The sequence below is a fragment of the Lepidothrix coronata genome, unplaced genomic scaffold (assembly GCF_001604755.1).
Source record: "Lepidothrix coronata isolate B3197 unplaced genomic scaffold, Lepidothrix_coronata-1.0 Scaffold36, whole genome shotgun sequence".
Classification (NCBI taxonomy): domain Eukaryota; kingdom Metazoa; phylum Chordata; class Aves; order Passeriformes; family Pipridae; genus Lepidothrix; species Lepidothrix coronata.
In genome coordinates, this window is record NW_016690216.1 from 4137321 (window position 1) to 4209409 (window position 72089).

The window sequence follows — 72089 nt, forward strand, 5'->3', positions numbered from 1 at the left end:
GATAAAATGTTACAGCATATATTGGATCAGTCTGTGTTTACTTGTACAGATTATTTTGTTATGGAGAACACTAAAACTGCAAAGAAAGAAAATGCAAAAACTTTTTTTTGTGTTCTCAGTGCAGAATTGTTTGCATTGTTTTCAGCATATCCTTTTTCTGCACCTAGGCTTCAGCATTTTTACTTTTATAGCTCTAAATAATCATGCTGTACATCTAGGAATTCTCTTTGGGATATGTACATTATTTCAAATGATGCTTTGGAGTGGAAAAGTTTGTAAGAAAAATACTCATAAAATCTCATTTTGTGTGTCATTATATTTATGGCACCACAATTCACTGATGGCACAGTACAGTGATTATAAACACAGCAGTGAGAGCTTCATCATTCCAATCAGCAGTGATTTCACTCATCCTCACATGTCCTTAAATGTACCATATTTAAGCTGACACAGCACAATCTACCAGTGTTGAGAAATGAGGCCCTTGACTCTAAAATGGGCTGCTTGGCAACTTGTAACCCTAGAATTTAAAATAACTAAAGGAACTTGTGTTGTTACCATATTACTCCTGCTATAAGGTTTTTTCACTGCTAGAGAAAGGGCACAGGCGTGAATAAAGATGCAAAGTAAGATTAGGTAGAACATGAAATGGTGATTTAGCTAGTTGCATTTGTTCTGGCAAGTCAGTAAGAATCACTGACCCAGCATCACTTTGGAGGATCAAATTTTCCTATAAAATTTGAAACTGAATACTTGACTAATTATAGTCAGTAAAGATCACACTGAACTCTGCAGAACAGTGGAGTTATTTTTCTGGATGTTTTATCTGTATTCTACTTGGGATAGTTGTATTCAGCCTTCTTCCATTTCCCTCGATGATTGAGAGGAAATGCTTTAGTTTTTAATCTATTGGTTTGGGCTTTTTCTATTTTGCTTTGTTTTCGGTGTTGGGGTTTTTTTGTTTTGTTTTAGTTTGGTTTTTTTTCCCTGCTGTGATCTGCTAGAAGTATTTTGTACTGACAAGAGCACAGCTGGATTTGGCACATATTGATCAAAAATCGGTTCAAGATAATGGTAGTGGATTGAGTGTAGCAGGCTAATGAAAATAAGATACTTATCTTCATATTTATATCCGGAGTTTGTGCCTGCCAGTAACTGCTGGCCAATAGCTGTCCTTCTAGCAGATCTGGTTGCTCTGATTTACGCTGGTATCTGACTTAGGAGTTTTAGTCTCACTAATTTGCAGTGTTACTCAGGTGTTGTGGACATCTTTGATGGTCAGTTAGCTGAAATTTCAAACAAAATTGCAGGTGAAATAACTTGCCTGAAGGGTTAAAATATTTGGAACACATCCATTGAGACGACTCTTTCAGAGTGAAGAAAATGCATTGCCTTTGTTCCTCAAAAAACTTCCCTTCATCCCTGTTGGCCAGAATTGTTTTTTTCTACTAGGGTAAGGTGACATAGTTCCATTTGTGATCTGTCATGTATTATTGAAAGTCCCTCTCAGTTGAAGTAGCATATGAAATTTGCTTAAATAAAGCATCTATTTCCTCTCTAGGGTATTGACACTGACTGAGATCCATCAATTTTGTACATTGTGAAGGTAAAGTTGTAAAACATTTTTGAGGTGATTTTTTTTTATCCGAGTCTCTCCTTTCCAAGGATTTCTGCTAAAATACATATCACAGTTCTTAATTTAAATTGGGATAGATCATATCATCCTAACTTCAGTGTTCCTTCTTTGTCTTAAACAACTCCTGAGAGTGAAAGTAGATGAAAAGACAACATTTGTTTTATATAGGTACAAATTCAGTTACAATTTCAGCTATCCTTGGAGCTGTGTTGGAACATTTTGAGATCGTGCATGGTGCCTATGGCTTTAGTCTTCTACCTGTGTATGAGTAAGTTCTATCTCTCAGCAGGAGACTCATCACTGCCTCAGCCATTCTCACTTATTTTTTCTACAAAATACTTGCTCTAATTTTCCTTTTAGAAGAAAAAAAATATTCTGCAGACATAACAAGTGTATAAAAGTATATCATGGAAGGGTTATAACTGTTGTAATCAAAGAAATTCAAGGTGTAGCCCCAGGTACAAATGGAAGCTGTTGTTATATATGGATTATACTGCCTCAGTTATTTAATATGCCAACAGAACTTTCAGCCTTGCTTAGACAGTCTAGGTGCGCCCTTACAACTTTCTTTATATTACTGTGTTCTTAAACATATCCAGTGCTGGCTATTAAAAACCTAGAATTTTGCAGTCAGTGGAAATGCCTGACTTCAGGGACCAAAAATGTCAACAGGAGGAGGACTGAAATAAGAGTCGCAGCTTTTCAGTGCTGAGAGAAACTATTCGTGTATGTGGCTCATAAAACACTAGATAATATTCCTGGTTTTGGGTCATTATGAAGCATAAAATAGTTATTAGCAAATTAATAAAAAGAACACACATGGAAACCACGCAAACAGAGTCCAAATGAAACCCTAGTATAATCAGTGGACCCTAATTGATTTCATATGAGCTATTTCTAGCTCCACATTTGTTCAACTTAGTAATTTATGTGAGTGTTTAAAATAATTTTGAGAAATCACTCTCATTAGCACTGTATCAAAATGTCTGATAAAACAATGAATTCATTTTACTAAACTAAAAGGATTTTAACATCAGAATTTATTATATTTTACGAACTTGACCTTTGATGAAGAAAGGAATGCCATTTTCTTACCAAAAGATCAGCATTGTTGTATACAGCTGGAAAAAAACATTCAGAAGGGCATCAAAGAAAAATATTGTGCTCTGTCTATTGTTAATACAGAATGTGGAATTCCAATTTGCATTTGCATCACTTGGCAAACCTGCTGTAAAAACAAACTCAACACCACCATTCCTCTTTTTTAAAATATTTTGTCTAGTTGTATTACCAGAGATCTTTGTCAGAGATTTTTGCTTGAGGTCAAAGAGGCCATTGTATTGCCTGTATTCATAACAGTGTAAATAATCTAACAGGACATAGAAGATTGACATGAGTTGAAGGTGTCTCCTTTAGCCTTTGCCAGTTCTTTACGAATTGAATGCACATGTGTTTAGGGGAAAACTACTGGCGACAGGAATGATCTCAAAATGAAGCAGAGAAAGAGTTGCCCTTCCAGTGACAATATTTTTAATCCAGGTGATATAAATAACTGAAACACATCTCTCTTCAAATCGTCTAGCCACAAGGGATAAGTGTCACAAAATTAGTTGAAACAAATTAAAGTAATATATCTTTTCCCAAGTCCAAGGTTTTAATTCAGGAACAAGATTGATAAAACTGTTGCCACCGTTATGTTCAGAAGCAGGAAATCACTTTTACCCATCCTGTCTGCCTCATAAGGTATGGTTTCTCCAAAATCCTTTCAGTCAGTGGTTCAGTGACAAATAAAAAGTGCCATTTATCCTTCTTCCCTAGTGAACGTTCACATCAAGATGCTGCAAACTTTTTAAAAGCTAGTGAGTCCCACATGCTTTACCTAAACTGGAAGTAGTTCATCACAGTTTTTTTAAGTAGATCACAGGACTGAGATTTCTTTTATTAATTTTAAAGAGAAACATAGAAAGAGAGATGAAAGTTCTTTAATATGAAAGGACTCTTAGTTCAAATGCAATGCTATGCATTGCTTACTTTCTATATGGTGTACTTTCCACCTCTTTGTTGAAAGTAAGGTTTTTATATATTGTTTAAGAAAATATTTTGTGAACCACATTTGGTCCAGGGGCTGCATGTTTCAGTTTATACAGAAAATATAAAGCAAATGAAAAAAGTTGATATACCCAGGATTCAAAGTGATTGGGGTATCTGCACCAAAAATGTCAATGCTCAGGAACAAACTCATGTAAGGCAAAAATTCCAGAGGTAACTGATATCTAAAATTTGCCTGATGCTAGTGGCTTTCTCTTTGTCTCCACGTATTTAGGGTTGGACTTGTTTCAAAGTCTTATAACAGCATTTCTTAATAGAAGACAATATTTAACCATAAGCAAGGAAAGGAAAATATGAGTTGTTTCTTCTCATGTAAATCTGACATTTTGCTGAATATTGTTACATTTTTCACATCACAGCAGCAGTTGAACCATAGGAAAGCAGATGAAATGAAAGAGGAAAAGTACATAGAGCACAAGCTGCAGACAGCTATCCTTCACACATCTACAAAGGGAAATTCCTCGTCCAAAAGGCCTATGATTGCCTATCCTCATGCAAGAATGACAAACACAGGGACAATATCACCTCAGAACTGGACAGAAAATTGAAAACTTTTTGATTACTAATCTTTCTTCGGAAGAAAAATTACCTAGTTTACATGAACCTGCTCTTTATCACAGGGCATAAAGTACTCTGCAAAAGATAAGTGTTCACATTTCTCACCTTCTTTGTTTTAAGCGCACCAGGCAAAACTAGAGTCACAGGAGGCAAACAGAACATGCAAAGTTGCTTTTTCCTCTATAAAAAAGTCCTTTAGATGGCAACTTCACATAATATAATTGTATCTGGGTAAGTACTCTCAATTTTCCTACAGACAACTAGTAAATGGGAGTGGCGTTTTAAATTTAGAGTGGTTCAAATGAACGGTTGTTAATGTCATTTGACTGTGCCTTTGAACAAAACAAAACTATACCCCATTGTAAGCAAATTATTTTAGTCAATCTAAAGCACAGCACTGAAAGCATAGCACTGCAGGCTTTTCAAAGGTTTTGGGAACCAAAACATGAAATCATGTCAAAAATCAGAGTAACTTGACCTAAGTACAAGAGAGTTAACAAGATCTTCCTAAAATGGAAAGAAGCCTTCTGTAGATAGAGGGTTCTTTCCCCTGGGTTCTAGTGTCACAGGGTTGAGATGAAGTTCAAAGTCAGACAAAGTCAATATCTTTGACCTTCTCTCAGCAGAACAAACACTAGTGGTGAGTGTCAGTAACAGTTCAACAGCAGTGAATGTTTTTCTTAAAGGACATAGTAGAGTCAGGGACTTTGCTCTCCCTTTCTGAGGGTGAGCTTGGAAAACTGAACTTTAAGTCAGCTCAGAAACTGAATGATGACAATGTATTAGCGTGGCAAGAGCAGCTCCATGGACATGGAAAATGAAGAAAAAAGGATTTAGATCTTTTAAGTCTTGTAGTTACTGAATACAAAAGCCAAGATCTTCCCTTATGACTGTACATCGTGAAGGAGGAGAATCTTTTGAGAAGTTATCATTCCACAGTGATTCCCCATCTACCTTTTCTTTATCATGTGCTTAAACAAATATTTCTTCATGGTGACTTTTTTCTGAGTTTGTAAAAAGGTCTAACTGATATTTTTGTAGAGTTTCTTCTATTCCATCTGTCATTTTTGCTTTTCACTTGCTATCTTTAGTCAGTTTTACTTGTCTTTAATCACACTTTTTGCTCCCCATTTCCTTGGTTTTTTATTATAAACCTTTCAGGTAGATCTTCTGAATCAATTATAAGCCTTGTTTTTCTAAGATTTTGATTTACCTTTACATTTAGTAAGGACAAGTCACCTTTGTCTACCAAAGCCTTAGGTCCTTTTCCATAGAGCTAGTATCCTAATAGGCCCAGCTTGCACCAGGGTTTTCTTCCAGCTGGAGGTTTTGGCATCTGTCCTTGACAGAGTTCCTGCTGGCTCCTTCCTCCACCTATCATTTTTCCCACCATTTTCAGCTTCTACACTTCCAATCAGTCAAACATCGTAGAGCTTCCCTACCCTCTGTGCAGTTGGGGTTCAGCCTCTCTGATGGTCTCTGTCCCCTTCACAGATGCTGTGTATTCTGATCATTGTTCTGCATCTCCTCAGTGTGGTGACCAGACTCCTCGTGGCTGCTGCAAGCGAGGACATGGTCTCTGCCACATCAGCCTGTGGGCTCCCTCCAGAGTCCTGCTTGGGTCAAGGCCTTCTCTATGCCAGAGGTAGCTGCTCCAGACAGAGTTGGGGACAGTGCCCTATGTTTGCCAGTGCCACACTGTACTCACTCACCAGCCTTCCTCCACTCCCAGAGCTGCACAAATTGCTTTCAGGGCCTGACAGTTATATGTGTCTCTTTCTAGCACTAGTTGAATGGGCGCTTGACATTCCCAAATCAAGAGGAAGACAAAATAAAAGATGTATGCACATTTTAGCATAAACAGCTGAAAAAAAGTATTTAGCAGCTGCTAGATTTGGTAGAATAAAAATTGTGGAGTAGCTACCCTTTCCCAGCAACAGCCACTCCGAAGTTTCTAGAAGACTTCCTAGAAGTCCTCAAAGATGTTAGAAGAAAGTCTCAGAAGACACGAAAGAGTCTGGAAACTACTCTGTAAACTATTGTGCCTGTTAGCTTCAATTTTATATATTTTAGCAGGGTTTTTTTATGTTAAAGTCACATTCTCTTAGCAATCTCATTCTCCATTTCAGGTCTCTGATTCTTATTACAATTCAGTCTTGAATTAGGGATTCCATAAAACCTCAAAATTACATGTTTGACTCTACGGTCTCAAATCTGTTGTAAATGTTTGAAAAATTTCATCCTCTCTTTAAGTTTTCATAGGAAACTGATATCTTTCAAAACGCTCTTTCTCTCTAGGAGTTTTGTTTTCCCAAAATATCTGTAGTAAAGGCTGATAACTGCCTTATGAGATTTCATTTTTCTGGAATAATAAATAGTTCTCATACTTCTGGCCCACGAGTACGTATATAAAAAATAAAATACCTTCTGCTTACCTTTTTTAATTTTTAAGTTAATTTATTTATCTTTATGAAGAGATGAAATACATTCTCAACTTTTCTGCTGCATTTTCTAAGTAACTTTTACTGCATTTAATTGTTTAGCTTATTAGCTACTAGGCATTTAATAACTCACCACTTCAACTTTCATGTTTTGAGAAACTGTTTCTTCTTCCATTTCCTCAGAGAGGGGTCTGTGGGATATTTGTGTCAGATTATGTGACAATGTAATACTGAGCAAGTTAGGAACATAAAAATTAAAATGTTGTGAGGGTGAGAAATAGGCATCTAAGCAGATCTCTATCACAAAAAAAAAAAAAATTCCAATACTCTCACAGTACTATATTCTACCCCAGGCCTCAAAAGGTTACCTGTTCAGTGCAAATAGATGAGATAGAAAAAAAGACAGAAGGACATTTAGAGACACAGATTTAGACTCTTGCCTGAAGCTGTAAGCAATAAACTACATAGCAGAGGCACAAATAAGGCTAGCAGCTGATCCAGAAACTGATGTGACATTTTCTGCTTTGAATACAGTGAACTGGTCACTAAACCCTATTGTCTTCAAAGTAAATATTTAGAAACTTTCTCAGTTTTAAGTTTGGTTTCCTTAAGCAAAGTTCATTTGGACATATTCAGGACAAACATAGTTTACAAGGTCCTTTTGCTTGCAGAACTTGCATATGAAGAGGAAGAAGGCGAACAGCTTTCCAGGTTCCTGAAGGGCATGTAAAATAGGTTCCTGACACAGTTGATGAGGGAGTCAGTGGGGGAAGGTTCCCTGCTGGACCTGTTGCTTTTGAACAGAGAAGGACTGGTGGGTGATGTTATGGTCAGAGACCGTCTTGGGCACAGCAATCACTAAATGATAGTTTTGAGTTCTCAGGGAAGTAAGAAGGGAGACCAGCAGACTGCCACCCTGGACTTCTACAGGCCAGACTTCCACCTGTTCAGGAGACTAGTTTACAGAGTCCCTAGGGAGGCAGTCCCAAAGGACTAAGGAGTCCAGGAAAGTTGGATATTCTTCAAGAGGAAATACTAGAAGTACAGAAGCAGGGCATCCTCATGTGCTGAGTGATGAGACGGTGGGGAAGATGATTGAACTGACTGAACTGAGAGTTTTGGCTGGAAATCAGGAAAATAAGGAGAGTTTATGACTTTTGAAAGAAGGAGTAGGTAACTCAGGAGGACTACAAGGACATTGGGAGGTTAAGCAGACAGGAAATCAGAAGGGACAAAGCTCAACTAGAACTTAATCTGGCTAGGGTCATAAAAAATAAAAAATTAATCTATAAATATTATTTATAGAAGGCAACAAAAGGAAGGCTAAGGAGAATCCCCTCTTAATGCCTTCTTTGACTCAGCCTTTAATAACAAGACCAGTTGTTCTCTGGGTACCCAGAGAGCTGGAAGACAGAGATGAGGAGCAGAATGAAGCCTCCATAATCCAAGAGGAAATGGTCAGTGAACTGCTACACCTCTTAGACACACATAGCTTTATGAGGCCAGATGGATCTACCCAAAAGTACTGAGGGAGGGGGTGGAAGTGTTCACCAAGCCACTTTCAATCATTTACCAGCAATCCTGGCTAACTGGGGAGGTCCTAGCTAACTGGAAGTTGGAAAATGTGACACCCATCTACAAGAAGGGCTGGTAGGATGATCTGGCAACTACAGACCTGTCAGCCTGAGTTCAGTGCGAGGAAAGGTCATGGAGTGGATCAGGTCATCTTGAGTGCCATCATGTGGCAACAAGGGGATCAGGCACAGTCAGCCTGGGTTTATGAGAGGTAGGTCCTACTTGACCAAAGTGATCTCCTATTATGAGATCCACTTAGTGGATGAGGGAAAGGCTGTGCTTTTTGTCTATCCAGGCATCAGTAAAGCCTTTGACACCATTTCCCATGGCATTCTCCTGGATAAATTGGCTGCTCATGGCTTGGACTCTTCACTGGGTAAAAAGCTGACTAGATGGTCAGATCCAGAGGGTGGTGGTGAATGGGATTGCATCCAGCTGATGTCTGGTCATGAATGGTGTTCCCAAGGCCCAATGTTGGGGCCTGTTCTAATATCTTCATTGATGACGTGGATGAGGGAATCAAGAGCACCTTCAGTCAGTTTGCGGATGACCCCAGGCTGGGCAAGAGTGTTGATCTGCTGGAGGCTTCTTGCTGATCTGCAAAGGGTCTGCAGAGGGATCTGGACAGGCTGGATTGATGGGCTGTGGCCAATTCTATGAGGTTCAACAAGGCCAAGTGCTGAGTCCTGCACTTGGGTTACAACAACCCCAGGCAGTACTACAGGCTTGAGCAGAGTGGCTGAAAAGATGCCTGGAGGAAAAGGATCCCGGGGTGCTGGTTGACAGACAGCTGAATGTGAGCCAGCAGTGTGCCCAGGTGGCCAAGAATGCCAGTGGAATCCTGGCCTGGATCAGAAATAGCGTGGCCAGCAGGACCAGGGAAGTGATTGTTGCCCTGTACTCAGCACTGGTGAGGCAACACCTTGAATCCTGTTTTAAGTTTTGGGCTCTTCACTACAAGAAGGTGTAGTGAAGAGGTGCTGGATTGTCCAGAGAAGGGCAGCAAAGCCGAGGAAGGGTCTAGAGCACTAGTCTGATGAGGAGCAGCTGAGGGAGATGGGGCTGTTCAGCCTATAGAAAAGAAGCCTCAGGGGGGACCTTATCGCTCTCTACAACTACCTGAAATGAGGTTGTAGTGAAGTGGGGATTGGTCTCTTCTCCCAAGTAACAAATGACAGGGTAAGAGGAAATGTTCTCAAATTGTATTGAGGAGGTTTAGATTGGATATTAGAAAAAATTTCTTCATCAAAAAGGTGGACGAGCACTGAAACAGGCTGCTAGGGAATGTGGTTGAGTCACCATCCCTGGAGGTATTTAAAAGATGTCTAGATGTAGCACTTAGGGACACAGTTTAGTGGTGGACTTGGCAGTGCTGGGTTAATGGTTGGACTTGATTATGTTAGAGGTCTTTTCCAACCTAAATGATTCTATGATCCTGTGATTCTAAGATGAATCCTCCAAAGGTCAGGAGAAATACTGCAGAATATACACGCCCATTCTTCAAAACTGGTGCCAAGTTGATACATACCTTTCCATTACCAAAAAAAAATAAAAAAAAATTAAGTGTTGAAAGTCACACAAGACTAGAATAAATACCTGACTGGCAGTTGACAAATGTTGAAGACCCACCCAAATATTATTCTTTTTCACTTCAGTACTCTTCAAAGTTCTAAAAAGGATGCTTCAATCTCGCAGAAATGAAATATGAACTTCTGCACTTCGAGTGAATGTTGTCTTTCTTAGTATTGGTATAAAGTGGATGGATTTTTCAGCTCCATTTTCAGTTTCAGAGATGCTTAAAACACCATCTGAAGGGACTATAACATCAAGGAGCTATGAGAGAAACAAAAAAAAAAGCTTAGGTTTGGTTATGATGAGCCCACAAGACAAGCACCAAAGACACTATTCTGATGCTTAGGGAGATTTTTGTTTTATAATTTCTCTATTCAAAGAAATTAAACACTGATGCATTCATTTATTAATCTGTTTTTGTTAGCTGGTTATGATAAGATCCCTAAGTGATGCCCAGAGTATTGAAATGTAACCAAAGTCTGGAAAATGTATGTTTCATATGACAAGTACACTTAGGCTAGCAAATTCTTAACCCTTCTGCTTCTCTTCTCTGTGACCAGTGGTTTCTGCTGATGTATCAGTGAGAAGAATACTAATTTTATCAGTGCCTCAAAGTGTGCTAATTACCTCATTTATAAGGAATGTTATATTATGACTGGCACAGCTCTTTAGCATTCACTCTACCCCGCAATAATTTCTTGGCAAAGCAGAGTTCTTGATACATGTAATTAGCATTTCCTCCCATTATAAATAATTGTTCCTTATTTTCCACTAATTCTTTTCTAGGCTGTTGATATACTTACAGTAACAATAGACAAACCTGAGCAAATAGGGGTCTGGAGCATCTCTTATGAGGAGAGACTGCAGGAGCTGGGCCTGTTTAGTCTAGAGAAGAGAAGACTGAAAGGGGAATCTCATTAATGCAAATAAATATCTCAAAGGTGGGTGTTGAGACTATGGTGCCAGACACTTTTCAGGGCTGCCCATTGACAGGACAAAGAGTAATGGCCATAAACTAAACCACAAGATGTTACACCTCAACATGAGGAAGAACTTTACATTTAAGGTGGCAGAGCACTGGAACAGCCTGTCCTGGGAGGTCGTGGAATCTCCCTCTGTGGAGACATTCAAACCCCATAAACCCAGTTGGATGCGTTCCTGAGTAACCTGCTCTAGGTGACCCTGCCTTGGCAGGGGGTTGGACTAGATGATCTGCAGAGGCTCCTTCCAACCCTAACAATTCTGTGATTCTGTGAAATTGTTTCACGAGCCTTCCATGTGCGCATTTTGTTACTGTTGCCACACAATCCTGTGCCATTCACTGCAAAGTATATTAAGAATATTAATGCTTGTGGTTGATGGAAGTCATAATTTAAACTTGTTTCAAAAAATTTATAATGCTGAGAATATGATTGTCCATACTGTACTTGTTCTATCTTCTTTGTTTGAGGTTTTGATCTCTGGCAGAAAATTGATCTAGTACATTTTGATATACTGGACAGGATTCAATTCAAGATGAAGACACCAAAAGTAGTGTCTATATATAAGCTGAGTGCTTAAGCCCCCTGTGTAATCAACAAGATATGGTCAATACAGTCAATGATGTTGAAAGAGTTATTCAAGCAACTTTCCAGGGGGTGTGTCTGATGCAATTTGAGATTTCATCAACTTGTCACCTTCTGTACTTCAAAAAGTCACAGCTATTCTTACATCCCAAGGCTTAAGCCCTTCATATCTGTGAAGCAGACATCTCAAATGTCTGGGTATATTAAATGAATCTAGAAGTCTATGTCAAGGCAATGGAAAATCTACCTCGGTAAGCTGAAATTGTCTCTACGCTACACTTTTCCACATCTGCCATTATTTTTTCAGGAGCTTAGATAGCTCTTTGGCAATTACAGTTAGTTGTTAGAATCTTAAACTTAAAACTACCACTATACGTCTGACTGGCTTGTGATTTCAAACTCCATCTTGGACATTGCTATAGTTGATGACATTTCTGTCACCATACTGCCAAATGGAGGTAGATATTGCCAAAGCATTCTTGAATGAATAATTTGCTTCCTATTCTGACTTCTCTCTGTGCTACAAATGCCTTTTTTTGGTCCTTGAAACACAAGATATAACAGGAAACTTGTCTTCTTTCCCAGGATGATCCAGAGGTAGGAGTAGATCTGTAGTCTAGGATCTGCTAGAGCTCAGGTTAAGGTACTGCTCTCTACATGATTTTTGAGTAACTACAGGTATGCTACTTAGCTTCTCAATGCTTCATTGTCTCTGTATGATGGTTATCACTATGATGCAGTATCAAAAAAACAAGGGAGAAATATGAATGTGTGAGGTTTTTTGAACTTTACTGTGCCCAGAGATACAGAATAGGAAAAAAAATGCATTTTAGATTTCAATTTTATTAATTAATTGTCTGCCACTACAGTTATAATATCAAAAGTATCTCAAATCCTAAACAGGTATTTTCAAGTTAGTCACAAGTAAAATAAATTATCCTAAATATTTCGAGCTTAACTGTCTGATATTAGCAATCAGCATAACGTTACTTTGGTGTAAATACACTATTCTTAAATTACAACTCAACTTTTATACATTTATAATTTATTTACTAAAATAAATGTTACTCAACATAATAAAGTTCATCCTACTTTGTTGAGCAGTGGGTAATCACCCATTACTCAGTGTTGGATTCCAAAATATGAATTCTGCAGAAAGAAATTTGAATGGTCTCTGTAGAAGGCCCTGGGGAACAGAAGCTGGGAAAGCCCTTTTCCCCTGACCTCATCTCTATGGACTCTTCCTGCCTTCTTCAGCAGAAACTCCTTACATGATGTTATCACCTGTCCTGCCAGCCAGAGAATCCACATCCTGATCTCATCAGACCTCTGCATAAACCCATTGTGTTCTCCCCTTTTGCATGTGTATACTCTGTAACCTGTTGCATATGTATATCCTATACCTCATCATGGGTGGGCTTTGTGAACGAAGATTTGGGGAGGGCTCTACCCACTTTTGTTACAAGCACACTGGTGGCTAAAATGGCCAATACGGGATAGGCACATCCAGTTCCAAAAAGCACAGCAGAAAGACTCCTTAGGTGGTATATTCTGCAAGACATGATTCTTTTTCCGTTGTCTTTTCTCCTCAAGAGTGATCCTGCGTGCGTTCTCAAAAGCATCAGCAGCATTATAGATACTGTGTCTCCAGACCTTCCGATTGGAGGCCAGACCAGACCAGTTATGGTGATCAATATGGCCAAGGCTGAGATGTTGTTTCAGGGAGTCCTTGTATCTTTTCTTTGGGGCTCCTCTCTTGCGACAGCCGGTGGCAAGTTCACCATAAAGCAAGATCTTAGGGTGGTCCTTCATCCTTGAGATGTGCCCTGCCCACCGCAGCTGTGTTCTCAGTAACATGGCCTCAATACTTGTGACTGCTGCTTGTTCTAGAACAGACGTATTAGTCACACAATCTGACCAGTGAGTGGATGTTTAGGATTGTATGGAGACAGCGTTGATGGAAGCGTTCTAGGAGTCGCAGGTGGTGGTGGTAGATGACCCATGATTCAGATCCATATAAGAGAGTAGACAGCACTGTGGCTCTGTAAACACCGATCTTTGTACTTTATATCCTATACCTAATCCCCTTATAATTCTCCCAAGATAAAATAGGGTTTTTCCCATGAGGTAATTCCTAAGACCCCAAAAATGTTAACCTGGGTTTTTTTCCCTTACCTCATCCTTGTGAACCCCCCCAGTGTTAATGCCATAAATATGTAGAACCCCCTGTTGAATATGTAAACCCTGAACCCTTTAAATATGAAGTTGTATGTCCAATAAAGGATTCCAGTTTTCTGCCTCCCCTGGGATCGTCTTAGCTTCATTGACCTCCGCAACTCAGAAGTTCAGAATTTATAGTCTTAATGCAAGGAATACACTGCAGAAGAATCATGAGTATTGTGAATCATCACATTTATTGTGGAATGAAGGTAAAGATAGTGTATTTCATAAAGTTACAACCTATTCTTTTTGACCCATGTCTCTGTACAGCCTAACCCCCTGATAAAATCTAGATCTTATGATAATATGTTGCATTACCATTTCTGCTTTTTTCCTATGTGTGAACACTGTTTCTGTGAAAATGTTATTTTCCGGTGAAACCTTGACATCTAATCCATATCCTAGAACTGAGTCTTTCAGAAGATAAACTGAGTTATTTTTCTTTCTCAGTTTCTTCAACGTTCTTTCTCATTCTTGATCATGTAACTTTTCTAATATCAGTAACATTTACCAACATTAAGTACAAGAATTATCGTCTCTTTTTTTTTTTCCCAGGCTGCTCAGTAAATGAGTTGTGGCTTCCTAGACTGCACATTCTGTTCTTAATTAGGTTTGCAGATATTTTGACTCATTCAACGGTCTCATTAATGTCTTTGTTTGGCTTGTAATGGTCTTTTGTCACTGGTCTAATTACTCGTTTTGTCTTTTCTGAGTGGGCTGAAGAGTCGGGAAATAGTTCTTTTTTGTGTATTTTGCAGATGGTTCCACCTATCTCTTATTTTTCTCCTTGCTGTTTGGTTTTTTTCTTTGTTCTTCTTCATTTTGGACATTCCTCTCCTTGGCATTGACCTTCATGAGGACTTTAGTGTGGCTTCATTGGTCTTGCTTGCTAAATTTCACTGCATGTCAGGTGATTGACTCTTTCAGAAGAAAACTGAATCCACATGGGTGTCTGTCTATGCTCTTACTTGTCAAGCTTAAGAGTTACTATTGCTCTTTCACTATTTGCAACTGCTTCTTATTGGACAACTTACCAGTACAACAGGCTTGGGTCAAGACACTCTCATGTTCTAAAGGCCTTTCATGTTCACAATATACTTTTTGCGATAATGCTTGTTAATAATACCATTTCTTCTACATTTAGATGAGTAGTTACACTGTCTGTTGACATGGAAACAAATAATCAGGTAGTAAGGGAAATAAAAGAATTCTCTCATAAGCTGGTCTGTTCATATGGAAGTACAGCTCAATTTTACAGCTGTGAATGCTATGGCTATTTTAGATCTGCTTGTATATCCTATCTGTTCTGTATAGTGCCCTGTATCATAACAGCCTCCAGGTATTGCCACAGTGTGAGTGTGAGGCAATAATTACTGCAATCTAAAATGTGACTAACTAGTAAAATCTACCCTCTGAACTTCCTGACATGTTAAGCTGGTGTCTTCCCTTTTATAACTTATTGCAGCTCAGATGAAATCAAAGGACCTGCGGCAATTCAAAGGAGTTGAGAATTCTTATTGTATTCAAACAATGGGAAGACAGTTCTTGACATTAACATAAAAAAGTATGCACTTCATTTCAGAAGAAAGAAAACTGGACAAAATGAGTCATCCAGCATCTAGTCCTGCAAAGACAAATGTTATGTTCAAGTTTCTTGTATAATCATGTACAGAAATACCTGCAGCTATAAGTAGCAGTTTTGGACAGGCTGGGTATACATATTAATGTAACTAGTGATGATACTATATACTTACTTAACACCTTTCATCACAAAGTACATTATCAAACACTAGTTATTTGAGCCTTACAACATGTCTGTAGAAGACTATTATACAGCTGTACAGATTGCACACAGAGATTAAATGGTTTGGGTTAGGCCACACAGCAAGTAAGTAGCAGAGCCAAAAGGAGAGCGTGAGTGTTGGCTACCGGCCCTGTGCTCCAACTATTGGACTGCACTTCCTTACTACTTAATTCCCATATTGCTTTTCTAATAGAGCTACTGAAACTTTTGAACACTCTGTCAGTTTTGGTGTAATATCAAACCCCTTGTGTTTCTCTCTCCCAGCTCCTTTATGATGTCACAAAATATTGTAATTACACTTTGGAGGGTCTCATTTCACAGGTTGCCCCAAGTCGTCCAGCCTTGGTGGGGGATCAGCCTGACATTGTATAGCTCCCATCCGCTGTCCCCAGGACACAATTGCTGGCTGTTGCTGCTTCTCTCTGATTGCTTTCGTCATGGTCTCGGTGTTATGCCCTTAGCTCTGCTGTGTGAGTGGCTGGACCCTTCTGTGCTTAAATAATTCCAGCTATAGGCTAGTTAATGGGAAACACATGTCTCCCAGGCACTGGCGTGAGCTTTGGGTCCTGCTGCTCCCGCAGCTTCTCCCGAGCAGGCGTTCAGGTAACAGCAATGGGACAGCCACGACCTGACCGGAGCTCTGCCTGTGCCTCGGAGGGTGAGCTGGCGAGGGAGAAGGGGGCGAGCGGCGGGGGGAGCGGCGGCTCGGGGAGCTGCCGTGCCCGGCGATGAATGGAGCGGGGCCGCTCGCCCGCGCCGCCCCTCGCCCGCCCTCCGCTGCCCGGCGGGGTCCGGGGACATCCCCGCCGCGCTGCCTGCGGGCCGGGCCGGGCCGGGCCGGGCCGGGGGGACGGCGTTGCGCGGATTCCATTTCCTGTGGCTGGGACAACAAACTCAGGTTTGCGAACTGCGCCGTGCGGGCTCGTGGAGCTGCGTAAAACATCGTTTACCGAGCTAGCGTGATGCTCGGGAAATGAGGAAAGAAACAAACACGGAGGGGAAAAAAAGAAAAAGGAAGAAAGGTAGGAAGTAGCGAAAAAGGAGTCCTGCACATTGCCTCTTTGTGCTCCGGTAGCCGGGGGTGTGATTGAGTTCCCAAAGCACCCACCCTCCGGGGTGCCACCCAATGGCTGCCGCGTGCTCGCAAAGCCCCTCCCGCCCGCCTTGGCTGAGAGGGACCCTCCGAGAGACTGCCCGTACTGGCTCTCACAGGCTGTAACATATAAAAGCTGTTAGCAGCGCCCCTGGCCAGAAGCTTCACAACTAGCAGAGTTTAGTCCTTTGGGGCGTTGTAATAAGAGACACTCTTTCACAAAGGTTCATATCATCACATAGGGGAGTGCTATATATACTGGGAGAACAATAGACTCAGTTCTTTTTTTTTCTTGGTTTTATCCAGAGGTAAGCCATTCAGCTCCATAAGTTTGCTTTGCATGCAGTTTTTTCAATGCTTATCACATTTTGCTGAACTTAAGTTTTGAATGCTATTTCTAAGATGTCCTGCTTTCATGCTTTATATGTTTTCTTTTGCCTATGAGTTTATCTCTGCCACATTGTGTCAAAACAATCCATGCTTATGGGATTGGCATAGGCTAGGATGTATATTTTCACTTTCAGTGGAAAACATGATATGAGGTTTCTTGCAGTCTCCCCATTTCAGATTTATAGTGTGGTATATGGACTGATCTGGTGTGATAGCACTGTCACTATTTCAGGAATTCTACTAGCCATGATCATGTAATTAATGGTATAATGATACTTCATTTGATGTGTTTAGTAAGAATATTATTATCACTTAATACAGTTATTGAAAATTGCTCAGCAACACGTGTTCTGATTGGATTGTTTTTATGATTGAGCTGAAAGACAGAATAATTTTTCTAGTCACAGCCTGTCAGTTCACTTTGTCTTGTTACCCAGATACACAGAATCACATCTTTGACATCTTCTCTCCTACAGATCTGTTTTCTGCTGCCCTGACTTAAAGCAGAGTTCCTCTGTGGCCTATCTCTCTCCTTTGGCCCCAAAATGACAGTAATTGCTGCAATCAGTTGTACTCTCTTATTTTCCGTTCTCTGTGAAACAAGTGCATTAGTGTTGCCCAACTCCACTGACCTATTCCTGTCAGACAATAATTTCACTGACATTGAGACGGCTTTGGCAGCTCATCTGGACTCTGCAAACATTCCCAAAGCCAGGCGGAAGCGCTACATTTCACAGAATGACATGATTGCCATTCTTGATTATCATAATCAAGTCAGAGGCAAAGTCTTCCCACCTGCTTCCAACATGGAATATATGGTAAGTGAAATTTGTTTATTTCAGAGTAAAACAAACTGTAAGTCAGTGATTTAATTTTCAAGGGTTCAGTTAAGTAGATAAATGGGTTTTTATCTATTATTGCTTACTAAAATGTCCTGTCCTTACATTTTTAAAGCCACATTAACTTAAGAAAGCAAAAGCTAAATACTGAACTCTGAACCTCTTATTTGCCCTGTTCAATTTTCATTTCCATGTGTCGTCCCAGTGAAGGTTCTAAGACCCAAGTAAATGAAGTGGTGAGTTAACTGCTTGTTGGCTTGAGGAACAGTATACAATCACAACCTGTGATCACAGGTGTTTAAAGTTCTCATCATTAGTCCCCATTGTTTTTGTGGACTACACTGAAAATCATTGCCCTGATGTGCGCAAAAAAAGTAGCTAATGACCATTTCTAATTTCTTTCACACATAATACTTTTGGAAGGAATATGGTAAGACTGTATTTGCAGAGTAGTTCATCTGATGCACTGTTTGGCTCCTGTTCATATGTTTTACTTACTGCATATTGTTTGTGAACACCTAATACCTTTATTTTTCCATCAAATACAATGTTGCTTTCAAATGTTTTGCTAATATATAGGATTTCAGTGTGCTCATTTTCCCCCTTATGGCCAAGTACTTATTATATGAATTATCTGTTCCTGCAGGTATGATAGAAGTTATTCATTCACTGTAATTTCATACTTAGCTCTGCTAGCTAAAGCAATGTGTTTGCTATTTTGTGTTCCAACTTTGAATGCATGCATACTGGACCTCTAGTGTTAAATATAGGCTGGTCGGGCAAAATTTCTTTTATTTTCTAAGTAAGATAGTCACATTGTTTTGAAAGTCCAGACACATTGTGTCAGCACCATAAGAAATGCTTTAAGTCACAGAGTTTCTCATGTGACAACAGATGGTTAACAGGTTTGAGAAACAGGATACCATCAACTTGACATAAAAAGAAGATAACAGTAATAGCAATTCCTCCTCTTTAGCAGCTAACGAGTAACAATTTGGACATGGTTTCTATCACAGACATTACCTAAATCTGAATTTGATCATATAATCTGTTCAACACATCCCAGCAGCACCTCAAAATGCTGAGTGCACTCAAAATATTGCAGAATGAAGACCATAGGCTGAGTTTGAAGTCTGTTTAAGTGGAAAGGTCAGAGACAGAAAAAACAAAGAGGTCAGAAGTCAAGCTCAGTCATCATTTTCATTGCTGTGCTCTCCACTGACGTTTCCTTTGATTCTGCATAAATAAACTTTGTTGTAATGTCTGAGGGAATGGCAGCCTACCATGCCCTTCCTTGGCTTGTGTCTTTTAGAAATGTGCTCCTGCAGTTTGCTTAAGTGAAGCCAGCACCCTGTCATACTCCCAAAGGGTTTGTAGAGTACAGTGTTCTTAGCCTGTTCAGTAAAAAAACCCTTTAAAATAGAAATCAAGTTTCCTTGATTAAATCTATTTAACCCTATACATAAACTGCAAAGATTTTATTTATATTGGTTGGGTATTCTGCTGCAGCTTTGCTGCAGCACAGATACAAAATCCAGATTGAAGGCATGGTCTTTAAAGCTTCCATGCTATTCTTTTTCTTGCCTTTCTTACTATTGCTTTTACCAGTACCAGCCAGTCGTAGGATGCACTTGTGTTCCTGTCAGCATCAGCCCCACCAGTAGTCTCACGTGCAATGTCTAAGGCTTGCTTTCACATTTGGTTTTCCAGTCTGAAAGTACTTTGTGACTTCATGCTGCAAAATTCAAAGCAGGACTGCAGGCTACATAGGTGATGATCCAGAGCACAGCTTGAGCTTTGATCCCTAAGTGACACACAACCCCTTTGCCACCAATTCTCCTTCAAAATTGAGTAAGTCTATGTATGTGCCTTGTAACTACAGAGCAAAAAAAGCCCAGTGAGCAACATCACACATGGTGTGCTCTGCCATCTCTGTTGAAGTCATGGCAGCATCTGTGTAACTTTTTACCTCTGTGGCTACAGAAGGGTTTTGGTAGGAAGGCCTTGAAGATGGCATGGTGCTGGTAAGCCATACCAAGACTGGAGACGCCAGTCTGACTAGTGCCCATTTGAGTTTGCTTTGTCCACTCTTTGCTCTCTGAATAATTTCAGTATGTGGCACAGCACCTGTTGTATCTTACAGGGACACGAGGCTGCTGCTGCTATATATAAAAGATGTTGTGTCACTCAATACTCATTTTCATTAATAAGAGAGCAAACATATTGTCATTACCAGCAGAGAACGTTCACTGTACTTGAAAGAACCTTACAGAGTGTGTGTTCTTGTCCTGAATACTATGGAAAAGTGCAGGGGTAGTGAAGTAAATGGCCTTTCCCATTTTCCCTAACAATGATTAAAACGGATGTCACATGTTAGAGAGCTGGAATTGCTTACAGATGCAGTAGATTGTGGAAATCTTTTGTAAGTGTGTTAAGGTAGAGAAAAACTAAGCAGTTTAGAAGCACAAGAAAAAGATATTTTCTCATATTTTCTCTCTTATTGGTCATATTAAATCGTGTTTTGTTGTTTTTTCCTAATTCTGTTAGGAACTGTTCTCATGAATTACTGTGTCACATTCTCACTTCTGTACAGTTCCATTTGCTTTTTATTCCACCCTGGTAACAACTCAGGATTTAGTTGTATGGGTTGGTTCTTGTGATTCCAGTTCTCCACACCCAACCTTTTTGGCTGTTTTTTTTCTTGGCACATTCTGTTCCTTCCCCAATACAGTCTGCTTCTTGCATGTTCAGTGCATTTACAGATACTCTGCACTCCCTGGGCATTATTCTCTCTGCCCTTACTGTCTAGAAAGTTTATGTGCTGTAGGGCTCTGGATGAGAGGTCTTGAAGAACAGCTTTGAATTCACATGCATTGGGTAGGGGAAAGTCAGATAAACACTGCAGTAACAGCTGGCGTAGTGTTTTAATTCTCTTTGGGAGAGGTGTGTCTTAGTGCTGCTCCAGCCTGTTGTTGTATGCAGTCCCCAAGGAAACTGAACAACTGAGGAGTGAAAAACTGTGATGGGAGTCATTGTTTTATTTTCAGTCCGCAGTGAAAAAAACTGGTGTGTCTTAATACCAGTTATACTTTGGTAAATCTTTCTGTTGGGACATTGGCATCCTATGTGTTAGACTTCAAAGTAGTCCTCCTTTTGGTTCTGATTCTGGTGTTACTGATGCCTTCAACTGGCTGTTTTTCCACAGGTACAAATTTAGTCATTGTATATGTGAAAAGAGAACAAGAACTTCTAAGCCGATAATATAGAATTAATGAGTCTTTATTTTAATTTGGATCTTTCTTCATCATCCTAAGACTGTTTTACTTTAGGCTGCTTGTGCTCTAAAAGCTGAGGGTGTACCTGCAGAAAGAAAGATGACACCATACTTTTGACCTGGCAAAGGGTGAAAACCATCTACTTGGCTTTGCATATTTTTTCTGGAGAAAGCAGAATAATTCCATAAAATTCATGATTTAGAAAAAATGATGTGTAGATTTGCCAGCAGCTGTCTAGTGTGCAAAGTTTGTAAATCTGTAGATACAGTGGAAGCTTGTTAACAAACAAATCCCTTTCTCTGAATGCTAATTCTGTACTATAGAGGTCTGTTTTGCCTTTTTGGAACATCTCAGCTACTTTGTAGGCCAGTAAATATTTGCAATATACTGTCAGCTGAAATTTGAGTCTCATAAAACATGCCTTTTAGTGTGCATTGTTACTACCTTTAGGCTCCCAAAACATTCATTAATGAAATATCTGATTCTCATAGGATCAGCTGTTATTTTACCTTCCTTACAGTCATCCCCACTTGAGGTCACTTCCTTTGTAGTCCATATGGTCTTTGTTGCAACCCATGTCACTGTGTGCATGCTGGCTGAGAAGGTGCTTACACACAGGCATGCTCTTTTCAGTGTTGCATGCAGAAGTAGTAACTGGTAGAACAGGACCTTAATGAGCGTTGAACACTGTCCTCCATGGAATTCCCATAGGCAAAGTGGGTTTTACTTAAGAGTACTCTAAGGTGATCTGAATAACTTGTTGAAGAGCCATAGTAAAAGACAAACTGTGAGTAGTTCACTGCTGGTTCTGCAAGGATAAGTCCTGAGCCCAGTATGGATCAACATAGTCATTAGTACAATGGGAGTAGCATGTCTGAAGTATAATAGAGGGGACAGGATTGCATACTCACAAGTGTGTTTGTAGAATTATGCCTGAAGATTTAAAATTTTAGGAGAAAAAAGTGCTCTAAATAAACCTGAGCCTGCTAATGAACAGAAGATGTTCAGATATTCAGATGTTCAGTTTTAATTCTTTTTTTTTCAGTGATGTGTAACTGCACTTTTGTATTTGGGAAAATCTGCCCCTTGTTGAACATGTCACTTTGTAGGACCTAAAAAAGTAAAAGATTTGCAGACTAGCCAAAACTGAGTTTAGCTTAGTTGGTTAGAGCATGGTGCTAATAATGCTATGGTCGCAGGTTTGATCCCCATACAGGACATGTACTAAGAGTTGGACTGGATGATCCTTGTGGGTCCCTTACAACTTAAAATACTCTGTGACTGTGTGATTTTGGCTACCTAGGAGTTATTTTGTGTTTCTCATCAGCAGGTGGCAGGGGAACTGGAAGGGAATGAAGAATATGAGCCTATCAGTTTCTAGTAAATCTGCATAAAAGGCCGTGATAACATGGACAAATGAAATTACCTATTATTCTGAAAGAAAAGTAATTGTGTTCCAAAAGAAGTTCCTGTAGTCCTGTGAAGGAACCCATGTGTGTCATGCTGGAAATCTGTGTACTCTGTATGCTTCAGGAAAGACCCTCTTTGCTGAGGTGATGAATTTGGATACTTAGCTTCTTGTCCCAGATAATTTGCAGACGAGACAAAGTCAGGTCAGAGAAGCAAGAAAATAACCCACTTAGTGGTCATAAATGTAAATAAGTGCATTATTATGTCACTTCTAAATCTGAAAGTCTTGATAAAAATCTCTTGCTGTCAAGGTGATCTTAAAGATGTTCTGTGAATATGCAGTAGGTGATGGGTAAGACAAAATGAAAAAAAACTCCAACAAACCTACTTCAGGTTTTCCAAAGTCCTATTTAATACCTTTTATATGGGCATGGAAAGACTGAGTTAATTTGGTTTTCTCTCCAATTCAAAAGCATTTCTGATACATAATTTTTTTTTTTTGCTGTTGTCAGTGTGGTTTCTTACAGACCATTCTAAACTTTAAAGGACATTTTGTTCTTGAGTTATTTGCTCTGGTTTATCTCCATGGTCCCACTGAAATCATACATGTCTGTGAGTAAGGGTTGCAGGGCTAGTTCCTTCAAGATTTATGTCTAATGAGTTGGATAGGATCTCTTAATTCATGTAGTTTATCCCTGGCCTGCTGCAGGACTTCCTTCTGCATTACATACATATGGTTTTCATCTTGTCTATTCCTGAACATGTATAGTGATGCCGTCTCAGTCACATCTCTTGGCAAATATTTTACCTTAGGAATAGAAATAATTTCCAAATGTCTAACTTAAATATTTCCCTTTAAAACTCAGATAATTAATCTTTATATGCATTTTTAACTGCCAATAGTATTGCTATACTTTTTCATTTCAATCATTACCCTTTACATATTTACTGACAGTTTTCTTGGCATTAAGATGCATGTATGCATATTATTGTTCCTTAATTTCCATGTGTATGTTGTTACAATACTTCTGCATATTGGATCAAATGACAGTTGCACTGCATTTACAGCTCCTTTGTTAAATTAGTGAACACACCCTTAAATGTCAAAGAAGATTAGGCCCATCATTTTAGCCAGGCATGTTCAAGGACACAAGTGCCATAATGCAATAAAGAATTTACCATAGAAGTTATTGGCAGCCTACTTTTTCCATTGAGTAGCCCTGTTCTCTTAAATCCCATATACATGGTGAAAGTTGAAATAAAGTAATCAGATGATGAGTCAGGGTACAAAGATCTTAATATACTTTTCATCATGCCAGAGCAAAAAGCAAAACCCTAAAGGTAAGTGTAGTCCACCCCAGTCTTCTGGGAGGAGAGAGATCAAGATGCTTGGAGCTTCCCCAGTGTGGTCCACCTATCCCTATTTGCCATAGCTTTTAGCTTGCTCTCTGCTGGGAATTCACAAGTGATGTAAGAACAAATGAGAAGGGGTGTAGTGGTGGAATGTGTTCACTGGTTCCAGTTTCTGCCTCTTACTACTTGTGCTTCTGTTCAGCCAGTTGATTATGTCCCTTCTGCCTACTACCATAACCCAGCACCAGGAGTGTCTGAAGATCATGGGCTAATGAATTCTGGAATATTGATCCTCTCAGCAAGTTAGAATAGTACAGAATGAAGTGATGTGATTTACATGGTTACAGTTAAGGGTGTTTGTCTGCATCACAGCTTGGAAAGGAAGCAGTTATTTAACAGCAGACTCAGTGTTTTTCTTCAGTGGAGGCACAACGTGGCAACTGACAGTGAGCTGAAAGAAAGGAAGAGTAGATGGAGCTTACTTTCCACGAATTTTGGCACAATAGAGTTACCTACCTCTCATTTATCTCACAGGTGAGCTTAGCCACTTATTTGTTTCCTAGTGCACCATGGTCAATAATGCAGCACTTGGCTATCACCGAGATGTAGGATGCTGCCCATTTTTCTAGCAGTTTCATTTACAGAAAGCTAGGAAAGCCTGTTCAGTCTCAGTAACTGGTGTTTATCTGGGGTCAAATCCAAGTGGATGCTAGCTATATGAAGTACAAAAGCCATCTTTTATGTTCAGAGTGAACGATAGAAGACCTGTTGAAAAGTTGAATGGAAAAGACTCTTCCTGGAAAGTGCTCCTTGAAAAAATCTGAAAATGCTCCCCAAAAATGATGTTGTTGATAAGTATTTTGAAAGAGAATGACTGTGCTAAACTTGCTTTGGTACTAGAGCTCCATTCCAATGTTTTATGCATAACATCCATCTTGATGGTGTTTTAGAAGAGAATATTTACATTATTTAAATTTAGTATTAGCACAAAGCCTTCTAGGAGTTTAAACAAACAACAACCAACATAGTAGAGTCTCAGAAAAAAAGGAGGCTGCCCAGAGCCCTCAGATTTAGACATTCCTTTATTATTAAATGTAGCACCTCTTGAACTCCTTGGCTAAAAACAGAGACAGGGCATTTTTCACAAGAATCTTGATCCAAAGTACACAGTACTTTGTTTCATACATGAATGGAGATGATAGTAACCTTAAACCTCTCAACTTTTTTATCTTCTCTCCATACCTGAAAAGAGAAATAATCTACCAAGGTCTGTGAAAATGTGTATCCTAAAGACAGCAAAAGATGGAAATCCCAGGAGAGCCCCTTGTTTGCTTTTTGTACACAGAACAGCGTCTTCAACTCAGGCATCTCCATGTACGAATGCATTTGCAGGTGCCCTCGGGTGGGGTTTTGGTTCTATTTTAACACAACTGAGAATGAACGGGTTTTGCACCTATATCGATTTTTGTGATATCTGTTGATCTGTATCAAGAGAAAAAATCTTAAATTGAGCTCTTTTCTTCTGAGAATAAAGAACTATTTTTCTTAATCTTTATTCTGTAGAAAGAAGAAGCTTCTATGTGTTTTCTTTTGTGTCATGCTGCTATGTCTTTCAGCTAAAGCTACTTAGGATATTGTAAGTATTTTCTTTGAAAACTTTTGAAGAAATTAGGAACATTTTTATCTTTTAATAAAAAACTTCAGTGGTTAGTAACAAAAATAAGTAGAGAAAATGTTTTTTTTTCATATAGATGAGAAACAAAACAACACAATACAATACGTGTATATTTTTCATTCGCATTTTGTGTTTCTAAGAAAAGAAAATTTGCTCTAATCACATATAAAATAATAGAGGTCAGACACTCTCCTGTTCAGACTTATGACAAATTGTCAGGGCGACATGGAGCTAGACAAAGTTTGGTCCTTTTTGTTACCACTTCTAAGATAAGTTTTTGCCAACTAAAATATGTCTTGCAGTAGGTTAGAAAAGCACTGAATATTTTAAGATATGTAGCTCTGATACTTTACTTTTCCAAGAACTAAACAAATAATAGCATAGCAGGGAAGCTTATTGTTATTAAATCTGACAGCCTACCAATTTTCTTTTTTTCTTGTTGTTTAAAAGCCTGGTGCCAAATATGAAAAGAAATGCAGACAACCTTTAGAAGAAACAAATTGACTATTTGCAGTGGTCAAGCTTAAATGATAGACCTTTTTATTTGCACAAAATAGACACCCAGGAACATAAACTCCTGTGTAAAATATAGACTTGAATTTTCATAAGAGGAGTGTTTCTGGCAGTGAGGTTTCTTGGACATCTGTCTGGTGATGCACTGATTAAGACAGACCTTCTAATACTGAGCCCTTCAGAAGTGTGAATCAGATGTTTGGAGGTTTGGTTATGTGAGAGTAAATTTACCATAAAACATTGCACAGTTTTACTTTGAGTTGCAGTGGAGTATTGGACAAGAAGCTTGATGTATTAACCCTCTATTTATTTGCAAAGGAATGACATATAGAGCTGCGATTCCCGTGAAGATATTTTTCTCTAGAGGGCAGACTGGCAATTTTCTGTGTAAACTTTCTAATTATTACCTAATGTATGCGAGAAAGGACCTACATCTGTGGTAGGCACCAATTACAATAAGCACAGAAAAATTTCTAACAGGTGGAAGTTGAGATTAAAAAATATTCATATTCCTAGAGAGAGAACCTAGAGTCCAAATGATCTCGAGGCCAAATAAATACATAAAGTTTGCCAAATCTGTCTATAAGTTCCAGTGAGCTCATATGTTTTCACCACACAGTGTGTATTGAGAAAAAGTGAAGGCAAAGAGACAAGGTTCTTTCAATCACTCTACTGAAAAAGCATGCAGGCAGAAGGGCTGTTGGATTGTTTTATTAAGCTTTGTGCCAGATTTGTGGTAGTGAATGTGGAAGGGGGGTTCTACAGAAAGTTTCTAGACCTAAAAATGCTACAGGTTTGACTGTATGAAAATGAAGGGGAGTTGTACCCTGCACCCCACTGTGGGATTTCGGAGAAACAGCCACTGTGCAAATGGGGTGGCTGGTCCAAGGCTGAGTGACCTGTGAGGACAGACCTGTATGTTGGAGAGTAGCAGCCTACATGTGCTAATCCGCTCTGGGACTTGCACTAGCAGCTGTGGAATGCAGCTGCACAGATGGACTGGACATCCCTTGGCTTCACAGTGTTTTCCCTGGAGGAAGAAATTGCTTGAGTCAAAGTCTACTTCTTTCTCACTTGCTGCCATTCTGGGAGCAAGAACTTTTGATCTTCAACTGGGCAAACAAACAGAAGCACAGGGCTGCTGGAGAGTAAAATAAAAGGTCTGAGGTGAAAAGGCTAATTTTTTGACCGATCACTGCTAAAAGGTCCTACTGGCTATCTTTCTGAGGTGCCTAGGAACCATTATGGATTTGTTTGTGCAAAATAACAATCTGAATATCACTAATGTGAGTCCACAGTAAACATATATTAATGACAAATAAGATGCCAAAACTGGGAAACAAATTGCCATTTTTTATTACTTCAAAGTGTAGAAGTGTTGCCATGCAACTCTATTCAAATTGCATATCCCAGCATTTCATTTGCCATCTCATCACCTAACTGCAGTGCTGTAAAGAAGCTGTTGTAGAGGGGACTGATTAAAACAGCATACTTCACCTGTTTGCTCTGGATTTGTACCTGGTACTTGTCACTCCAGCTGTACAGCTGGAGGCAACCAGCTGAGGGTCTAGTCATGCCACAACTGTTCTGTCATTATGATCAGCAACCCTCACTCTATGGGCACTGGGGGAATTCCTAGGAAGGTAGCGGGTGACCATGTTTTGCCTAAGGTATTTGTTTTATCATTGAGAAATATGCATAATACTGTCTTAGCTGATGTGTCATATTAAAAAACCACAACAAACTAAACCCAAACAGTGAAGTACTGAAGACTGCTTCTGGTATTTAATACTCACAGCAGTGCTCTGATGAGGTTCCTTTGTACTCTTGTGCAACTGAGGAGAGCTTCCTTGCTACTGGCAATGAAACAGAGCCAAGAAAGATCAAGGATCATGATGGCAAAAGAAAAATGGAAGCACAATTTTGGATCCCTCAAGGGCTTTAAAATGGTCATTAGCAGAGCCCCTAGGCTATGAGGTTGAAAACATATCTTGATGGATTCCCCAGTTAGCCCATGTGTTCTATCTTACAATCTCAGGGAAGGAACGCTACTATGTATCTAATTTTTTTTATATTTAAACACTTATAAAAGCTTCCAGTTTACACACAGATACCTACACAGAATGAAAGAATCATTAATACAGTGTACCACTGTGTATTCTGCTCCCTTTGTATTTAGATCACAAATTCTTGCTACCTGTTGCCATTAATAACCATTTCAGAGTACTCGCAGAGAAGAGGAGAGTTCATTGTCACTTGATTTGGTAGTGATGTCTCTCTCATACAACAAGGCCTGCATAGAGACACAACATTATTAAGTCAGGTTTGCTGAGAACATCTGAAAATGATGGATATGTGAAATCACAGTTAAATTACACTGACTAAAGCAAAGCAGAGATTAAAAGCATCATTTTCAGGTTATGAAGCCCATCACTGGTGCTACAGAAACATTGGGCCTTGGGATTTTATTGATGTCAAGGAAATGTGTAATTTTGGGTCTGTACCTTTATTAAAGCAGGGGGCATATATTTATTACAGGCCTTCAGTATGACTAGGTGAAAGAGTTAATGTCAGGCGCTCCTTAAGAACCTTCTTTTTTCATGGAACACTTCTCAGTTTTGCCGCACAAAAGGTTGTAGTCCTCTTAGTCTTCTCTGTAAGTACTTATTTAAATGGAATAGCTTTCTCCTTCTGTTGCAGAAATAGGAGGTAAAGCTGAAAGCAACAAGGTGACCTCACTACTTTATCTGTAAGTAGAAGACATTGAACAAGTTTACCAAAACAAATACATGGAACACTTCTAATCACTTGTTCAGGCTCTGCTAACAGATGTTGCAGTAGTCCATTTAAAACTAGGAATTTGAAACTTTTTTCTTTACAAATAAGATTACCATAGGGTAAACGTATCCAGAGTAGCAGCATATTTTTAATAATACATCAGTCCTTTAGAAAGTTTACAGTAAGAACAAGTGATTATGTTTTCCTCCCAAGATATGTATTGAGCAAAGGGTCAAGAGAAAGCTACTGCATTTAAATGATTGATATTTGGAGTACAATTCTGCCTGCAATGAAAATGAGCAGAACCATTCAAGTTATAGTTAGAAATGGTTATGTACACAATTCCTCACATTAAAACATAGCCATTAGTGTAGGAAGTGAACAGCCAATTATTTTTCAACAAGTGTTGCGGATCTTTGCAATATTGTAGTGGTTTCTTTTTCATCATCAGATTGTTTATTCAGCTTCATCATTATTTTAATATCTAAGAGCATAGTTGTGACCAGCACCTCCTGTTCCAACAAAGCTATTCCAATAAAGAACAAAAGGGCAACTTCATCCCTTCTACATATAAATTATCAAAGAATGAGTGAGAAACAACTATAGAAACAGCTATAAAAAGGGAGGGTACAAGGCAACTGTGACCCACAAAATTAAAAGGCTTCCCTTGGGGAAGTTAGTTCACTTTTTGGGCTTCAAGAAATTTCGTTCAACAAGAAGGAGATTTTGTTGTACATTCTATTGCTTATTACACATTCTATGGATTAAATATTTTACTATTTGTTTACTGATGGAAACAAAAAAAACCAAAACAAAACAAAAACTTGGATGAAATTCTGGCTCACTGGCAAAATTCCTGCTGACTATATTAATGCTAAGATTTTACTCCTAACTCTCAAGATGCATGTGCTGTGTGAAGTGCAGAGAACACTCCAGAGCTGCCTCACAAAGTGGTCTCTGGTGTTGAAATACCCTGTGTAGAAGCACTGTCTTGTTCCTTGTGTTCAGTCCTCTCGAGAATTTTCAAGTGACGTGTAGTTTTAAAGTGTTGTTTTGCAGAGAGCAGTGCAGAGAGCACAGACAGCTTTCTAGGAAATTAGTCTTTGGCTCAAGAAAGAAAAATAAATTGGCCAAAGGATGTTCATTTCAAATTGCCAGTGGAAGTGTGGTGACATACTTTAACTCTATTGCTGCTCAGTTAGACCCAATTGAGGAGTGGGAGGGTTTCCATGATGGACCAAATCAGTGATATGGAGCTTTGAGCGGATCTTTATACTGTATGGAAGGAAGGTGATTTCTTCCCCAACTACTTACTGTCACAAGTATTGAGGCCATGTTACTGAGAACGCAGCTGCGATGGGCAGGGCACGTCTCAAGGATGAAGGACCACCGCCTCCCTAAGATCCTGCTCTATGGTGAACTTGCCACTGGCAGCCGCATGAGAGGAGCCCCGAAGAAAAGATACAAGGACTCCCTGAAACAACATCTCAGCCTTGGCCATATTGATCACCATAACTGGTCTACTCTGGCCTCCAATCGGGAGGCCTGGAGACACACCATCTATAACACAGCTGTCTCCTTCGAGAACACACGCAGGATCACTCTCGAGTAAAAAAGGCAACGCAGAAAGAACCGTAAATTGCAGAATACACCATCTAAGGAGTCTTTCTGCTGTGCCTTTTGCAATCGGATATGTCTGTCACGTATTGGCCTCATAAGCCACCAGCGTGCCTGTAGCAAATGTGGATAGAGCCTTCCCAAATCTTCGTTCGCGAAGCCTAGCCATGATGACTTATAACCTAGCAAATGAAGATTTGCTGTCTCCAGGGAGAGAATAAGCATAGTTTGGCAGTGGGAGTTTGCATGATCAGCATTTAAGGATGAGTCACCTTCTCGGACCTTAACCTGCTGAGTGTGGAAGTCTTTCTCCTTTTTCCCTTTTACAATTTTGTGTTCATGTCAAGCAGCTTTCTTTGATGTGTTTAATAGGAACACTGGATTTCAGAGTTTATAGTTTTGTTTGTCACTTTGGGTTTTTTTAGACTCTTTGCTAATTACCTTGAGCTTTTTAATTTCTCCTCATACAAAAACTGTCCCTCTTGCTTTCTAGTTACTTCAGTTTCTCTTTTTAGAGTATTTTTGTATTTCTTTATGTGCTATTTATCTAGGTACAACAACGAAGCCTCTTGGGTTCAAAAATCTAAATGTCTTTGCCCTGTTCTCTTGCATGCCCAAAACAGGGGACTGAACTGAGATACAAATTATTACAAGTGTGGACTCAAGATTAGATTTCTTTTGAAAGGGCTGAACTAATGGTACATTCTCTGACAATTTAGAAGACTTTAGGTCATTATGAGACAAGTTTTTCTACTTCAGCTTATATTAGTTGCTTGCCTTTTTATAGAATCATAGGATTATTTGGGTTATACAGGACCTTAAAGATCATCTATGCCTGCCATGTGCAGGGACATCTTAGTACCAGATTAATCAGAGTCCCATCCAACCCGGCCTTGAACACTTCCAGGGATGGGGCATCAACAGTTTCTCTGGGCAACCTGTTTCAGAGTCTCACCATCCTCTCAGTAAATAACTTCTTCCTAATATCTAATCTAAACCTTCCCACTTTCAGCTTAAAGCCATTCCCCCTTATCCTATCACTTCATCCCAGTGCAAAAAGTCTCTCTCCATCTTTCTTGCAGGCTCACTTCAGGTACTGGAAGACTCTATAAAGTCTTCCTAATGCCTTCTCTTCTCCTGTTGTTAATCTAGAGCCAGTCCACCTTTTCTTTTAGGTATGTAAAATATAATAAAATAAGGAAGGTGAACCGCTTCAACTTCTTCCTTGAAATACAAATGATTTACATAGCAGTAGGGGACTCTGTACAAAGGCTTTTCATCAACCTGCTAATGAAGAAATAGAGGAAATTGAAAGATGCTGCATATGCTCACCTGCCTCTTATTTCTTAGCCAGTAGTTATTTTCTTTCTCTTTGTCTCTATTTTTTTTATGTTTGCCAAAAATTTATTCTGTCCAGAAAGTGGTCAAGAGTAAAAAGATAACAGAAAGCAGAGTGTACTATACATGACAAACCCATGACATTTTAACTGAGTTTGAAAGAACACTCTGAAACTTTACCAATCAAAAGCTTCAGATGATTCCTGATAACCAGAAAATGAAGCTGAGAAGAAGTGAAAGTGAACTAGAAATACTCTCAATGTCCAAGGCAGGGGCTGTACCTCATTTGAGAGGCTTTTAATAGTGAAAACCTAATCCAGTCTTCACATTTCTTTCAAACACCTAGTATGCTATTTTGCAAGGCAATTTAGTACACAAAAATATGCTGTGTGGAAATCAGGATCTCGGCACTGTTTGTGCAAATACAGTACACATTTAGATTATTGAGGGAGTGCAGCCAGGTCACTTGGGAGCAAGCATGCAAACCTCATGTTCAGCCTCCTGGCAGGAGCACTCATGCCAGAAGCATGATTAATCCCAGCAAAGGAGGGTGTTTATGGGGTGTCACAGTCCTGGCGGAGCAGCCCCTTATGGGCAGCTGTGTTTGGACCCACATGCTGGATCCATGTGCTCCTCTGCTCCCCTGGGCCTGGGCAGGCTCCAAACGCTCACTGTGGCCCCAGCCTTTCAGCCCACTCCCCAGGCGGACTTTTATGCTTGTACCTTCTCTTTAAGCCCTCTTTTTGGGACCACCGCTGTACCACAGGGATTATAAAGGTTTTTTTGTACACTGGCCACATGCAACTAGTTAACTAAATGGCAGAGATTCAAAGCAGAAGAAATGTCTATGCACTGGTTTCTTCACCTTGGGCCCTGGAGCATATCCTGAGCTTTGGATGGTGCCATATCAGTCCTATGTCCCCTCTCTTTTACCCTCATGCTCCAGCTTAGCCTTATCTTCCCTAGTTACACACTCAGATCTCTAACTCCTCCAAGAAACTCCAGTAATTTTTCAGAGCTGAAGTCTAAGTGTTCTTTGGCTTGAAAACCATTCCTTCATAGCATGCTTTGTCTCTCTTTTGTCCTCATACTGGCATGCTTTGACTTTGTTCTGGGAGCTTTTCTGAACAGGTGTAAAATAGATCTTCTCTGTGTTGAGCATCACCTATCTTTCTGTCCCTAAGGTGGTTCTACTTGAATGGAGGATGATTTGTGTTAAGGGTTCTTATTGGTCTCTGTTGCACTTCTTCACCTTCAATCTTGGAAGTACCTCACCCACTACACATTCACAAAAGCTTTGTTCAGTGGTCTAGCAATTTCATAAAATTTACTAAATTTTGTCCTTCTCACTAAGAGAAATTTCTCAAACTAGCAGAGTCAGGGCATGAATTACTGTCCTAGTCAATGATTAGCCTTTTCATTCTGCAGGTTAGTGAAATTAAAACTGAATTCAGTCTTAGCAATCATTATTAGCGTGTAATTCAGAAAATATTTGTGACATGGGCCACCTTATGCTTTGATAAGTTTATTTTTGACTTTGCCTGTTATTTCATACCTCTATTTCATAGCCATTTGAGATTTATGAGTTTGAGTTTCTGTTTGTCTTTAAAGAGCTGTGATGGGCTGCGTGGGCAATTTTGCCACATTCTGTTCCTGCCTTTATACCTGCAAGTCACTACAACTATCCTGCACCTAAACACTCCACACAGGGTATTCAAAATATACATCTAATTCCAGAATCTACAGCCTACTTGGGTATCCCTTAAGCAACTAAGATATACTAGGATTTGTGTGCACTTATAACATAGCAGTGAGATATTCTTTATCCAGAGCTCCAGTAGGTTATATTGTCGGTACCCTGATTATTGCTGAGGCAAGCTTGTTTTGCTATTTTGCTGCGGAGAAAGCAGCAGTTACAAATCAGGCATGTAATTGAGCAGGCAAGGCATATAAAGCAGATAGTGTTTAAGTTCATTTGTCATGTTCCAAACATTGCAGAACTTAAGAATTGAAATCGTCTCTTCTTACAGAGCTGTTATCCTTTTAGTCCAGGCAGTGAAAAATGTCAGCTCCTGTGCAGAATAAAGTAATGAAACTCATACTGCACCTGGAAACTATTCATAGTCTTTGCCTTTGTGTAAACCCTTTTATTGACCTCGTGACCTCAAATATGAAGAGCTGCCACACACATTCACTCTGGCTATAGATACTCCTGAGGTCCTATTTCAAATTTTTTGGTGTTTTTGTGGGCTGTGTAATACCTATGCTGAATTGTTCTTCCCCATGTTCCTCTCCTTCACTTTCTATCTGAGTCTCAGCCAATATTTCACTCCTCTCCACACATGGATCTCATCAACACAGGAGGGAAAATGGTAGGAGAATGTCTGTTAGGTGAAGGGCTTTTCCAGAAAAAAAAGGGAGAGATCTGAATACTTGGCTTCCTCTAATGATGTGGGCAGGAATTCTATCCAGCAATAGGGCAAATCCCGCTGGATACTGTACATGCTGCCTCACATCTTTCCAGATCCGATGTGTTACAATAGTATATTTGTGAGTTAAGATACTTGTTTCTTGTGTTCTAGTACTATGATTGGTATTTGTTTTTTTCTGTTCTACTGCTAAGGATATTTTATTTTGTTAGGTCTGGGATGAAACACTTGCCAAATCTGCAGAGGCTTGGGCTGCTACATGCATTTGGGACCATGGACCTTCCTACCTACTGAGATTCTTGGGCCAGAACCTGTCTGTAAGAACTGGAAGGTAAAAGGATACCCTACAAAACAATTATTTTGTCAACCTTTGAACCACCTTTGAGATCCAGATTTTGGACTGATGCTAGTGTCATCTGCTCTTCTATAGTTTACATCCATCCATGTTCATTTGTCTTAAGAATATTATTGCTTAATACTGTGCCCCTAGTGTTACTCTTTCTGTATTTTAAACAAACACAGGTATCGATCTATTCTCCAGCTGGTAAAACCATGGTATGATGAGGTGAAGGATTATGCTTTCCCTTATCCTCAAGATTGCAATCCCAGATGCCCCATGCGATGTTATGGACCCATGTGCACCCATTACACACAGGTTGTATAAATTATTTTCCTCTATTCCAGATATACTCTCCAAAGCTGAACTTTTCTATGATGTATCTATATGTCCCTCTTTCAAATAAATGTGTATATATATATTGTATATATATATGTATATTTATTCTTTTCAATCTGGACTTCACCAATAATAAATATTTATTCAGATGGTTTGGGCCACTTCCAATCGTATAGGCTGCGCAATCCACACGTGCCACAATATGAACGTCTGGGGATCTGTTTGGCGACGAGCTGTTTACTTGGTATGCAACTATGCCCCAAAGTGAGTTACTTTCTTTTATTTTTGTTTATTTTTATATTTTGTGCATGTTTTGTTCCCCTCATTGGACTGCTTAATCCTTTTTCTGCATCATGACCTCTATTTGTGCCTTTGATTCGGGCTGTTCCTTTATTCAAACTTTTCATCTGAACATACAGAAATGTATGACTTCAGTGTACAAGAAAGAAAAGGAATCAACTTGATGTGTACGAACCAAAACCAAAACCTTGTTTCCTGTTGTTGCTGTTTATATTATTATAAAAACTTTTTCTTTGTCTTCCTTCTTTGCTTGACTCCACTTTACTTTGAATTCCCTATTTCTTCACTCTTTTATATATATACACATAGTGAACTAGACTTACTCCGGGAAGCAATTCCTCTCTATATCAGGCATTTGATTTACCGAGAGGTGGGCCTGTGCGAACCTCATGAAGTTCAGTAAGGCCAGATGCACCTGGGTTGAGGCAATCCCAAGCACAAATACAGGCTGAGTAGAGAATGAATTGAGAGCACCCCTGAGGAGAAGGACTTGTGAGTGTTTGTGGATGACTCAGCAAGGCATGCTTGCAGCCCAGAAAGCCAACCATATCCTGGGCCGCATCAAGAGAGGCATGACCAGCAGGTCAAGGGAGGTGATTCTCCCCTCTACTCTGTTCTCCACCTGGAGTGCTGCATCCAGCTCTGGGGTCCTCAGCACAATAAAGATGTGGATCTATTAGAGCAGGTCCACAGGAAAACCACTAAGTTGATCACTGGGCTGGAACACCTCTCTTATGAAGATAGGCTGAGAGAATTGGGGCTGTTCAGCCTGAAGAAGAGAAAGCTCCAGGGAGACCTTGTATCAGTCTTCAGTACCTGAATGGGGCTCTCAAGAAGTCTGAAGAGAGACTTATCACTAGGGCATGTAGTGATAGGACAAGAGGAAATGCCCTTAAGCCAAAGGAGGACAGGTTTAGGTTAGGTATTAGGAAGAAATTCTTTACTATAAGAGTGGTGAGGCACTGCAACAGGTTGACCAGAGAGGTTGTGGGCTCCCCATCGCTGGAGCTGTTCAAGATGGGGCTCTGATCAACCTAGTTTAGTGAAGGGTTCCGTGCCCATGGCAGTGGGATTGGAACTAGATGATCTTTAAGGTCACTTCCAACCCAAACCATTCTATGATTCATGAACAGTGATGATACTTGTTGTTGTCCACAGGATACCTTTGCTTACGACCATGCTGCATAATGCCATCCGTAACACTGGTTCCACATAAAGTCCATCAACCTAAGGCCCATGTCTACAAATCCATCTCATCTTGCCTTCCATATTAGGGTCTGTTAAAGTACAGGTCATAGACACAAATAGGCGGCCCTATATCCAGTAGCTTGCAGAGGTCTCTGTTAGATTGAAATAAAGAAATTAATTTTCTCCCAGCATTTCCTAGACGTCATCCCAAGCTTACTCTGGGTGCAGAATGAGTCAGTAAAGTATAGCGCTGAGACATGTTCGATTTGCGGTCTGGTTTGGACCATTATTTCAAAAGTAGCATGGACAGTGTTAAGTGACTGGTTTCTCTGACTGTATACTAGGCAAAGACTTAGTACTGTATAGGAATCTAAGTATAATTAATTGAGCATGTTTTCCATAAACTCTCGGTGGCACAGGGCCATTTGTGGTAAAGACTATGCAAGAATATGTCATTATTCTAGCTGTTATATGAGTAAAAGAATTTTTAAAGATTTTGCAAGATAGAATTTAGTAAAGAAAACTTACTTGGGGAAAAAACAGCTTTAGAAATCCAGGAGATTTCTCTGTCCTTTTTAATATTTACTAGAAAAGGATGGTAAGAAATGAGTGTGAGGGAGCAAAGATTAGGCAGCAAAAACTGTATCTGACTTCTAGTTCTGCAGTATGGATAAGGTGAAATCAAAGTTTACAAGAAAAACCCAAATATTATTTGAAAAAAATATTAAAAATTGCAAACTTGGTAGAATATTTCTCTCATTTTCATATATAGGAAGAAAATGGTTTTATACACTAGATATTATTGAAAGCTGATGCATTGTTGTGTGTCAGTTACCAATGAATTATGAAATTTTGTATTTTGTAAGTCTAAAAATCCCACTGTTTCTCAAACACCAAACCAAAGCCTGGAGTTATGAGTTTTTTCTCAAGGTGAGATTGTGAATAGACCTTTAAGTCATAAGTAGTGGAATAGTGATTTTCACATCTACTTCTTGAAAAGTCACAAAAATTATATTGAGTGGTCTTGCCAAGATTAAGTTTGTATTTCTAAGATTTAATTAGCTTGAGTTAAGGACGTTGGGCTAAGAGTCCTTGATCACACACACATAGGTCTCTTTGCCAGTCAGTAGTTTGTGTTCGAGTAACCAGCACATCAGAAACTCCTCTACAGAATAATGGAGTGAATATTGCAGCCCCAACCTGAGTTACTAAGATTGGAATTTGGCAAAGACTTAGGATTTAGAACTCAAGTAATTTTCACTGATGCCATGCTGTAACACTTAAAAATATTTGTGCTTCTGAAATGAGGGGGAAAAAATAAAGTTAAGGAGGATAATTACAACGTTTAGAAAGGCCCTGCCCCAGTTTATCTAACAGTCTGACACAAATCGGCCATGTGTTGCATAGAAAGTGAAGCAGAAATCAGTTTTCAGCAAATTCTTTCTGGATTTCCATATCTGTTAGCAAGCTAAATATATTTCCTGAGCACTTAATCTGCTGTACCCATTTGGAAGAGAAGTAGGAATGAGCAAATTATTTGAGATTCCTACTTTCTTCCAAGGCACAGCCCAGACCAGGGCTTTTGATCCAGTGTTATTGGCTGGGAGGTGGGGGCTGACAAAATGTTTCATAAATAATTGCATTACTCACTGCTATTCCACGTCACATGCAAACTAAAGGAAAGTTCTCTGCTCTGTGAGACATAACATTTAAATAAAAATCTAATTTTAACTTTCTGCCTACAATCATGAGTGTTGCATGAATTTCTAAAAGCTTGTGGTTTATATAAACTCCTTAAAGTCTGGATGCGTTTTTCAGATGTTCATGGATGTTTCAGAGTTACCTCTTTTCATATCATCACTTTCCAGACTTTTTACCCCTTTCCCCCTAGGGTATACTACACAGCTCTGTTCACCAGACAGGAGTCCTTCTCCTTTCATTAGTATCTATGAGACCCTTGGAAATACCCAAATTCAGTTCTTTTTAATACATTACTAGTGCAAATAGTTTTTATCTTCTCTTTTCTTGAACAATGAATTCAGCATCAGACCTTCACAGTGTGGACCTAGGGTAGTGAAACCTAACAGTAAGATTTAACTAGTTTGTTTTTCTGTCTTCCAAGTACAAGCCTTTAAGATAACTGCTAGACAGAAAGGTGCTCAAGGAAAACCTTGCACCAATGCTTATTTTGCTAATTTTTCATAAATATAGCCCTCCAGTAAAAAATACTCTTGTCCCATGATCAGAGAATCAAAAATCGCTTGGCTGTAGCAAAAGCAAAAAGTCTGGGACTTCACCACAGGGATGAAAGGACATGGCATGGATGTCACTGGCTTTGGTTGACATGGTCATTCTCCTGCTGTTTTTTGGTTTGCTTCTCAGTAAACTACAGAAATAAATTAATATCGTGATTTTAGTAACAGACAATTTATAGGATATCAGTGAAGATGTGAACTTTAGTCACTCAAAACAAGTATGTTTAATGATTTTTTTTCTTCCACTCTGAAATTACTAAGCGTTCTTTTTCTTTTTCGTTTTCAGGGGGAACTGGATTGGAGAAGCACCATATAAAGTAGGAGTCCCATGTTCAGCTTGTCCTCCAAGCTATGGAGGTTCTTGTGCCGACAATCTTTGTTTCCCAGGAGTAACATCAAACTACTTATACTGGTTTAAATAAGTTAAGGTTTACATTATTTTGAAGAAAGCCCACAGATAAGTAACAAGAAGCTTGTATATTGAATTTTGCACATATTATATATAGAGAGATATTGTAATAATACTCTGATGTTTTCTTTTTGTATGCTGTTGTATAATTAACTTTCAAAGTATAGTATAATTTGGTTTTAACACTTTGGGATTTAAGACTCACATTATCCCTTTTAGATTAGCCTTTGTTAAAGGAGAGAAAATTTTCACCTTAGCAAGTGTAGCTTCCTGAAGGTTAGTTTATATTAAAACCACATCAAAATATAGAATATTACTCCATTTTTAAAAATAATAGCTCCAGAAAGAGAAGGGTCATTGTTTAATACTGTGCTTTAAAAATGGAGTGTGACATTCAAAGCAACAAATGGTCCTCACACTCCCAGTGATTCCTCCCATTTACACCAGTGCTTCCACCTGCAATGTCAGTGGGACACTGAGCAGACAAATACATATGTGCAAGAGAAACTGCAGGTTATTACCTACCTCATGCACAGCGTCAATTGGTTTATGGTGTTTCAAGAGTTCAGCACATGGCTGCTGCTATCATCATCAATGTCTGTGTGCAGACAGGAATATTAGGGAGAATGGGGAACCACGTTGGCCAAGATGCAGTGGCTGTTAACTCACAAGCTTAAAGTCTTATCTAGATAGAAAGCTACATAATTTTAAATATACTGGCATAAGAGCTCAGCTTGAATCTACATTCTTGTATTTCTGAACACAGTCTTAATGCTTATAATGGTGCTTTGCAGGAGTGTATTTATTCTTGTACAGAAAAGCAAGGAAATATATTGCTACAAAGCAACATCCATCAATACATGACATCCATACTGTTTTTTACACTATCAGTTTGCCAGTATATATGTTATCCCCCCGACTGAAACACAGTCAAGAACCAGGAAAGATCAGACCTAAAAGCAGATAAGAAGATTTGTGAATAAAAGTCATCAGGAAATTTTAAAAGTTCATATAAATTTCTTACAAAAATTCCAATTTTCTAAAGCAATTGGCAGTGTCCTTTAAAATATATTTTACTGTTTCCTGAAAATATCTGTGTGAATTATTAAAAACCAAATCTGCCAAAAACTTTCCTCCCAAAAATTGAACACCTTATGGATGCTTGCTAGAATATTTATAAAGAGGGTCTACACATCAAGCTAGGATATCATACAGGTACTTGACTAGAAAAACAGATTATGGAAAGGAAGAAATCGAATACCAGCCACAACTACTCCATCATTGAAATAGCCTTGAGTTTTGGGTTTCTATTACAGGGCAGAATGTACTCCACTTTAAATATACATGTTTAGTAGCATGTAGCATGTTTACTGCTTGCATTGCTACATTTAGACCTCTGAAATTTATGAACTTTGAAAACCAGTACTGAGTAGAGCAAGTGGAACAACAGAAGGTAATTTCACTAGTGCTACACATGTATGCATCTTTAAGTCACTAATTCAGTCTTTTGAGGGTATTCGAAACAGTCTGTCTCCAGAGCAGGAAGTAACATATTGGTGATACAAAAGAAAGATCAGAGTCTGAATTCTTCACATTAGTTATTCTTTTTCTCAAGCAAGATATCTGGGATGGGGGGAACAGGCTGTATAGTGTATGAAACGTAGCAACCCCTCTCTATCTGTCCATAATCTGATCCCTCAAAGAACGTCAGCAGCTGAGCTATGGCTCTTCAGACATTTCTGGTTAGTGACACTTCTGTATCTGACAGGGCATTAACTAGACAGGTATATTGCCTTTCAATGTGTCCACGTGGTAAAAGAATAACACTTCTAATATTCTACTAACATTTATCTTAACAGTTACAATATAAACATTTTTCCTTATGTTTTCAGAGGGGTTTGGACTTGGACAGCGCTCAATCAGCCAAGTACTTTGGCTGAGTAAAATCCAGTCCTGTTTCAGGAGTGAAAGAAAACCTCTTTGTATCATCTAGGTACACACTGAAATAATTCAGTGAAACAGAACTACTTGGTGGGTCACTAGCCCTCAGCCAGCACAATTTTTGACAAAATGCATGTGACAAATGCATTTTTGTTCTGCATGAGGAATATTCTATAGAGGTAAAGACAGCACAGTTAAAACAGTGCATCTAGCCATTTTTCAGTATTTTTATTATTTTTTTTAAAAAAAGATACAAAATAGGAAGCAGAGCATAAGAAAAAGTTCAGGTTAAGCCGTGGAGCCTACAACAGTAGGTCTAACAATAAATGACTACGCACTTTGAAACTTGCAACTTGTATGTTGTACGGTACACTTTCCAAGCAGGACTAGACATTGTAAATTAATTTATAATTCTGTAATTCAGCTGAAATTATTATCACGGGTATATATGTTATCGTATCTGTTACTTTTTAAGTTGCTACAAATACCTTGATTTTGTGTAATATTTTGTTTTCTGTGGATATAGAAAACTTTGCTTTTAACAAACAGGTATGCAGGTTTGTCACAACATCCCATAATGGTGCTAGGAATTAACTATCATAAATCACACTGTAGTTGACAGCAGCAAAAAATATTCTGGATATAAGCTATTTCATACGAGCAGCTCCTGATGAAACCAGTCACAAGCACTCAAGCATTAACTTAATATTTTTCATTGAGCAGAGGGGATTACAGCTCATCAGATATTTGATGAACACATGAAATTTCACCTTCCACTTTAAAGAAGGCAGCCTTTCTGTACTGCCTATTTGAATTGCCCCAATTTATATTATCTTTTTTTCTCTTGGGCCAGGTAATGACAATGCCAGTAAAGCTCTACTTTGATTGTCAGTGCCACTGCTGCCTGATTGACTACCTGACACCAAGTGCTGCTACAAAAAAAGTACTGAAATGTGCAGAAGACTTCAGTTGTCTTTGGCAGCTCTAATACTCGTTGAGAAAAATGCTTGATGAGTTCAAGGCCATGCTAGGCAAACTACCCCAGTAGCTATTCTGATGGCCCTGAAGTACTAATTTCTTCTCAGCAGAGGGGTGTGCCTTTAAAGACAGAGAAATTAGCTCCGACTTCTGTTCTGAATGTAAAATTATAAAAGTATATACAAACTAAAGGCAAAAAATATTTTTGGCCAAAATACTATGAGAGGCATAAGAGTAAAAAATGGAATAATTGATATAGTTAATTACTGAGTGCAGCTGTTTATGATATCTACTTGTGACTTTCTGCCTCATTTAAACATCTAAGATGATGGGTAGCAATTGAAACCTTTTGGTGCTAACCTCTATGTTCTGGTGCTGAAGTTACAGATATTTTTTTTTTGGTGGAAAATGGGGTTCTCTTCCAATATTACCATATGCACTCCAGTGTTTGTGAGATCTTTTTCAGCTAAGCATATAATTTACCACTAGGCCAGATTTGCTTTCGAAGTTCCTTTTTGTGGTTGTTTCAGGCTCTAATAAGAGTTTTATGTGCATCAGATAGAAAAGTGTATTCAAGTTCAAAACCAAAACAAACAACACTCTCCCCTCATCACAACAGGAAAGTGCCTGTGGAACAAATTATTGAGAGAGTAAGACCTCTGACAGTCATGACTTCATATTGATGCTGAACAAGTTTTAGTGATTCCAGATCCTCTCTGTGGAAAATAAATGACTTCAGAAAATCTGGGCTTGACTTTGGACACTTATCCTTGGGATCTGTTCTCTGAGATCAGTTTGTTTCCCTATTTTAGATGAGTTGGATCAGGTCTCAGTGAAAACCATAGAAGGTTTAATATAACTTTTGCAGGAATTAAAAAGTTGGATTCCATGAGAGCTTTATGAACAGCAAAATTAGACTTCGTGTGCCATCTGCTATCAACATTGGAAAAAACCATGAGGCTCTGAAAGAGGAAACTTCCCAGGGCACAAGTGATGTGTACCTCAGCTGTGACCTAACAGAACAAAATGTATCTGTATCTATATTCATGTCTATGTCTATAGATAGATGGATAGATACATCGATAGATCTGTTGATATAGTCTCTCCGAGGACCAGGTTGAAAGCATGGATGCCCTCTTGTGGTTGAGAATGCTGCTATGTCGGCTTGATTACATTGGAATCCAAGAGGTTTTAGGATTTTTTAAAAACAAATGCAAATTTAAATTTTTTGGCCTTGATTTTAAAGACACGTTACTTAGTGTGTCTGTTTCCTTTGAGAAATGAGGTGCAGTGCATAACTCCTGCATTTCTTAGTTTTTTGTGTTTTGTAAGTACGGAACTCAATCACAGTTGTACTTGCTGTCGGTTTCCTATTGTACAAAGTTTTATGACTATGAGGTAAAACAGGGGTATTCAGATATCAAAAGAATTTCTAGAAGCATTAAATCACATATAGTATTTAAAAAATAGGGTATGGAAACCCTCATTACTCAGATACTAAATCATAACAGTCCCTAATAAAATTTTAAAGGCCCAAATTACTGTTCCAATCTTCCCGATTGCTGAGTTTTCAAGACAAAACTCTTGTTTTCCTTTTCTAGAATGAAATGATCTTGGAATCCAAGCACACAGCATTTTTATGGTGCTTTTTAAAACAGTGCAAAATAGAAAATTTTTATGCTCTGATTTTCAGCTCATACATTGGTTTGATGGTCTCAAAGTGCACAAACCTTGTTTAAATTCATAAGTAGAATGTTGAACTTCAGACAATAGTAGCCTTAAATAACAACAGTCTTCTCAAACTGCCTTCTTTCAATAGGAAATAATTGAAAAATCAGGAAAAAAAAAGCAATGACCCATCTGATTAATTCAACAGATGGGCAACAGCCTATCTGGTTGATTCAAAAAATGATAAACAAAATTGATTACTATTGGCAATTTTAATACTTCCTTGCTGCTTATCCTTCATTTACCAAGTTTCCCTCAGGATAAAGTTATTTTCTTTTAGAGAAGATTTTTTTGCTCATATTACAAGGCAATATATTTTTAAATTGACACAAGCCAGTGGAACAGATAGAAACTTTTGATTGTTATCCACACTCTGCAGAGCCCTTCTGAGTGTGATGTGTGAGAAATCCAGATTGAAATGGTTGCAACTGAGTATTATCTCCCCGTCTTCTCCCAAAAGACAAAATTCAGAGTGAAAAATGATTTTGGCATATTATCATTTGGTAATCAGATTGGAAATACTTTAAAATCCCTCATACTGACAAATTCTTATAAATTATGATCAGGGTTGTTTTGACCAGAAGGAAAGTGGGGGAATATCTCTCAGGTTACATGTTTAGCTCACAAAAGCAATTGTCATTCAAATCGCTGGGCTGTTCATCACGCTGCTAACTCACTACAGCTTCAATAGATCATCGTATAAGTCAGGAAGTATCTCGGATGTGATGTTTAAAGTAATAAAATTGTTCCTTAAGAGTGAATGGTAATATTGGAATCTAATAGCTCTGAGGAGTTAAACAGCTTTGCTTCATGTAGGGTGCTCTTACGTAATTGAAATGGTGCTTAAAAGCAAGTTTCATTTAAGAAGCAAAAGATGCTGAAGATGGGCAAATTATTATATTTCTACCCTTTTTTATCTGAACCCATGTGAAAAAAAATGTTCAGAGTTTATAGAGTGAAATGCCCTTCCCCCCCTCTCATTATGTATTTTCATTTTTCTTGTTTAGATTTTTTGATAATTTTGTGGATGGGGTTGTATCTGGTTTTTTGGAGAAGAAAGCTTGTTGTCTAACACATGTGTTTCAGTGACCTTATCAATGTATCATTTCTTTCATATCGTCATATGATCCTATATACATGTTATTCCTGAGATATAAATTTGTATCCCTGTTTCAACTTCTAATGCTATGAAATTATAAAGAAATGTACATCATTTTTGATCTATTTTGTAACATCTATGCATTTAAATAAACAAGTAAAATTATCAGTATTTACACTTGATGTTCTTTTGAGGCATCTTTTGTTGTTTCTTTTGTTGATTTGTTCCCTGAAGAAGAGGTTTTCAAGACAGATATAAACTGAATTTTAATTCAGTTTGAATATATTTATATAAATGCATATGTTTTATACCTGAGCTCCATTATGTACTTGAAATACCTCTGTGTGTAACCACTTATATGGATAGGAGCCTGCGTTTTGGTATTGAGAGACAGAACTCTTCATCAGAATTAGTGGTCAGGGGTTGTTTTCTTATGTTTCTCTGGCCAAGAGGAATAATCTGAACTGTAAACAAAGGAGATACCATCAGAAAATCAGGGAGGTACAATGGTGAATTGGCCAAGTTCTCTTCCATGGAAGGAACCATGCTGCAGTCAGAAAAAGAGTAGGTCTTTGTTCCTGAATAACTGTTCTTCCTCCCAAAGTGGTACCAAAGCTGTAAAAGCTAGATTTGAAAACAAAAAAAACAGAAACTTAAATGTAAAAGAAAAAAGGAAGCTGTATCATGAGGACAAGGAAGAACAGAGGGAGGAAGATAAGGCAGGAAGATAAGGCATTTTTAAAATATTAAGACTTAGCATCGCAAAAGCTATTCAAACTCAGTGTGTAAATCCTTTGTTCTCCTTAGTTTATCCTTCACAAACTGGACACAACAAAAACTACTTTTCTTAAAATTCACCACGACACAAAGTTATTTTATACATCATTTATAGATTCAGCTAGCAGGACACAATCTCACAGAAATTAGGAAGGAATAGGAAGAAGTGCAGATTCTTTCAGAATGCCACCATGCATTTTCTCTAGTATACTATTTTTTTGTTTAATGACATTCTATGATTTTTATCATACCTCTTTGTGATGTAGAAGTTCAAAGACATTTGGAATTAATTTTATGAATAATTATGAATAAATACAGCACAAGCTGTTGGCAGTCTCTGGGCAATTGTAATAGGATAATATCAAATGCGAGTATCTCACCAACAGTATTCAGTGCTGCTAGGCTTTTCCTGATCTGAGCCCAGTATTTTTTGGACTACGACAAAAAGAACAGTGGTTTTGCCTAATTTCTTATTTCTTGGTGTACTTGGTTTTTTTTCTTTTTCTCTCTTCTTCTCTTGCTTCTCTCCCATCTTTCTCATCATCTATGAATTGGTCTGCAGTTTTTGTAAAGTCAATGCTAAAGCACATCAATTCTCTGTATTATTTTTCGTTTTCTCTCTGTTGTCCTTTTGTCTGGATCTGAGAATGAAACAGAACTGATAACTGAAAATTTCCACTTAGTGCCCTGTCTGAGTCTCACAGTTTTCTAACCATGGTTTCCATCAGGCCTTCACACCTTGATTTTTCACCTACAGAAATCAGAACATGAAGAAGCTGATGTGTGTGTAGCTCTCACTGTGACATGGAGAGCATATGTAGTTGGGGTGTGTGATCTCAGGTGTGGCAGCTTGCAAGCAGTCATGGAGTCCACAGTTCAGTCAGCACGAGGTGCTCTAAGCTGTGATTTCAACAGGAGGAATGACATCACTGTTGTCAGCAGACAGCAAGTCCATGTTATTGTAGTACCATGGTTTGGTGTACGTTTATGTTATTGCACAATGTTTATTGTCAGGCTGAGAACCCCTCATGTAAATTAGTAGATAGTGTTTTCTTTATTTTTTTGAGAAAATGTCTACCATGGTAACAGAGTATACGTCCACAGGGTGACAACCCCATATATCACAGATAGTCAATGGGGTATCCTAGCCATTTACAGCCTAGGAGAGAGGCAGACAACTTCCTTCTCATGAAATCATGCAGTGCCTGAGAGCCCTGTTAAACCAGGTTTTTGAATTTGACTTAATCTCTATTTCTTCAAATCCCCAGTGACTTTGACATCAGATATGTTAATTTGTTATAATTTGACTTTGTTTATCCTATTTGGGTTTTTTTCTTTCATGTTAGTAACACAATAAGCTGAAAATTATTTGGTCACCCAGACAGTTTTTTTCTGTCCCTTGACATATTCCTTTATGTTTGACTGGGGGACCATTATAGTAATTGCATTCCTTACACATACGACAGGCCTTTACAGAAACATCATGAAAATATTTCATGGAAAACAACATAAATAGTTCTTAACAAATAATAGAGATATGTTTTCTCAACTTGGCAGTGCTTATAGCTTTTTTTACTTCATGAGGTTTCATCCTGAGCTCTAGCTCCATTGTTTTAAATCCCCCTTTCAGCTGAGGCAGGACAGGTTTATTTGATTTTGTCTGTGAAATTTAGCATTGGACTTGCTCCACTGCATTCTTTTGTTAAAAAAATTTGAAAGTATGTCTGTAAGTCCAAAACTCACTGAGGTTTTGGTCAATTTGCAGTCCATACATCTGCAGCTACAGCCTTAGAGAGCTGTTTTACAGTATTTTCTAGACACTGGCAACACTGAGGTGACAGTAGTTTCAACCAGCAAGAACTCTGAATAATGGGAGTTTTTTCAGATCACATCCCAAGTGACCTCTTTAACTGGATGTATTAAAATTCACTTTATTAGCTATCATAGCATCTGAGTCTACACTTGATCATACTGTGGTACTAGAACATAGAATAGAGCACAGAGAGATGTGCTAATATCCATGTAGGAGGTGAATAAATAATTTGCATTATTTAAGTAAGTACCATTCTGTCTTCTAAACTTTTGATATCTCTGTGTCTGTTTAGTCACTGTAGGACCCTTGGCTTGCTGCTTTATTTGGATTTTATTTTGGCAACATTTTTTTCTGCATCATTCTTCAAAGAGCGTTTCTATTTCCTCCTTGTTTGCAGGATCAGATGTGTTGATAAATTATTCATCCTTACTGTGATCTACCTGCCATATCAACTTCTCTCCATCTTTCCTATTTTCATTACACAGATTTGATTTTTACTTTTTTATCTTTTCTCAAAATCTTCAGCTTTTTCCATAGCTTCATGAGCTTCTATTCATTCTCATTCTCCTCCCAGTAGAAAGCGTACTGTTTAGTATGCTGTATACCACCAACATTTTCTATTTTCCAATGAAAAACATATGTGCCAAACATAACTGAGATGGCAGTCTGCAAAAAACAGCATCTCCCTATCGGTGTGTTGAACGTGCACAGACATGTGGGGTTTTTTCCTATGGGCAATGCCAGAATCCTGCTGATGTATCAGCCATGGAAAAATATTTGTCACTAGCCATCTCCTGAAGGATTTTTCCCCTTGCAGGTAGTGGAAAATATTCCTCTTCTACATATCTGTTTGATTATTTTGGGTATGTCCAAAAGCAAAAATAAGCACACTGGTTTTTAGTGAGTGTGTTTATTTTATCCATTATTCTAACTCCAGCGCAGTCACCTGGAGCTGTATACTACAATGTAATGCCTGGGAACAGTATACCTCAGGGAGCTGAGGGCAAGGAATGCTCCAAAAGTGGCTCAGAAACAGAAGATGTCTTTGACAGTCCTAGAATACTTTTATTTCCTTGCTGAACAAGGCCACATGGGCCCCGCAGCTGGACCCCAGGATGACATTATGACATTTACATCTCCAGAGTCTGTTTCACTTCCTTCCATAAGCCATATCATCAAACTGTCACACCAAAGTAGCCTTGATGGTTGTATGACAAAGCTCCAGCTAAAGGTCTAAATGTAATTCCTATGGCAACTCAGGAATCATAGCTGGGAAACATGTTTCATTGCTGGGACAGCCTGACTGGATAATGAACAGCAGTAAAAGATCTTCCTCTCCTTTGAAAATAGTGTCAAATTCCTTACCTGCTTTGCTTCACTTCTTTCCAAAGCATGAACTTTCTTCATAAGACCAATGGAGTGACATACTGTTAATTAAAAATACAAAAGATACTGTCTTTACTCAGTTTTTTATTACAGTTTCCATATTGCCATTTATTCATTCACCCAGGCATGTAATTCTTCTACTCTTTTGTGGGCATAAACTCAACCTGAATTGTATCCACTCATCTTCTATTACTTGTAGCTTCTCTGAGAAAAATGAGAAGAATATTTTAGGAAAAATCGAAGCTAACTTTTTAAATTATCTTTCCTTTTATTTGTATCCATTTATTATCTTTCCATGTCAAAAAATGTTTTAAATACAGTCTGCAATCATTGATATATGCATAGATTTTCAACTTTTCTATCTCTTTTCAGCTTTTTATTCCTCCCATACAGGATATTTTAATTTCTTTTTATCTCTGTTCCACTCTCTTCTTCAGGTGTTCTCCAGAGGTTTATGGTGGACAATACAGCTTTTCATGTAGATAATTTCCCTCTCTCACAACCAGGTGAGACAAGATGACATCTTGCCCTCAAATGTCATCTCTCTTTTGTGTCATCTTTACAGTTTCTTGTTCATGCTCCGTGAATGCTGATATCATTAAACCATCTATACATTTGATAACCTTGTCCCCGCTGCTTGCAAGAGATCTTATATTTTTTTCTCTTTTTCTTCTCCTGAAATAGTATCTTAGTGTCTGTGGATTCTAATAACATCTTCACAGAGACCCATGTAATGGTCTTTCCAGGAAACTTTCCTCTTAAATACTGCCAGTTACATTCATGTGCTGCTATATAGACATATAGCTATGGACTCAAACAGCAACCCTTTGAAGTCGAGAATCATGGACAGTGGGTGATCTGACCCAACCACCATGCTTTAATGGGATCATCCTAGAGCACACTGCAAAGGAACATGTCCAGATGGTTCTTGAATATCTCTAGTGAGGGAGACTCCACCACCATCTCCAGGAATGAAGGACTTCATCACATGTAATAGTAACTTGGGAAGACAAACACCATCACTCCCAACATCTGCCCTTCCTCCTTCTTCCCCCAGTTCTAAATGCTCAGCACAACACCAAACAGTAGGGAATATCCCTTTGATCAGTTGGGGTCAGCCTCCCTGACTGTGTACCCTTCCAATTCCTTGTGCAGACCCAGCTGCTCCCTGGTGGGGTGAGAAGCAGAAAAGGCCCTGATGCTGTGTAATCACTGATCAACAATAACAAAAACAACTATGTATTGTCAACATTGATTCCAGCACAATCCAAAACATAGCCCCATACCAGCTACCATGAAGAAATTAACTATTCCAGCCAAAACCAGCACACAGATCATTTTAAGTATTATCACTTTTCCTGAGCTAGAGAAGGAACTTTAAAGATAAACTGCAAGCTTTATCCTCTTCTCCAAAAGGTACATAAGCACATAACAAAGAGAGCAGGGTTTTACAAAAAAGAGAAAATACATCCGAAGAAGGAAAATGCCAGCTGAATGAAAATAAGCAAGTGGAAAATTTAATTTTAACTTAGAGTCTTCAGAAATTTCTACTTTAGCACATGCTGTTTATTCAAGTTTCTGTGCAATGAAGATGTCATACTGTGGAGCTCACTTTAAATATTTTTATTTCTGACATCTGCATTTACAGAAGAAATGGAGCTGATAAAAGTCCTTAAACTGAAAAGGGCTTTTAGTCCTTTTTAAAGTAAAAAAGTAAAAAAGTATTTTATTAAAGTATTCCTATTTAAAAGTAAAATATCTGATTTGGATAAAAAATTAACTTCATTAGGGGCCTTTATTTTCTAAAGGTAAATAGTGTTGTTTATTTACCTAGTGGTATCAGAAATTAGTTTCTCTCTCTCTAACTTCCTACAATTTTATTTTATTTATTCCACATATTTTCTCCAATTACATTTTAATTATCGTTTTTAAAATATTTTCTTCTGCTTCAACTAGTGTTATGGTATATCCTTGTCAATATTAAGACAGTCTTTTGGAGTCTTCGCCAACCAGAAAAATACTGGTTCTTCAAAGTACAATAAATTTTTTTACTATTTATTTTCATATAAATTATGTGTTTTCAAAACAAGATTAATTAAATTCGTTTTATGTAGTAGTTCAGAATACTGTTTATATGATATGTATTTTCAAAATTTCTCACCATTCTATTAATAAAAATCTTGTGCTTTCTCATAAAGAGTGAGAGGTATTGAAACACTAGTCCATGCACCATGTAGTAGAACACCTGGGTAAAAAGGCAAAATTCCCAAAAGTCACTTGTTTCTTTAAAGAGCTACTTAGACAGAATGTAAGTACCTAAACCCAAGAAAGTGTTTAACAATCCTTTCTTTCTACCAACAATGTCAGCACATGCACAGAAGCAGAGCATGTTCACCTGCTTTCACTGGTGAAAGGAAAACTGAATTTTGACATCCCAAGTATTTAGGGCTAGAGCCTTCTTCCCAGGAAGAAACAGAGAGCTCAGAAGAGATCCAGAGCATGGAATGTGCTCTTTTTGCTGGCTAAGAAGAGAAAAAGAGGTTAAAATTGTGGCAGCAAGTGCTGCTTCTATAAATCTTCTGTTTTTTTACATACAGGCTATTCCTTGTTAAGATAACCCATATGCGAAGTAGGAGCCTCAGAGTCACTTTCATACTTGCCTGGAGGGGATTCACACTTTCAGTAGACTCCCAAATAAAGAATTGTACTTGTGCTGAAGAGCACTATTAAAAGGAAGGTAGGCAAGCAACAAGGAGCCACTGCTGCATAGCCAGCTGCACAAGAGTCATGCAAGAGGCCCAAGGGAAAACAAAAGTGGTGGTTTGGACACCTAACTAGAAGAGCTACAAATCTTAACCCCTGCTCTCAGGACTGTGGCTGTTGTAGACAGTGATTTTGGCATGCAAAATGTCAAACATTATGTATTTATTTTTAAACATAGAATGTAAATTGCATCATTTCAAGGGACACAGACTAAAACCCACCACCTGCTATGGAATAGTATGTGTCTTACCCGAGGGGACAGATATCACTTTATCTCTAAACCTTACACAGGCTGGGCAAGTCCCCTAAAAAACTAGGAAGAAGCCAACTTTGAAGTGTATGTTCACCTTATCAGGTGAACATGCAGAAAAAATTCAAACCAGACATAAATCTTTTTAAACATCATGAGTGTGCTCTCTTTGGTGTTTTCTAAATTTAAAGTGAAGGAAAGCCTTATCAGACAATCATAGGTCTTACCCTACATACAGGGTGAGGGAGGGAGGGAAGTGAGCTCCATAATGCTGGTGTCACAGAAGGCCAGATTTTGTTACTTTTATTGCAATGGTGTAGTTGAAAGGGTTACTGACTGTATTTAATGGAATTAATGGCAAAGTAAGATAATACAATGCTAGACAAAATAAAGTCTGTGCTATTTATCTGTGCATGTAAAAGTATAAGCAGATCTGCACATATTCCTAAGCTTTCACATTTTTCATCCGTGAAAAGTTTGGCAAACCTTAGAGTTACTACAAGGAGTATATATCAATCCATAGAATTTACTTCATGATTTTTTTTCCCCTGCACCTTAGCCAAGCCTCACCATGTGTGTGCACTAGAAACCCTTGACAAAAGCCAGCTGAGGGCTGAAATGTTGGGAATTTGCCCTCTTCACCTTTATGAATAAATCTTTCTTTAAAAGCAAAGAAAAAATCCTCTTGGCTTGGAATATCTCAGCATGCTGACTGTGCACAAACCAAGGCTGGAATAATCATGCGTTATTGTGATTTGTTTTTGTATTGCCTCCTTGTCACGTTTTAAAAAAAGAACACAAGGATTATAATTTCTTATTACTTTGTACCAGGTGCTTGCCAGATAGTTAAGGAGGGCCAGCTGTTAACTTTCAGGAGGTGCCAGTGGAAGAAGTGATAAATATTTTTTAACCAATGCATTCAGAAACCTGTAACATTCCTGCAAGTAGTACAGCCTGTTCTTGCCCCAAGAAGGAGCACTAGGAAAGAACTGAATGCAGCTTTAGCTATCTTTTTAGAGAAGAGAAGAAAGGCAGTGAAACATGCACTATGTGATGAGCTAATTCTTTGTGAACCACCAGTGAGCGTTCTGCAAGCAACACTTTGAGAACCGTTTCTGTAAATGATGCCAAATGAAAGCATGGTCTGATAAACCCAAAGAAAATAGTTTTGTCTGTTTCTACCTACCCATAAGCTGTGCAATGAAAGCACTGATGGTAGTTCCACTGCTACTCTTGGCACCTAGGTTTATGAAAGCTGTAGATACATGAAGAGAGTTTAGAGCGAAAAGAACCTGCCATGAGAAAATCTATGTGCAAGTCCTGTCAGTGTTGTTATTAAAGCAACTATTGCAACAGGATGATTTTGGTTTTCCTGCAGTTAAAACACAAATTCTCTTATTTGCCACTTAATTTATAGCATCAGCTAAGTTTTCTCCAGTTAGTGCAGATGCTTTAATAACCAGAGATGTTCTTTCTTGTTCTATCCCATCCTTTAAATTAAACAGTTTTCAATTAAGCTCAACTGCATAGATCTGATCTGGCATTATCCCAGACAAGAAAGTTTGCCAGTAACTCCAGCGGAAGTTGGTTCAGCTCTGCACAACTGTGTGTGCCATGGAAGCACTGCAGGTTTCTCCCTTTCCCGTCATGTTGTGCCACTGTGGCTGGGGTCTGTGAAAGCTGATCAGATGACAAAACATGGATGGAGAAGGCCACATCTTCATTAACAAAACACAGGTGATATCTGAGGAGGTCCAGAGCAAAGCTGCGTCTTTCTACCATATAGTCACAAAGTAACTTTTTCACAGTCTAACACCGTGATTCTTGTTCCCTCCTCTTCAGTAGAAGAAGTAGTGGGTTAGGGATCTCACAAGGCAACAGCTCACAACTTTTGCTTCTTTAGGTTTAAGATCCCCTAGCAAGATCCTAGTACTCTTTTGCTCCTGGTACTTGGATCCTTTATTTTCCTGTACAAGCTGCCACTTCGAATGACCTAAAATGTTCCTACAGAAATGACCAGCTTTCAGGTCTAAGTCATCCATGAAGCTGACCTTTTCTGACATTTTGAAGAAGGTGAAAATTTTCCCAGTTTATATCCAACAGCAAAACCAACACCCGCCACCAGAATTAATCATTAGGCAAAATTGAAGTTCTTGAAAACTATGTTATACAAAAAGTCAGAGTCTAAACCCTGAGGAAACAATTCTGTTAAAGGGGTAATTGAAGAAAAAAACAGTTGCTCTCTACTGAACTGTAGGAGACAAAGACATGCTAGAAGAGATGGGATCCAAACTGAGTTCTGTCTTGTGTTCTCTCTCTTCCTTCTAGGCATAGCCATGGGATGGCAACTTTGTTCCACTTAAAAAATCAAGTCTGTATCAGTCATTTCTCCTTGACTTAGGAGGTGAGCTGACTGTGGGTATAGTAAATGACATAATGGCAATATTAATAGCTGAAAAAGTTTTCAAAAAAGCCTGTTCATTAGGAAAACGACAGAAAAACACCCAAACAAACTAGCTTACATGCAATTGGATAAATAACTTACACAGATAAAGAGGGAAGAGATTACAGATCCTAGCATCTGGCCAGTCTCATTCTTGACATGGCCCACTGAAAATTAGACAAAGCTATACCAAATAACCTTCAGATCAGATTTTTTTCCTGACTAGTGTCCTGCTCCTTCAGCAAGATAAAAACATCTTTTTGAGATGTGCATCTTTTGAGAAGAGAAATTAGTTATTAGAAGGAACAATACTCTTCATATCTTTTGAATCAGTTTGGAGACTGCATGTGTATAGGCTCAGATGTATTTCAAAAACTCAGATGCCACTTACTTCAGCAAATAGCTTCCGTTTATATTTCAGAAACTTAAAATCTGCACCCACCTGAACTGTGCTCCTAGACTTTATATATTCTAAAAAGGGGAAAGTAAGATTCTACTGATTTTTTTTTCTGTGATTCTCTAACTTGCTTCCTGAACAAGGAGGTGATTTTAAAGGTAAAAGAAAATATATAAATCTGACTGAATATAAGAATTAGAACTTAAGGAAGAAATAAAAGAAATATGGTTTGGGAACTGTTTGAACATAGATGGATTTTTTAAAAAAATGGTGAATCTGGTAGATCAATAAGACTAAGGAGAAGCAAGGATATAACCGCAGGATTTGATCAACGAAGCAGTATGAGAATGAAGCAGACATATAGCCAGGAAGCCAAAAGAAAGCAGAAATCAGAGAAAGTGAGAGAAGGAGGAATTGCAGAAAAAGTAAGAGGCAGAATAAACACAAAGATGATAGAAACCAGCACATTAGATTTAACTAGTGTGACAGTTAAAAGAAACCTCCAACTTAGATTATCTGCTGGAAAGGATAAACCATTTTTGGTAAAATAATTTTTAATCCCTGTAACTTGTAATTCTAAGGCCCATTTTTACATAACAAAATAAACTTTCTCTCACATTTGATACCACTGTCATTAGGACTGTTATTTCAGCTTTTCATTTTGAAAAACATTCAGTCTTCTAATAGCCAGTCAAGGAGAAAAGATTTATTTTATTCTTTTTCTTTTTTTTTTTTTTAAGGTGATCTTAGAAGACAAACTGTACCAAAGAAAAGTGCAGCAGAATAGTTCCAATATAGAACACTTTTTCCAAATACAGTGAAGGTATAAGCCAAGTCGATCACATGAAGCACATGACAGTACTGAACAAAAGTAAAAAGTTTTATACTGTTGAGACTGGTCCTGCCTTGGCTGGGATCAGTTCTAACTTCTACTGTATAATAACTCTTCTAAGAGTGAGAAAAGAATCTAAGGGTAAAATCAAGACAACATAAGACTGAAATGTGTAGCCACTCCCTCAGGGGCAAAGGACAAGGCATGGCCTCTACTTTCTTTAACATGCATGTTAGACAACACGTATTGCTGCTTAATTTCAAGACATCTCACCTCTTTTCTGGGCAGTTGGCTTGCTTCCTTCCCCTAACCCAACTCCTGCTAAAAGGAATATAAGAGAATTGTGGCACTGTCATTTCACGTTTTTACCATCTTATATCACTCTCTGCTTACTGATATTCTTGATGTCCTGCTGCAGAATTAAGTACCAGCCTATATTTCTGGTGGCTGAGGCTATTCAGCATCTTGGTCAAGCCTCATACACTCATTTTCTCTTCTACAGGAAGCAGTTGCCATTCATTCCCACAGCTAGCATATTGCCTCAAGTACACATGTGTCCTGCCACTGATCCTGACTGATTCTGCCTTGCCTCACTCACATGCATGGAGCATGCCTCATCCCTGAGTCACTGCTGAAAAATTAAGTACCTCAAACTAACCCAATCCACCTTTTTTTCTAGTCTGGGCTATTTTGCTCATCCCAGTACTTCTCATCATTATCTTGTTACATTTTATATTTCTTACCTGTTTATCAGTACTGGAGTGTTCTTTGTCACTGTCTTTGGTAGGACAAAGAGACCTCTTATGGCCAAACATCACAAACTGAGAATTACAAATAGGAACAAGTTTCAGATTTTATCTAATATTGTATATGAATTATAGCAATTTGTTGTCAAATGAGGTTTATTGAGTAGATGATTCATTCTCTCAAGCACTATTTCAATCAATCAATCAATCAATCAATCCATCAATCCTCATTTTGGAAAACAAAATATGGGACAAACTTGAACTTTCAGATGTTTAGCATCTCAAGGAAGATTTTCAGGGAAGGAGGAAAAGTCATAATCCTCCAGTCTCACCATATGGTGTTCCTGTGCTTTATTTGAAACAGAGGGGAGAAGCTGACAGCTTTGTCATCAATATTATAGTGAAATTCAGACATGGTCTGCTACCTATAACTTTCCCTCCACTGTCTGCATTTGTGTATAGAAAAGGGAAAGGGATATGATCTATTTTTTATAGACAGAAAGAGCTATATTTAGAAAGGGGAGAGTTAGTGCCTGTAAACCACAGTAATCTGAATTCAGTCAATAAATTAAAAAAAAACAGGTTCAAATTTTTTGTGGAACTCTAGGAATGAGAAGGACAGAGGCATAATGTTGGATAAGGGCATATGGAAACATTTGAAACAAGGGTCAATAAAAATCCGTGTGGTATATAATATCTTTTTTTATATACATATGCTGTTTTTAAACAAAAGAGCTATTTATTAAATGGCTTTAATTTGAAAGGTTTCACCACATAATGAATCTTCCTGTTCTCAGAGTAATGAGGGGTATCTTGAAGATCATGTGAAAATCAGCATGACTAAACAAAGGCAATTTTACCACCCACTCTTCTTCCTTAAAACAAAGTGTTCTAGACAACTATGTGTAAATTCATGGGATAGAGTACTACAGCTGTCATCATCTATCAATTCAGACAATATATGAATTATCTTTTCAGAAGCTGTGTTAGCCAAGATGTATGTTATATGTTTTTTATTGCTGCTTAATTGTATGATATTTGTGTTGGACTAACAACAGTTTGAGATTATGCAATGTATCTTACTTTTTGCTACTCCTGCAGTGTTAACAATAGAGTTTCTTCAAACTATGTCATTGTAGTTGTGTAATTTTCAAATTTCACTAGTTTAAACTTCCTCTCATTATTTATTAACATATCTTAGAATCAGGTATTGTAAAATCCTATAAAACAGCAGACTGTGAAAAACGTAATACTTATTCTGTAAGTACAGTGTCATTCTTCCTGATATAAACACAGAATTTTTGTTAACATGGCAGAAGAGTGAAGAGCTATGAGAGTAGCTTTGGCAGTATGGCTTGAAATTCCCTGCCAACACCTTATAGCAGTAATTTGTCTGTTGGCCCTCTGTGAAAGCCTGGGTGATCCTTCTGACAGATATAGTCAAACAGCAACCCTTTGAAGTCAAGAGTCACAGAACTGGTAAGGTTGGAAGGGACCACAGTGGGTCATCTGCTTCAACCTCCTAGCCCAAGCAGGGTCATCCTAGAGTATATTGCACAGGATTGGTATCCAGATAGTTCTTGAATATCTCCAGTGAGGAAACTCCACAACCTCTCTGGACCACCTGTTCCAGTGCATGGTCATGTGTACATGAAGAAGTTCTTCCTTGTGTTCAGGTGGAACTTCCTGTGCATCAGTTTCTGCCCAATGCCTCTTTTCCTATTGCTTGGCACCACCAAACAGAGCCTGACTCCCTTCCATTGACAGCCTCCTTTCAGACACTTGTACACATTGATGAGGTCCCCTCTCAGTCATCTCTTTTCAAGGCTGAATAGGCCCAACTCTCTCAGCCTTACCTTGTAAGAGAGATGCTTCAGTCCCTTAATCATCCTTGTTGCTCTCTGCTGGACTCACTCCGGGAGCTCCATGTCTCTCCTGTACTGTGAAGTCCAGAACTGGATACCCCAGATGTGGCCTCACCAGGCATGAGCAGAGGGGCAGGATCACCTCCTTCGACCTGCTGACCATGCTCTTCTTAATGCACCCCAGGATATCACAAGTGCACACTGCTGGCTCATGGACAGCTTGTTGTCCACCAGGACCCCCAGTTCCTTCTCTGCAGAGCTGCCTTCCAGCAGATTAGCCCCCAACCTGTGCTGGTGCCTGCGGTTATTCCTCCCCAGGTGCAAGACCCTGCATTTGCCTCTGTTGAATTTATTACTGTTCTTCTCTGCCCATCTCTCCAACCTGTCAGGGTCCTTCTACCCTGCAGAAGACAGAACACCAACAAGCTGTTAACATATGGGAACTGTTGATTCCCCTGTCTGCACTGTAAAACTGCTAGTTGGCATGTTGTCTATCACACGCCAAGGGCCATATGTGAGGGAAAACACAAAGCTGTGGCATTCTCAAAGAGGACTGTGGGGTCTTCTTGAAGGAGCAGGACCTTGGCTCTAACTCCCTCCTGCAGCATGGAGGCACATTGAGGTTGGCAGTGAGCAAATATAGGGAGTGCAAGAGAGTGTAATGGTTGCTGCTGCTTACTACTAGACTTACCTACGTGCCTGCATGGGATGGAATTTTCTGTTTGTTTCTCTCCTCTCTTCTCACATAATTTAGGAATTGCTGCTGGAATATTTCATGTCCTTGGACTCTTGATCCTGCGCCCCTGGGGACCCATTAAAATAGTTGACCAAAAGGGCTTAGCTTTATTGAGTATGGGTATTTTTTATGCAGCATTTTTAACTTCCTGCCTATAAGATTTTACGGCCTTAGTTTCAGTCAGTTAAGGAGGTGCATGGGGAGCGTGAAACAGCTAGTACTGGGTGAGAAACTGAAGTGTCCATTGAGAAAAGAATCATAGAATCATTAATGTTGGAAAAGACCTCTAAGATCATTACTGTTAACCCAGAACCACATGTTACTGCTAAACTATGTCCCCAAGAAATGCTGCCATAAGAGGTAATAGGCCAATCCTAGAACATTAAGGAACAGAAGTGCTTTCTCAGGATCCAAACTCCTTTAGAAGGCAGGGTAAATGAAACCCTTACTGATCACATTCCATCTGACTAGTTATGGGACCTTTGGGACAAAATGAAAGCAATGATACTTCTTTCTGTGACATCAGTTTTTTGTGCTAAACTCTATCCTGAAGGTTTGCTCTCATGGTTGCTTGTTAGGTGAGTAGTTAGATGAAGCCACAAGGGATGGAACTAGAAAATCACCCTAACGGCATCACATAGGGACACTTTAGCATCTGCTCAGCTCTATCAAGAGGTCATTGCATCTGAGCACATCTGGATTTCTAGGGAAAATGTGCTGTACCATAGCAGTTATGGTAGGAGTCTGAAGCTGCATGTTTTTGGTCTAGCTCTTAAAGTGTTTCATTTTTAGTGGATCAGCTGCAGGCACAGAGAAAGCTTGAACCTGAGGTACTCTGAAGGAAGAGTTTGAAAACCATGAGTAAGTTCAAAGCAAGTCCCCTACTGAGAAATGCAAAGAGATGTTTATTTTCAAAGGAATATAACAGTTGGTTTCAAAACAAGCTTGTATTTCCAACCAAGTTATTTGTACGAAAAATGTATGAAAATATTGGAATGAAGTGCCATCACAAGAATGTAGGGTGAAGTTAACAGCAGCAAGGTTGTCATTATGAAAAATTCTGGGATTCAGTCTCCCTTGCCAAAACATACATAAATATATATAATGCTGTTAATGAGACACATATGTCTATCATCAGACAGTATAATTATGTCTGAGAATTATTATGAAAGCTAAATAGGTGTTAATTGAACATTTCCTTTTTTTTTTTTTACTGGCCCCTCTCCTTGTAGCCAAGTTTATTAGCTCCTTGGCAATTGCCTTGTACCCTCACCACAAAACTGGAGAGAACTCCAGGCAATCAAGAAATGGAAGAGGCCCAGCAGTCCCATCATGTAACTCCATTTGTAGTGCTGAATAGAAGACAACGTCTTTTAATAATACTCCAGCACCTCTGTTTGAGATCATACTATTAATCTGTAGCTGTTTCAATCCCTGGAGCTGGCAGAAACATGATGTTCATTAAAAGCGAAAAAACCTTCCAACAACTGAAAAAACTTCACGTAGGGACAGGAAACCATCAGTGGAATCAAACCTCCTGTGGCATTAAGCTAACTGCATCTCATTACAGAGGTATTAGTGAAGAGTGTACAGTCGCATTTTTATGGCTTAACAGGTAGAAAAGAAGAAATTAGTACAATTAATAGGCTTTTTGGCTTTTTGGAACAGACAGCGACCATTCCTGAGGGACAAAGGCTTTTGATCTCAGATTCATGTTACTACTTTCTTTCAGAAGATATTGAATGTGTTTGATACCAAATTCCTGGAACTTCTCAGGTATCACTCAAAACTTCCAAAGGAATGTTGTGTTGTTATTTTCTCTGCTAACCTAGAAGCAAAATATGACCCAAACTATTTCAGTAGGAAGACTTATGTTTCTGCATAAAAATAATACTGCCTTTGCTCCTGTATCCAATGTTTTAGGGAACTATTTTGTTACAGAATACACACATTAAGTATATTTTCATATGTATACAAAATATTAGTACATGTTTTTCAGTGATTGATTTAGAGACTTTTATTCAAAACCAAAATCCAAAATAAACGAATATATTGACTATTTTTGTAAAGGTTCAAATCAGTAAAAATAAACTTTTTTAACTCCATAAGCCAGAAAAAAATTATTATTACTGGAATAAATAACTTGACTCTAAATATAAAAGTTATAAATTCTCAAGACTTTTCTGGTTGATATTTAATCTGAGTGGATCATGTGAACAGATTGGTCCTTTCCAAAACACCGGATCAGGATATGGTTTTAGTAAGAGATACCTGCGTCACTTCTCAGTATCCTTGCTTTGTGTATGATGACTGGCTTCAAAGCCTAGTCCCTGTCCCTGCCTGAAGAAAGATTAAAACCTCAACTCTAGGATGCTGCAATAATCCAAGGACTTAGTGCAAGGCTCTACCACAGCCTTGGTGAAGCTGCCCCACTTTGCAGAAATAATTCTTTTAAGTAAAGGTTCCCTGTCTGCCCTTTTCAGGGAGTCCCTGAACTCATAGGACATTCATTCTTATTTTTTCATGCCTTTTCTCCTTCAACATAAAATTAAATATTTGACGAGAACTACAAACTAAAGTGATACAGAGATAATCCTGGAGTATACCAAGCCTGACTGTTTATAGACTGTGAAAAAACTTCTGGTGAAGGAGGGATGAAAAGTGTTAAAAGCACCAGAGCCCTGATGACTGGCCTGTCAAGTAAACCGGGAATTATTCTTTCAGCTATCTTGGGAATGTATGGGAAGGGGGGACATGGGAAGTGTTGATAAGGATGGTCATCTGCCAAATCAAACTTTATTATGAGAAAAGTGGAGGAATGCATGTTTTATGAGCCCTGAAGGAGTAAACCTATGAGACAGGAGCTCCAGTTTACTGCTGTCAGATTTCAGGCAGATATGCATATACCAAGTAAAAAGGTTTTGGTACCATAGCAACGTTAGCAATGGAAATATAGGCTCCAAAAGAACTAAGTTTTGATAGTCCTAGGTTTGTGATTGCCAGTGTTTACTTGAAACAAATTTTTTTCTAGAATTTGGATGCTTAAGTAGCCATTTCATGTCTAATGTCATATAGCATTTAACAGGCAGTCAAAAGACCGTAATTTGAGGAGAAAACAAACTTTTTTTCCCAGTAGTTTTACCTGAGCTAATCCTGTTTTGTCCTGATCCAGAATGACAGGATCAATACAGTTCTGGTTTTATACTCATTGAAGATCTGGATTTTACTTGTTGATTTTATACAGTTTTCACTGAAATTGCTTGAAAGCTTTCTGAAAAAATGTCTGTACAGAACACAGATACCTCTTAAGAAAACTCACTACAGAGCTAATTGAACAAGATGAACAGACTCATTCCAAATCCTTTGGGATTAGGGATTTTAATGTAAACATCCAGGGAGAATGTGAATATATTTTTTGATGTTTTTGATTTCCAGCTAGTCACATTGCTGCAATACAATGGCATAACCTCCTTTTCTTAAAAAAAGCTGTGGTCTTAAATACAGGGAATTATGGCAGAAAAAATCCTATATGGGTTTCATCAGATGAAGAACTTAAGTACCTGAAGGCTAGCTTGAAAAGCTCTCTTAACTTTGCGAGTCTTTCTCAGAGTTTCCACCAAATGTTTTTGGCGTTTTTCACCTTCCTTCTCACTTCATATTTAACCTTGACGATTTGTAAATATTGCCCCCAGTAAATTGTAAATAGTTCCACAAACGAAATGAGAAGTGTGACAAAGGCTCTTGATGAAGGCTACCCAGATGAAGCATTTTGCTTTCTCCAGCTTTAATATGCTCTTATGGAAACCAAGAAAGGAAAGAGTTCTTTTTTGGAGCTGATAACTCTGTATGACATCTCTCCATTTATGAAAATGATATCCTTTCTCCTTCTTTAGGTTTTTTTTTTCTTCTTCCCTCAGATAAGAGTCATGGATTTAGCAGCTTTGCTGCTTTTCTTTTTGAATCTTCAGTTTTCTACAGTACATCCATTACTTTCCTGTTTATTTGGCTCTATCACAGCACTCCACCTCTAGTTACAGAGTCAGAAAACACTGAAACATTATGAATTAAGCAGGACTGAGAAGAGGCTCCAAAAGGGACACTAGCCAGGGAGAATGCTCATCTATTTCAAAAGGGACCAAGCATATCCTGAGGCTGCTGTCAAATATAGATCTCCCTCTGTACAGCTTCTGTCTCTGTGTGAGAAGCTTTTATTTTGCTTAACTCTCTGGTACTTGCTAATGATGTGATCACTGAAGTACACGTGTGTTGCAATGAAAACATGATGCACCTCCTGATGTGTTTGCTCATCAGTCCTCTATTAGCTGATCTAGTAGAGTTGCTGTTTTAGCTCAGTGGGTGGAGCTTTGTGGTTTTGGAAGCCAGGTTCAAATCCCAGTGCTGTGTTTGTGGCTGGCTGAGGATCCTGGGGTCAGTTTGTCTGTGGTCACAGATCATTACACTCTGTAGACAGCAGCTCTAATACCACATCACCAAAAATTATACCCTGTGAACACAGTCATGTCTTCTGAGCCATCTGAATATTTTAAAAGACTAATTTTTTGAAGATTGTGCATACTAATTGGCTTGGAAAAGATAGTTTTTAGGAATTGTATATTTTTACACATATTAAGAATTTTTTTCTCTATATATAGCAATTTTCTCAAGTTTGTTGATGAACACAAGAGAAATTATTTTACATTAACACATCACAAACAAAGTGATTTGAGAGTATCTATTATGGAAAAAGAATACAGTCCTTCCACTAACTTCAGTACATGTTGGATCAGTCTCTGAGTACAAAAATATGTCAAATATATTTTGACCATGCACAAAAATAACAAAAAGGCTCTTTTCCCTCATATTATGTATTGGAAAAGTTAACTATGTTCTTAAACATATATCATCAAAGTCTGTACGTAAATGACTCCTATATCTTTACCTAAAGGAGACATGGAATCAAACCATAGAGCTACTTTTGGAGCAAAGCCAAAGAGCACATGCAGCAGAATGCTGCAGTGGGTAAATATGAACTGGAAGAGCTTCGCTGTCTTGATGACGAAGCTGTAACCTGAAGTTACAGCATCTGTGACTCACAGATCTGAGTAAATATTTGTTTGCTGGAGTCCGTTTCTGCTTTACAAGAAGAGGCAGAGGCTTTCTTATGTGTCTCTGGATGTCCTGCACTTTCCTATAATTGCTGGCTGCACATATACAAATGTTGGTAAAAAATGGCCTGGTGTATGTGAGTACACCAATCAGCGTCTTTCATGGATGAGGAAATAAGACAGAATAGTAGGGCTTTCTTTTTTTCCTTCTAAAAATATTTTTCAATATGTAATTTTAACTACTGTTTGCAAATATGTGTTGGAGCTCAAAGAACTTTAACAGAGTTTAATTTTGCAAATCTGTTGCTTATCTGAGCTCCTGAAAAAGTAGAAAAAAAGTGATGCACACTTATAAACTACTTGATTTATTTTCCTATCTATCAGGATTCTCAAGAGTACCTTACTTTAAACATATGTTCTGGAAGAGAAATCAATAACAGCACTCAAAACTAATTTTATAAAATCAATGTCACTCCCTCCAGTTATGATCTTTCAAAGTTCATATGTTGTACATGGTATGGATCTGTTAATAGAGTAACCACAGTAAAACAACGAAGCAGCAAACCAAAACCCCAGGTACTTCAGTGTCTACATATTTTGGACTGTGTGCTTGCAGACTATTATACACAATAAGCACATCTCAACTCCAAAAAACCAAATCTGACTAATTTGAATTACTTCACTATTACTTCCAAACATAAGATTTTTTTCAAATTTAACTGCTTTCTAGCAAACAAAGCAAATAGGGCTCTAAAATTGTCTTAAATAAAAGAAACTCCATTTTGCAGCAAGTTATTTTAAGGTTAAGGAGTTGTGTTAGGAAGTTGTGTATATAGTTCCTCTGTGTACAAACTGGACTTTAAGGCAGGAACCTCCAGTTTAGCAGCACTTTATTAGGATTTGCATCTCTTAATATTTGAACACAGATAATTAGCCAAGTTGTTTTGCTGCTGCCCACTGTGCTGATCGTTTCCTATCTGACCCAAGGTACATGATTCCCTGGCAAGACTCAGAAGGAAGAAATCCCTCTTCAGTATTAGAAGGCCCTGTGTCTCTCCATCAGGATGTGTCTAAATCCACTCCTACTTCTGAATGCTCTTAACTGCTATCCCCCATTTCTTAGTGTTTAGATTGGTCTTATTCAGGCACTTGCCTATCCTGAGCTCTTCCAGATGCTCCCCTTCATCATGCAGCCTGGAAGTTGTAGTCTAAAATTGGACGCAGATATTTATAACAGCACTCCTAGAGTGTCCCCACAACTTTGCATGCCAGCTCTGAGTTGCCGGACTCAATTGCCCTGCTGGGAGGATGTTCACTGTTTGGGCATGTTCAGTGCCATCTGGAGAACTGACAAAACACAGGCGCCCTTATACAGATATCACATATTGAGGCAGAAAAGGGAGGATCTAAATGATAAGGACATGGACTGCAAGTTTGTTTTAACATTGAATGATGAAAAAATTTTACTATTGTTAATATGATTTTAAAATCCCATGCAATACAGGGCACTCTATCCTGTAAGATATGGTCACATGATCTGACCAGTGGATGTTTAGGATTGTACGGAGGCAGTGTTGATGGAAGAGTGGTGGTGGTGGCAGATGACCCATGATTCAGATCCATATAAGAGAGTAGACAGCACTATGGCTCTGTAAACACTGTTCTTGGTACTTTTCTTCAAGTGTTTATTTCGCCAAACTCTTCTATGGAGTTTTCTGAAAGCACTGTATGTCTTTGCTAACCTGTTGTCTATCTCTCCATCGATCTTACCATCTGAGGAGATGAGGCTACCGAGGTAATTAAACTGCTGGACTGATTTGAGCTCTGATTGACCAATGGTGATGTGGGGATGATGGAAGACTTCCTGAGGTGCCGGTTGATAGAGAACTTCTGTCTTCTTTAAGCTGACTTCCAGACCAAAGAGCTCAGCAGTATCTGCAAAGCAGGATGTTAAACGCTGCAGAGCTGCTTCTGTGTGGGCCACAAGGGCGGCGTCATCAGCATAAAGCAGCTCCTGGACAAGATGGTTTAAGGTCTTAGTGTGGGCCTTCAGTCATCTTAGGTTGAAAAGGTTTCCATCAGTATGATATCGAATGTAGATTCCATCCTGATCATTGAGGTCTGCCATGGCCCTTTGGAGCATCATGCTGAAAAAGATTGTGAATAAGGTTGGTGCAAGAACGCAGCCTTGTTTCACACCCTTGGTTATTAGAAAGGGCTCAGAAAGTGCATTGCCATATCTGACTGGGCTGTGCTGATCCTCATGGAGTGAGATGTTCATTTTAAGGAACTTGGGGGGACATCCTAAACGTTCCAAAATCTGCCATAGACCTTTTCTGCTCACAGTATCGAAAGCCTTGGTGAGGTCAACAAAGGTTACATAGAGACCTTTGTTCTGTTCCCTACACTTCTCTTGCAGTTGTGTGAGAACAAATACCATGTCTGTGGTACTCCTGGGATATGGGCTAAATAAGGCAGAATTAATGCTTCTGCAAGTAAGTAGCTTTCCTCTTTTCCCTCTATCTCCCTCGTTCTTTCTCAGTATGTTAAGGAATGCTGCAATTGCCAAACTCCAATCTTTATTTCCTAGCATAAACAGTTATCCCAGCATTTAGTCCCACCACTCCCTCCTCCTATCCACTGCCTGCTTGTTTATCCATCCTTTTAACCATCTTAATCCATTGCAACCTCCTATTCCTTTGTTCTCTCTAGCTATCTCTGACTGACAAGATTGTGGAGATCATAGGATCAGAGAACAGTTTAGGTTGGAGAAGACCCTTATGATGATGGAGTCCAACTGTTAACCTAGCACTGCCAATTCCACCATTAAACCATGTCCCTAAGTATCAATATATATCTGTCTAAAAACTGCATTGTCAGGCAATGTAGTGATAAAGAGAAAAGATAAAATAACAATCAAAAATGTATAGTGGCTCCACTTTGGGCTATAGCATATTGGTAAGCAAACTGAAAGCAAACTAGTCCATATAGGTTTTGAGCTCCTCTTTTATTTTTATGTAATCTCAGTGCAAATTTTTATGTGAAACAGCAGCATAATATCTGCTGTCATTTTGCTCTTTGCCTTTTCTAAAAGGGTCCTGCCACTGGCTTTTTAATATTCATACCAGGTGATGCAGTCACCTGTAAAGTACAGTCTGCTAAGACACACACAGAATTACTATATTGCCACATAGCCACTTCAGCCATCATATAGATAGACCCCTAATGCATACCCATTTTGCAACCTTAAAATTGATCAAACCGTTCAACTTTTGTTACAAAGACGGTTTTTCAGGGAAAATGTTTTGTCTTTGCGGAAGACTCATTCTGTAAGAGCAGAGGACAGAAATGTTGAAACCGAAGGAAATAAGAGTTTCACAGAAAATGAGCTATGTTACCATTGAGATCAGTATCATGGCCAGTTGTCCCATATTTGTATCACTAAACTAGTCCAGAAAGCAGCTCTCGTCCAGAAAAATGTCTCCACTGGTGAAGTTGCTTCAGATTAATGTTGTACTTCATACTGTTGTTCCTCTTTCTTCTCCATTTGCCTTACTGCCATGGTATCAAAAGCCCATGGAATCGAAAAAGTAAATCCAGTGGCTGTAGGGAAAATACAGTACAATCCCCGTAGCTCCACCTAAGGAAGTGAAATGGACATTTCTAAGAGTATTTCTAAGTGTTATATTCTATGCTTAAGTGAATGGACCCACTGTGCCTAAAATAGTAAGCAAAGACTGAATGACAAAAAGAGAAGATGGGCAGGTGTATTCATAAGTTAAAGATCACGAGCATTTTTTGATAAAAAGAGGGAAGGGAGTCTATACTCTGCTCTCATTTCACTGGACTGATCTCAGTTTACTGCCAATCTTTTGTGGAAGTAGTGTAGGATTTTTCTTCCAGCACACTAAACTCAGATTTGTTTATAGCAAGGAGTCTCATTATTTTAACATTCTAATTAATGTCCTCATGGAAGGTGCTTATTATTATTGGCTCTACCTTGTCTGTAATTCTGACAAATTAACAGATTGAGGGAGACTGTGTTGATGGTGCCTATAGCTGTTTGTGGCTTTCTCATTTGAAAGAGTATATTAAAGTTGGATCCAGATTACAAATGTTTAATCTGGCAAAGATATTTGGTGGCCTCTAAAACAAATATTGTGTCATTAATATAGCAGTATCCGTAAATGGGACTGGCGACATATAATGCTGTGTCTGTAAATATTTTCAAACTCTGTTTAGGATCCTTAACTAACCCCGTTCTGCGTAGGTAGTTCCCCCTCTTCAATACCTAAATGCAACAAAATAAGTTAAGACTGTATTTTTAGCCTTAACTCTAAATTCTCAGGAGTTTGTGGTTTTTAAATGAGAGCCTTAGTATTATCTGGACTTAGTCTGCTTTTGTGGTTCAATAGAAAATACACAGTATTCAGTTTTTCACTTTTGGTACATTTTTACAATGGCATTAAAAATAATGAAACCTTTCAAGTTTATTCAAGTTGACATGATGAACCATAATTACATTGTTTAGCACAGTTTATTATATAAATACAAGCTTACATTTTTTCAAGTGAATTTTGATCCAATGCCAAAACAGTTCTTTGAACTATTTAGGCTGATCTTTGACATGATATACAAAGATGTATCATCTCCATCCAAACCACTGAGCTATTATAATGTTGTTACAGGAAAGAGGTGTGAGCCAAAATGATACGAATAGTGAAGTTAGGAAAAAATTACTGGATAGTAACTGAAATCCAAAAAAAATTAAAAAGCACAGTCAATTGTATTAATTTTCTACCACCAATGCAAAAAAATTGAGTCTCTATTGCAAACTTGCACCCTTTAGGGACTGAGTGGAATAGCTGCTTCACTGCAGGGACCACAAAATGGCAGTATTTTGGGCTTTTGCTGCTAGAAAGTCAGCAGTGAGAAACACCAGCAGCGTTAAGTCCCCAGAACCTTTGCCTACCATTTGCTTTGAAGCATATATCACAAGATAGACGTTAAATTTAGTCCTTATGGGAACAACAGAGGTCAACCGATGAAATCAGTTAATTAGAAAACTTCTCTTGCAAAGAATTTCAGCATGTGACAGGTAAAATCATTGCTTAGGAAACTTCCATAGTTAGTTTTTCATACTATCTTCTCTTTGTTTCTTTTCCTGTCTCATACTGTTCTTGTCAAGAGCTCTTTTGTGTATGCACACCATTTTATAAAGTTGGCTACCTGAAGAAGTGAGGACAAAATCTCAAAACTTTAGAGAAGAAGTTGCATACTCCTGCAACCAGCTATAAAGCAACTCTCTGAGTAGATGGAACTATAAATACAAGTTCTTTATTAAAGGGTCACATGTTCCACAGAAGGGGGGTGGGGTGGTAAAGATATGTGTTGTGAAGCACAAAAAGAAAATATGTTTATAAATTGGATGTGTAATTTTTATGGCTATCAGACATCGCGTGCATCCTTTTGGAAATAATTCACACCTGTCCTCTCAGGTATTTCTCAAATAGCAAATATTGCTTTGATGGTACTTTTCTTTGAAGATCTTGCTGGACTGAAAGCAAAATTATAAAATAGGATATCATCAGCTTTTGTAGCTCATATTCTTCTGAAGTGCAAATAAACTAACAGTTTTAGCATGAAGCCTCATGATGAAAAGGCAGTGAGGCCCTTGGGAACAATCAGTCAACAACACGTGAAATATTTGCTCTAAGATTTTTGGAAAACTCCTATTGCTATCCAATGAAACTTGGAATATTACATACAGTAGAAATCAACCTTCCTACTCTAAACTCCAAATGCAACTCCTTCCCTTGATTGCTGAAAAAACTACTCTTTTTATGTAGTTGATACAAAAACTTCAAGTAATTCAGTAAAAGTTTCCATATTTCTCAGAAGTGAGAACACAGAAGGATCTTCTGTATATACTCAGTAGGTCAATCAGGCCCTATCCTGAAGACACTGAAGAGATTATGCTATTTTAATGAAGAGATAAGCTCTGGAATTTATCATCACTTCGTCAACAGTGATCAACATCCAATAAAAACAAGGCACATACGTTTGTGAATGTCAAGAAAGAATGTTAAGAGTTAAGAAAATAAAAACAGAAACAGAAACAGTCATAAAAAAATCAGAGAGCAAAGACTAGATTATGATGTATATGAAAATGTCAGATTCCTATGAAACAGCAGCTCAGAATCGAGAGGGAAGTGTAAATTTGCCTGCTGTTCAGGAGGAGCATTAGGCAGTAGCTGGTTATTTTCACTGCAGAAGACAGTTAAAAATAAAAACCAAAAAAGTTGATGTATTTTCAGTTGTTCACTGCCATCTATTGGGCAGATACAGTACATCTCATCTCTGTTTTCTTCCTAAAGTATAGATTCATGAAAATATTTATAGATATACTTAAACTTGCTCCTCAGTTAGCTTAGGGATCCTCGAGTCTTGCAGAAGTCATAGTAATCCTCTCCTCAAGATAACAATGATAAATTTCTAAATTCCTTTTATCTTGCAACTAATTTTGTGGGTATTCTACCTAAATGTATCACTTATCTAGGCAAACTAGATTTAGATATTCTTCACTTATAAGCATGTATTGAGTTTCTGTGGCCAGGTTTTGGTATGGAGGGGCTACAGGAGTGGCTTCTGTGAGAAGGATGGACCCACCGCTGGCCGAGGCCAAGTCAATCAGGAATGATAATAATGTCTCTGGAACAGGCTGGCATGGAAAATAGATTAAATTGACTCTAAATTCCTAAAATAATGCTTCCAATGTATCCCACGCAACTTTCTCTCCATTGTAATTGTATATACAAGAAACTCGTCTACTTACGGAGAACTATGACAGTACCATGAAACACCAAAAACCATACTGAACATGATTGTCAATTTTATCCAATATTTTCTGCCACTCAAAGCAGGATTAGTCTTTGTGTAGCTTATGCTGTGGATAAGTTACTGGAGCATGCATATTGGGATAACCGTTAGTTTGCCTCTTGCTTGCCCCTGGATTTTGAGGCAAGTCTGAGGATAAGGATGTTCAACAGGTACATTCTGTGTTAAGCATTCTCTTCAAGATTCAGGAAAGGTATGTTTTCATTCTTTGGCATTTAGAAGAACTGGCTGTACATTCTGTAGGGCACAACTTTTCAATGGGAAAATGAAAAGTATTCACAGTTAAATATTTAACAAAGTGTGGTATTTCAATTGGGGGAAGAAAAACCTAAGAGGATGTACTCTGGGATTGTTGACACTGGTATTGCTACACATTCAGAAATTTGTTTCCTGTTCAAAACAACCTATGAGCTGAAAGTACCCTTATATGAGGCCTTTGAATGTTTATTGAAATAAGACATCTAGATCACTCTTTATAATTTATTTTTTTAAGTTTTGTATAATTGGCCACTGTAAAATTCCTAGGTTTGTTCTGCTTTGAAGGAGAAAAGAACTTCACACCATGGAAATTTCTCATGTAGTTCCCTTTCCTTCCTACAAACTAGTAAACCATAAACCAGCCTCATAAGAACAAAACATACTATGTATATATAAGGCATGAAATTATCCCTTAGTTTCCATGTTTGCCCACAACATTGATTTGGCAGTCTGAAGGACTGCCATGTCCTCAACGCAGCAACAAGTCAGTGCAAAGAGAACCTGTGTGATCACAGATTCATGAACAGTGCGATTTACCAGTCCAATACTCTAGGTGTGGCTGAGTTCCTGAGAATTTGCACGATCAAGATTTCCAAATAGTGCAATTTATGGAAGGAAGAGGAAAGCAGATTCAGGATTGCCAGTGACAAATGCACTAACTATAGTGTTAATATGTGCCACTACGGAAGCTATAGTAACATAGATCTATTAGCAGTATATATCATCATCATCATGGGTGGGCTTCGCGAACGAAGATTTGGGGAGGGCTCTACTCATGTTTGTTAAAAGCACGCTGGTGGCTAATGAGGCCAATACAAGATAGACATATCCGATTGCAAAAGGCACAGCAGAAAGACCCCTTAGGTTGTATATTCTGCAAGACACGATTCTTTCTGCGTTGTCTTTTCTCCTTGAGAGTGATCCTGCATGCTTTCTCAAAAGCATCAGCAGCGTTATAGATACTGTGTCTCCAGACCTCCCGATTGGAGGCCAGAGTAGACCAGTTATGTTGATCAATATGGCCAAGGCTGAGATGTTGTTTCAAGGAGTCCTTGAA

The 72089-nt window shown here is 38.5% G+C and overlaps 1 protein-coding gene across 1 annotated transcript; it reads left to right on the forward strand.

Annotated features, from left to right (window-relative positions):
* Positions 1-16704: 16704 nt before the first annotated feature.
* PI15 (peptidase inhibitor 15) lies at positions 16705-39322 on the forward strand. Its single transcript, XM_017812405.1, has 6 exons — positions 16705-16881; positions 17440-17781; positions 34403-34521; positions 34713-34845; positions 35015-35130; positions 38896-39322. Exons 2-6 carry the CDS (start codon positions 17509-17511, stop codon positions 39029-39031), a joined length of 777 nt encoding a protein of 258 aa, XP_017667894.1. The 5' UTR covers positions 16705-16881; positions 17440-17508; the 3' UTR covers positions 39032-39322.
* Positions 39323-72089: the final 32767 nt, after the last annotated feature.

Coding starts and splice junctions, on each gene's coding strand:
- PI15 (XM_017812405.1), top strand. CDS start 17,509: ATGACAGTAATTGCTGCAATCAGTTGTACTCTCTTATTTTCCGTTCTC. Junction 34,522..34,712: donor CTGTCTGTAAGAACTGGAAG/GTAAAAGGATAC, acceptor AAACAAACACAG/GTATCGATCTATTCTCCAGC. Junction 34,846..35,014: donor TGTGCACCCATTACACACAG/GTTGTATAAATT, acceptor ATATTTATTCAG/ATGGTTTGGGCCACTTCCAA.